This window comes from Berghia stephanieae, chromosome 1 (genome assembly GCF_034508935.2).
Source record: "Berghia stephanieae isolate SIO BIC M18660-M18661 chromosome 1, UCSD_Bste_1.3, whole genome shotgun sequence".
Classification (NCBI taxonomy): domain Eukaryota; kingdom Metazoa; phylum Mollusca; class Gastropoda; order Nudibranchia; family Aeolidiidae; genus Berghia; species Berghia stephanieae.
In genome coordinates this window covers 70,316,363-70,388,451 of record NC_088360.1, presented here as the reverse complement: position 1 = coordinate 70,388,451, position 72,089 = coordinate 70,316,363, and the positions used below count along the sequence as shown (strand labels likewise).

Below are 72,089 nucleotides of genomic sequence, written 5' to 3'. Positions count from 1 at the left end.
TGGTGTAGTAGCTCCATATTGGTGTTAGTAGCTCCAATATTAGTGGTGTTAGTAGCTATTTAGTGGTTTAGTAGCTCCAATATTATGGTGTTAGTAGCCCAATAGTGTGTTAGTAGCTCCAATATTAGTGGTGTTAGTAGCTCCAAATTAGTGGTGTTGTACAATTGTGGTTGTATATGTGTCTCAATTAGTGGTTATGTCAATTTGTTTAGTAGCTCCAATATTAGTGGTGTTAGTAGCTCCAATATTAGTGGTGTTAGTAGCTCCAATATTAGTGGTGTTAGTAGCTCCAATATTAGTGGTGTTAGTAGCTCCAATATTAGTGGTGTTAGTAGCTCCAATATTAGTGGTGTTAGTAGCTCCAATATTAGTGGTGTTAGTAGCTCCAATATTAGTGGTGTTAGTAGCTCCAATATTAGTGGTGTTAGTAGCTCCAATATTAGTGGGTTAGTAGCTCCAATATTAGTGGTGTTAGTAGCTCCAATATTAGTGGTGTTAGTAGCTCCAATATTAGTGGTGTTAGTAGCTCCAATATTAGTGTGTTAGTAGCTCCAATATTAGTGGTGTTAGTAGCTCCAATATTAGTGGTGTTAGTAGCTCCAATATTATGGTGTTAGTAGCTCCAATATTAGTGGTGTTAGTAGCTCCAATATTAGTGGTGTTAGTAGCCCAATATTAGTGGTGTTAGTAGCTCCAATATTAGTGGTGTTAGTAGCTCCAATATTAGTGGTGTTAGTAGCTCCAATATTAGTGGTGTTAGTAGCTCCAATATTAGTGGTGTTAGTAGCTCCAATATTAGTGGTGTTAGTAGCTCCAATATTAGTGGTGTTAGTAGCTCCAATATTAGTGGTGTTAGTAGCTCCAATATTAGTGGTGTTAGTAGCTCCAATATTAGTGGTGTTAGTAGCTCCAATATTAGTGGTGTTAGTAGCTCCAATATTAGTGGTGTTAGTAGCTCCAATATTAGTGGTGTTAGTAGCTCCAATATTAGTGGTGTTAGTAGCTCCAATATTAGTGGTGTTAGTAGCTCCAATATTAGTGGTGTTAGTAGCTCCAATATTAGTGGTGTTAGTAGCTCCAATATTAGTGGTGTTAGTAGCTATCATATTAGTGGTGTTAGTAGCTCCAATATTAGTGGTGTTAGTAGCTATCATATTAGTGGTGTTAGTAGCAGTATTGTGAGCAGTGTTGGTAGCAGTATTGTGAGCAGTGTTGGAAGCAGTGTTGTTAGCAATATTGGTATCATTATTGGTAGCAGCAGCATTTGCTTAGATAATCATGAAATGACAGACGGCCTCCCGATTATTTTTTTCTTTAAAATGCTATACTAGATCTGTATATTGTATACAATTATAGATCGATGCTAAAATGACCATTGCAATGTGTACATATTTGATGTCAGATAACCCTAACTGTTGTGGGCTTATTGTAGGTTTGAGAATATTGCCATTAAAAAGCAAAAAAGTTTCCACTATGAACAAGCCCATACTTAAGTTTGGTTATCAGACATGCTTATATTTGCACCTTGGACATTGTAAAAAACTAAAGGAATTAAAACTCAATTTAATATCGATTTAGTAAAATGCATTTTAAAAACATTTAAGTCTTTAAAAAGGTTATTTAAATTTCAAATCTGTTTTTAAGGATAATTGAACCTAATGGCTTCTGCTGTTATTTTGAAAAATAATATCAGACTTGCGATTCCGTGCTTGTTAATCTCAACTTTATTTTTCAGTGATTATTCCCTTTTTATCACTATATATCATCATAACATTAAAAATGTATTTAGCGCAATATCCACTAAACGAGCCCAAGCGCTTTACATTGTCATGTCATCACATTGTCCTGTCATGTCACATGGTCCTGTCATGTCACATGGTCCTGTCATGTCACATGGTCCTGTCATGTCACATGGTCCTGTCATGTCACATGGTCTTGTCATATCACATGGTCTTGTCATATCACATGGTCTTGTCCATATCACATTGTCATATCATCACAATGTTCTGTCGTATCATCACATTGTTCTGTCGTGTCATCACATTGGTCCTGTCGTGTCATCACATGGTCCTGTCGTGTCATCACATTGTCATATCATCACATTGTCATATCATCACATTGTCGTTATATATTGGTAGAATAAAAGTGCACAACATGGATAAAATGCACAACATGGATAAAATGCACAACATGGATAAAATGCACAACATGGATAAAATGCACAACATTGTTAAAATATTCATTCTTTATACAATTTTTATTGATTAAAAAAAAACATTGTCTTCTTTAAAATGTAGTCATTCATCCTTTTTCCGTTTTATTTTCTATTTCTAAAACATTTCACCGCTTACATTCCAATGATTTGTTTCTTAATTTTATTTACATCTCTATTTTCTTTTTTGTTTGAAAAATCCAGGGTTTTAAAAATCTCACAAATTCGGTCTGATTCGTCTCTCCAACATCTTTTATAGAAATGTCAAGAATATTTAAAACCGAAAAGACTTTACATTCTTTTAAAAAATATTTTTACAACTCTATAAACCTCCCTGAAAACAACTTGTATAATGCCAGTAGAAAGGATTATGATCAAGCTGATGTTGACATGGTGATATGATCAATTTTCATTTCATTTCTTTCATTTAAACAATGTTTATAAGTTGAAAGGGGGATAAGAATAAGCAATATAGAATATTGTTTGAGCATAATGGCTACTGCTATTTTTAATTGAATTTCTTTTTCGTTTGTTCAAATTTGAAAATTGATATTGTTAACAAATACCCTTTATTTTCAACATTTTAAACTCTTGAAAAAAAATTGGGACTATATAAACTGTGTCAACCCCTTTACCTTAAGGAAGCATTTACTTTATCATGATATAACGTATAGACGGCATCCTGGGGGGAAGAAGATTGATAAATGTTTCAAAAATCCCAATCTTTTTTTTTAATTCAAAGAAAGCACATCAATCTCAGCTTTATTATTTTGCTATAAAACATTATACTAGATTTGTATATACAATTAAAAGCATTTAGACAGGCGCTAAAATGACAATTGCAAGGTGTAATTATTTTGAGGTCTAATAACCCACATTGTTACGGGCTCATTCTAGGTTTGAAAATATTTCCAATAAAACGCAAAAATGTTTTCATTACATTGTTAAACAAGCCCTGAATTGAGTTCGGTTATCAGACCTATGTTCACCTAGGACATCGTGAAACTATTCCTTTCTGTTTTATTTCCATTTCTATTTCACACAATTTTATTTCACAGATTAAAGAAACTAAAAACTCGTTTTAATTGAAATTGATATCAATTTAGAAAAATACATTTTAAAAACGTTTTAAACCTTTTAAAACGATCTCACATTAAAATTCGCACTATGGAATAGTTTGAACAGTGGCTGTTGTTATTTGAAAACTAAGAAAATTTGGGTTTATTGTTTTCAATAGTTTTGGATATCCATATTTCTTAACATTTCATACGCTTAACTTTCACGTAACACTTTTCCTTTTTCATTTTCTTTCGGGTGTAAGGTTTGTGTTACAAAACCTCATAACGATTTGGGAATCTATATACCTACAACAAAATTATACTTAAACGAGTGTTGTGACTCCGTGAATCTCAAATTTATTTTTAGTGATTGTACTTTTATTTTGGAATGTGTCGGTTTTAGCCGGACGTCTGTAATTATAAACTGGACTTGTGTTTGGAGATGTTCCCGTTTAGACTTCATTGCAAACATCAAAACAACTCAAAATCCTTTTAAATTGCTGGGAACCAATGACAATTCAAAAATACAATGAGCAGCAATCGTGGAGTACAGATTTGAATGAAATTTTAGTTATAATATAAATATAAAAACAAATATTTGTTTTCATGACCGACTCTCGACTCAGAAACAAAACTATACCTGTAAAAATAGGCAATAATGCACTGTAATACAGCCATGAGGATCGTTTAGATTATGACAATATCATCCGACCTACATTTACACCATGACCAACATCATACGTTAATGGCATATTTTGACAAAGGTGTTGATCAGTCTAACTCATATCGGAAAATTACAATATAAAGAAAACACCTGACAAGGTATATTTAGAACTAGATGTCAGATAAAGCAACAAAAAAGGAGTTTACACTTAGACGGCCTCATATATAGCTCAAGGCCTTTACATACATTAGGGAGGTGTTGTCTACATAAATGAATTCCAGAGACAAACTATCAGTGTATTTGCTTTAAAATAACCAAACGTCGCATCCAGACACTAGCTCCGGATTCCACGAAGAGGAATAAACTCAAATGTTTAAAAATATTGCCTTGAAAACAAAAACTACAGTAGTCCACAACGGATAGATGAGGGGGAAATAAAACTAACTATACTTAACTTTATCGAAGGCTGCGGCCAATATAAGGCCACAGCGCCGCATGATTTGAAGCAAGACATATTAAGCAACCTAATTTTAGACTTAAGCAACGTGGGAAACAAAAACGGGGGGATAGACACAGCAAGTTGTCTCCCTGCCCACCATGTGAGGACAAAAGACCCCACACAGAGGCCAAAGATGACGAAAGCGGCATCACTAGGGTCGATTTAGAATAATTGAGCTTCAGGTTAGAGGGAGAGGTGAATCCGATGACAATAGTTTTGATGGGATGCGTTAGTTTTGGAAGGGATATATTGATTTAGTGGCAAGATGGTGGCGATGGTAAGGAGATGACAACAGATGCAGATTCAGCACTGAAGATTACATATTGGCGCAGTTCCAGAATTAGCAGTGATGTGATTCGACTTCTATCACACACGTCCTTATCTCCAACATCCTGGCCAAATACTTTCAAATGATCTGACATCCAGATCACCTCATGTGGTTCATTAGTGAAACAAAGCAATGCATCCCCACCAATGACCATGGAAACACGACCAGTGTGACTCACCTGGCTCCATTCAGTCAAAGTCGGATTGAGATTGCCAAGTCCAGAACTATACCACCACCATCACTTCATCCAAGGCCGTCTATATAGCACTATATAGAAGGCCTTGCTTCATCTCAATTCTACCTCCGTCACGATCCTCACCAACACCCACAATCTTCTCCCTAACAACCATAACATCACCATCCCTGTCACCCATCAACTGTCACCGTCATCGTGCTGCTCCAGTACCTAACACCATCACAACAAATGCCATCATCACATACTACTCAACATCAACATTCTCATATAGATATAAATTCAGTTCTATTTTTAACATTATAACTCTGCGGATGGTACATTCCCAATTGCTTCTGCATGATCAAAAATCACTTGTAGTGGAACTACACGATTACGGAACTATCAGTGGAGGACGCGAAAACTGTCAATCGAGTTAAAACGTACATCTATCCTGTGAATAACTCTGTACTTTGAAGAGACCATACTCTCCTTCCTACTCCCATCACCCCCCCCCCCCTTCTTTCCCCTCAACTCCCCCCCCCTCTCCCCGTTATTTGTTTTCTGTCCATCATCTATATATATCTATCCCCCCTCTACCACTATTTCTCTCGATCATCCTTGCATTCAGGCGCGCGCGCGCAGACAACACTCAAATGTATACCCACAAACTTCAGAGTACAGAAGGACTTAATTTTAACATCGATTGGTGAATTAGGTGAACACTCGCCTCATGCAACGACTGATTTTGATCAGGAGTTTTAGTTAGCAATTCTGATAAATCTGGCGGAAAGTATTTTGAGATACACCACCGGGTTATCCAAGAGTGTAGGAGATGATAGGGAATAGTAACATGACAGGAACTGCAATAAAATAGGTCCATGTGACATTTCTGACAATGCCTGGAGGTGATGACAAGATGTCAAACACAAGAGTCAGAAATGAAGATCCAATAATGGTATGGTTTAAGACCTAGCCCCAAATAGATGCGATAATGACAGATAAAGGGTCCAAAGTAGTTTAAATGCATGTCTACGTGTGTGTGTGCGGCGCGTAAGTGTGTGTGTGTGTGTGTGCTTGTGTGTGTGCTTTGTGCGTGTGTGTGTGTGTGCTTGTGCGTGTGTGTGTGTGCTTGTGCGTGTGTGTGTGTGCTTGTGCGTGTGCATGTGCTGTGCGTGTGCTTTTCTCGTAAGAAAGGGCAAATGACAGAAAATCTTAACAATTCACTGAATAAGATAACATCTGAAAAATATTTTCAGAGCCTTTAAATATAGATATATAAAAATACTTATCTAAACTAGAGTATACGATTGAAAGCTGGAGCAGTGAGTTTGAAATGAAAGTCAGATGTTATAAGAAGTTTCGTATTTACCTCTTTATGGAAATTTATGATAATTCAAAGATGTGTTTTAAAAAATCAACCAACTAAAAAATCATACGAGGCGATAACGAATACAGGTAGCAATTAATCACTATAGAGCTTTTGAATAAATGAATGAGTGTTAAGGCTTTCAATGACTGGCTGACTTTGGACGCAATAGGTGCATTCCATGTTGAATTGCCACATTTTATTGACTATATTTTCTATTTGAAATAATCGAAAATAGAAGAATATTATATCAAAGTAATATTCTGGTTTTAAAGATATGGTCTGGAAGGTGGGCTTTGTGTCAATTTAATTTTCACAGTAATTTCAAAGAATCACTAGATACCTGTAACCAGCTTTTTTAGTATGGTTCCCTTTTTAAATGAGTTCAAATGGTTGTTTTGTTCAAAGACTAGTCTAAAAGCTCACAATAGGAATAACAACTTGAGAAGAGCCAATATATTTCCATATGACATTTTCCATTTATAGGATGATTGGAAAAGTTACATTTTCATTTTAAATCATGCATTTTTATGACATGGTAATCCACATAACAAAAGGGCACTAGGTGGTAATTTCGATAAAATTCAGCTCTATATTTTGACACAGGAAGTATCCACTTGACTGACTTGTTTTCTTTAACATCAAGTTCATTTTTAATACTATATGTTTAGAAACAATTATATAGATTTTTTAATGTGCACTGGGAGGAGGTTGAGTTGGAAGAGGTTATATAGATTGATAGAAATTTGAATAGAAGGGGCCATGATGCAAAACCAGAATAATGCGTGGAAGTGATGGAAGGGAGATGTCAGACGAGTCAGCCATGAAGATCCAGTAATGGCAGAGTTTCAAGACCTCGCCCCAAATAGATGCGATAGTGACAGATTCAAGCCATCGTCTTTTATATCCATGGTCAGTGCAAATCAACATTTTACCTAAATACATGCCACTGATCCGTAGGTCTCCGGATCAGTGACTATGATATTAGGATATACTGAAATACAAATCAATGCTATTTTCACCGGTCAAGAAGTTCATTCATCTGTATTGCAAATACATGGAAATGATGACCACATTTAACATGGAAACAAAGTAGTACGCAACTAAAATGGCTCCACCAAGACGAAATCAACTCGAATACCAAGTTTTTAAAAAACACTACTACATCACTTCAACGATTCTACTTCTGTCACAATCCTTGTCGACCCCAACACCCACAATCCCTTTATATCCATGAACTTTACATCACAATTCCTGCCAACCCAGCCTATTCAAGACACCATTACAATCAACGACATCATACTCGCTTCTTAATCCAACCTTACAAATGATTACCAGCATAATCTTTTGTCATCTCACCAGTCACTTATCTATATCATTACTGTCATTGATTTCGCTTCACCGTCCACATTATCTGGACACCAAGATCTCCGGAAACAAGAACTATAACAGTACAATCCCTACTTATTTCCAATAGGAAACCGTTATATATGCCGAAACTTCACCCCTTGCCAATCTAACCACGATTCTAAGTCAACTAGATGTAATATAAGAAGGTATATATCTTTTCTGAACTTTTCACCTGAGTAAAGATGGTATTTTCCAAGGAGTAGACACTCAAATTCGACACATTTCAAATTGTAGAATGGCATGTACACATACCTTTGGTGCAATAGAAAGTTGGAACAAATTGGTAAATCTGAAGCGCTAAAAAGAAAGGTGGGAGAGGGTACGCACGTTATTTGGGCAACTGGAAGAACGCCGATTTGATGGGCAGACAGAGAGAAGTTGGCTGGATAGGCGGATAGGAAAATGGATAAATGTCTCTTGTAAACCAAAAGATGGACTCTTATGTGGATCACTGTCCTTAGCTACCTTTTTACAAACAAGCAATCATGGAAAAAGAACTTGGCGTAGTACAATACCAGTCTTTGGTTTAACGTAGAAAGGTTCGATTTGATTAGAGCAATGTCTTGGAATCATGGTGGACATATGAAACGTGGTACAATTGCCATCCTATGAATTGAAAATACCATATGGATGTAGATTAGCTGTTTTCAGTTTGTTTTTTGTTTTTTTTGTTTGTTTTTTTTTTTTTTTTTACACAAAACCGGAGTACAGTCGTTACACAGGGAGGTGGGTGAAAAAACTACATTGACATGCGGGTGAAAAGAAATCTTGACTGGCAGGCGGCCTCAAAATGGTATTGCATCAGGGAGGGTTAGTTATCAAAAAAAAATAAGTTTATGCATTGAGCAATTTTATTTATGTATGTTATCCGTTGCTTTATCACAAACGTATTGCCTGGCACTTGCCAAAATATTAAATCACAAGGCGAACAAGGATTGTATTCAGAAGTGCAACCAATAAGATCACGTCTTTCCTTGAGCTCTCAACAAGCAACTTAAGTCTCACTTTCTTTTTGGTAATCAAAGCCTTATAAATTGCTATAAGTGAACAGAGGCTATGATTTGTGTGGCAATGAAGATTTTAAAGGTGTAGGGTCACTTTGCCTACACAAGCCCCCAACCTGGAGGACAAGGTGACTGTTTTGAGAGCCACTACCTGTCGTGGCCTTTAGTCGCCTCTTATTTACACGGCTAAAGAGGGAGAGCAAAAATGAGTTTTTGGAACGTTATAAATTCACTTGATCGAAATAGAAGAACTTTCTACTGTCTAATTCTAGCTGTCAAAATGAATGGATAGTTCAAATTCTATTTTAAAACCTTTTCAGTGCCGCTCCTCCCCTTTAGAGGCAGCTCGTTGGGACTATATTCTAACCCTCCCAGGTGAAGGAGCAAATAATATGCATCTATATCAGCGTTCCTTTCTTGTCATGTATTGATTGGTATGAAAATAAATCTATTGTCAAAGGCTATAAATGGACGGTGTGAACATTGCAAAAGCTGAATTTTAGTTTCGCAAAGTCGCCAAAAAATAATGTGTCCTGTTTCAAAGAAAGATTTGAGTATTAGTGCTTGCTCTGAAAATTATCACAACACAAGATACTGCCAAGCAAACAAAACTTGACGTGTTTATTCTTTTTGCGGGTGTGTTGCTGGCGTGTTAATAATTAAGTGAATTTTTCCTGATTCAGAAATAACCCTGAACATGGTATTAGAGATACAGAATCAATATATCATGTTATGCAGTAGACCTACATTTCTTTAAAAGTACCATACAAGAGTGTAGACTGCCAGCCATATGTTCTTTACAACAAATTATCGAACAGAGAAATTTAGTTGTTTTTTTTTAAATGGACGTGCATTTGCGTTTCTGGCAGAAAAACAAAATTTATGAAACACGACAAAAACCTTGATATTAAAAACATGGTTCATTTGTCAATGGATGGCCCCAGTGTTAATTTGTCACTTTTCAGACAACTCGGAGGGACCAGATATCAAATGTTTTTAACCAAATCCCAAAAAGTTGGCTGAATGGACGGATGGCTAGAAATGTTGCCAATGTAAACAAAAGCAAAATAAACTCGACTGAAGAAGAGTGAAAAGATGGCTAGATTTCTTGTGGGCTGAAAAGATAGCTGTCAAAAAGTTCCTTGGAGTTAAACTTTATGGAAAGTCTGTGACCTACTTAATCTATAGCGTTATGGAAATGTAAAATATATCAGGGATCTCTAGCGTCCTTAAGAGAATCAACGATTGACAAATTCCTATGATGCAATAAATCCAAGAAGATTTCTTTCAGTATCTTATAAAGCTATTTTAGTCCTATTCTAACACAATTTTGGGCGTCTCCTTTACGATTAAATAAACAGCTTTGTAATATATCTTGGTTTATCTGTAGATTCCAAAAACTCAGCGTCAGTTTCCAATTTAAAAGGATCTGGAATGCTTCAAGGGTTGGGGTGAGGGTGTGTGTGGGTCTGTGCCAGTGTGCATGTTTGCTCGGGTGTTCGCATTCGTGTGCGTGCGTGCGTGCGCAAGTGCGTGCGTGCGCAAGTGCGTGCGTGCGCAAGTGCGTGCATGCGTGCGCAAGTGCGTGCGTGCGTGCGTGCGTGCTTGCGCGTGCGCGTACGTGCGCGTACGTGCGCGTACATGTGCGTACGTGTTCATGTGCGTACGTGTGTATAATCTCATGCGCTTACGTGTGTATGTGCGTACGTTTGTGCATGTTCCTGTGCGTGGATGTGCCTGTGCTTGTGCATTTGTTAGGTAGTTTTTTTGTGTGTGTTTATAACAACGTTAGAGTCCCAGCGTTCAATCAATCATAAAGTGTAATAAAAATACTTGACTTATTAAATAGAGGCCGATTTTATCTATGTAGCTTCCAAAATTGCATAACAGTATCAATTAGATTTTATCAACTGATAATGGTTAAAAATTTATCTGTTGTTAAAGTTATGGAAAGTACTTGATTTAGTGATACAAGAGCTTTATGGAGATCTGTTGTCCAGAAGAAAAAAATCATCTCGACAGTAATTCCTTTTAAACTTAATTTTATAATGTATTATCAGTGATGCAGCAAGTGTAATTCTGGCGTAGTTGTGCAATTGATGCGACAAAGACGATCACAATAAGTTATAGAATTTGGCACTTTCGAAACTTTTAGATCAGTTCAGTGCCTGAGAAAAAGGTAGATGTAAAACAACACAACAGGACAGCTAGGTACATTTAGGGATCGCAACAGGAAAAAACATTTGAGTCTCAGGTGCCTTAGAAAAAGGAAGATAAAAGGGGAATAGGAAAAAGGGATAGAGCAGCAATCTATATGTGCTCAGCCTGACACCATTTATCCAATGTCAGAAAATGGCTTGGGTCATTTCAATCCAGGACACATACAGAAAGCCACAAAGGGACAAGCGGGATAGACAAAAGACCCTACCAGCAGCCCCTTCCAACCGCCCGCTAGCTGATGGTGATAGTGAATAATGAATATTGAAATCGAATTGAAAAATTTTACTTTCCGTTCACCTTAATATTTGCTGAGAAAAAATGTATTTATATTGTATCTAACACCGATTAACAAATGCTATATAAAGTTCATGCATAACAAATTGATAAAAGACGAGAGGTGACTAACAAGTAAAACAAAGCTGAATTCATATTTAAATTTTCGTTTTAAATGAGCGATAATATGATTTTCTGATAGTCCTGGAATACGAGAGTGTGTGTGGTGTGTGTTTTGCGCGCGAGAGTGTGAGTGTGTGTTGTTCGCGCGGAGAGTGTGAGTGTGTGTTTGCGCGCGAGAGTGTGAGTGTGTGTTTGCGCGCTGGAGAGTGTGAGTGTGTGTTTGCGCGCGAGAGTGTGAGTGTGTGTTTGCGCGCGAGAGTGTGAGTGTGTGTTTGCGCGCGAGAGTGTGAGTGTGTGTTTGCGCGCGAGAGTGTGAGTGTGTGTTTGCGCGCGAGAGTGTGAGTGTGTGTTTGCGCGCGAGAGAGTGTGAGTGTGTGTTTGCGCGCGAGAGTGTGAGTGTGTGTTTGCGCGCGAGAGTGTGAGTGTGTGTTTGCGCGCGAGAGTGTGAGTGTGTGTTTGCGCGCGAGAGTGTGAGTGTGTGTTTGCGCGCGAGAGTGTGAGTGTGTGTTTGCGCGCGAGAGTGTGAGTGTGTGTTTGCGCGCGAGAGTGTGAGTGTGTGTTTGCGCGCGGAGAGTGTGAGTGTGTGTTTGCGCGCGAGAGTGTGAGTGTGTGTTTGCGCGCGAGAGTGTGAGTGTGTGTTTGCGCGCGAGAGTGTGAGTGTGTGTTTGCGCGCGAGAGTGTGAGTGTGTTTGCGCGCGAGAGTGTGAGTGTGTGTTTGCGCGCTAGAGTGTGAGTGTGGTTTTGCGCGCTAGAGTGTGAGTGTGTGTTTGCGCGCTAGAGTGTGAGTGTGTGTTTGCGCGCTAGAGTGTGAGTGTGTGTTTGCGCGCTAGAGTGTGAGTGTGTGTTTGCGCGCTAGAGTGTGAGTGTGTGTTTGCGCGCTAGAGTGTGAGTGTGTGTTTGCGCGCTAGTGTGGTGTGTGTTTGCGCGCTAGGTGAGAGTGTGTTTGCGCGCTAGTGTGAGTGTGTGTTTGCGCGCTAGTGTGAGTGTGTGTTTGCGCGCTAGTGTGAGTGTGTGTTTGGCGCTAGGTGAGTGTGTGTTTGCGCGCGAGAGTGTGAGTGTGTGTTTGCGCGCGAGAGTGTGAGTGTGTGTTTGCGCGCGAGAGTGTGAGTGTGTGTTTGCGCGCGAGAGTGTGAGTGTGTGTTTGCGCGCGAGAGGTGTGAGTGTGTGTTTGCGCGCGAGAGTGTGAGTGTGTGTTTGCGCGCGAGAGTGGAGTGTGTGTTTGCGCGCGAGAGTGTGAGTGTGTGTTTGCGCGCGAGAGTGTGAGTGTGTGTTTGCGCGCGAGAGTGTGGTGTGTTTTGCGCGCGAGAGTGTGAGGTGTGTTTGCGCGCGAGAGTGTGAGTGTGTTTTGCGCGCGAGAGTGTGAGGTGTGTGTTTGCGCGCGAGAGTGTGAGTGTGTGTTTGCGCGCGAGAGTGTGAGTGTGTGTTTGCGCGCGAGAGTGTGAGTGGTGTGTTTTTGCGCGCGAGAGTGTGAGTGTGTGTTTGCGCGCGAGAGTGTGAGTGCGCGTTTGCGCGCGAGAGTGTGAGTGCGCGTTTGCGCGCGAGAGTGTGAGTGGCGTTTGCGCGCGAGAGTGTGGTGCGCGTTTGCGCGCGAGAGTGTGTGTGCGCGTTTGCGCGCGAGAGTGTGTGTGCGCGTTTGCGCGCGAGAGTATGTGTGCGCGTTTGCGCGCGAGAGTGTGTGCGCGTTTGCGCGCGAGAGTGTGTGTGCGCGTTTGCGCGCGAGAGGTGTGGTGCGCGTTTTGCGCGCGAGAGTGTGTGTGCGCGTTTGCGCGCGAGAGTGTGTGTGCGCGGTTTGCGCGCGAGAGTGTGTGGCGCGCGTTTGCGCGCGAGAGTGTGCGCGCGCGTTTGCGCGCGAGAGTGTGTGCGCGCGTTTGCGCGCGAGAGTGTGTGCGCGCGTTTGCGCGCGAGAGTGTGTGCGCGCGTTTGCGCGCGAGAGTGTGTGCGCGCGTTTGCGCGCGAGAGTGTGTGCGTGCCCCGGGGTTTGCGCGCGAGAGTGTGTGCGCGCGTTTGCGCGCGAGAGTGTGCGCGCGCGTTTGCGCGCGAGAGTGCGCGCGCGCGTTTGCGCGCGAGAGTGCGCGCGTTTGCGCGCGAGAGTGCGCGCGTTTGCGCGCGAGAGTGCGCGCGTTTGCGCGCGAGAGTGCGGCTAGAAGGCAACCAATAACTGACAACTTAGAGGCTTTTACAACCTGTGAAAAATGTTTTGGACTTTTTCTAAGGAAGGATTTATGGCGTCACAAGAAAAAATGTGCTGCCTTCAATAATGAAACCAAAAGCTCAAAGAAAAATACAAATTTTCTTTTACTTTCAAGTAAACAGGAAGACGATAATAGTGATTTTGAAGAAAAGATTTTAAACACAATGAGTTCCGATAGGATCTCCCTCCTTTGTCGCCATGACAGTGTCATTTTGCAGTATGGGAAAAATTTTTCTAAATTTTTAGACCAGCCACATCAATACCAGTACATAAAACAAAAAATGAGAGAAATTGGCCGTTTTTTGAATGAAATGAAAAACGAATGTGAAATTGAAAATATTACACAGTGCATTGACCCCCTGTTATTTTCAACTGTTGTCAAAGTTGTCAAAGTTTTAGCAAAGTACAATTGCATCACTGGAATTTATGAAATACCTTCACTTGCTTTAAAGTTAGGCCATTCCTTAAAAGCCTGTGCAGACATTTTGAAATCAGAGGCTTTGCAATCAGGAGATACTCTATTAGAGAAACAGGCTGAAGCATTTACCAAACTTTATTCTTCTGACTGGTCACATCAAATATCATCGAGAGCTCTGCACACTCTTCACAAAAGAAGATTTAACACAGCAAGAAGACTACCTTTAGCAAAAGATGTGCAGCTTTTATATTGTTTCATTAAATCCAAGTTAACAGATGCAATAACACAATTGCGTGAACACCCAAACCCAAATACGTGGAGAAATTTAGCTGAGATTGCTCTAGCACAGGTGGTTCTTTTTAACAGACGAAGAGGCGGTGAGATGCAGAGAATGAAAATTGAAAACTATCAGAATGGATTGGCTTCAGGAAAATCTCTACAAGGGGAAATCCTGCAGAGTTTGAGTAAGTTTGAAAGAAACTTAGCCAAACAACTCGAAAGGGTAGAAATTAGAGGAAAGCGAGGGAGACGAGTGCCAGTTCTTCTACCAAAATCTCACAAGGATAGTATTGACTTGCTCCTCGATTTCAGACAATCCAGTGGGCTTGCTAACAATAACCCATATGTTTTTGGTGCTATCGGTGAAGGTGAAAATGTACTTAGAACTTCAGATGTTCTCAGGAAATTTGCCACTGCATGTGGAGCAGATCAGCCAGACTTATTGACATCTACAGCACTTAGAAAACATATTGGAACAATATGTCAGCTGCTTGATTTGAAGGAGAATGAACTGGAAGCATTGGCTGCCTTCATGGGGCATGACAAGTCTGTTCATAAAGAATACTATCGTCTTCCAGAGGACACGATGCAACTTGCTAAAGTTAGTAAGATTCTCTTGCAACTGGAGAAAGGAAAAATTGACAAGTGTAAGGGAAAGAATCTAGACGAGCTGGAATTTGCTGAAGACGAAGCAATTGATGGAGAGGAATTAAGTGCTGATGAGGATGACCTTGACGACTGCGTTCAAGGCGGTGACACAGGATGTAGCAGCATGACCCCTGATAGTACGACGATAATGCCATACACTGAAAACTGTCAGGAGGCTGATACTGTTAGAGAATCTCATAAATCAAAGAAAATCACAAACAGAGTAGTGAATAAAGAAAGGAAAGGGTGGTCTGAGGAAGAAAGAAAAGCTGTTGAAAAGGAATTAGGGAATTTTTTCTTTTTAGAAAGATTGCCTGGCAAAGCAAACATTGAAAATGCTATGAGAAATTTCCAATCTTAGCAAACAGACCCTGGAGACAAATCAAATATTACATAAAAAATGTTCAAACTAGAAAAAAGAAATTTGTATAGAAATTTGTTCCCTATGTTATTGTATGTACGGTAGTACATAAACTAAGCATTATCTTGTTGTCGCCTTGATGTACAGACATTTGTTAATTCAATTAATTGGTACCTTATGCAATTTGTGATCAGTACTTTTTCCTCCGACCTCCTCTCTCTCTCGTTCTCTTTTCTTTCTCGCTCTCTCTCTCTTTATAAAAATTTCAATACTATGTTGTTTTTGACATCAACTTAAAATCAATATGAAAACATGAACATATTTTTTTTTCAATAATGATACTGATAATAATATGTCCAATTACAGGACAATTTGTTGTTGATGATAATAATGTTATCTCTGACCATTATATTGTGGAAAATGTCAAAACCAGATGAACACAAAAGTATTCAAAATTACTTTTTATTTTGTCTCGTTATACTCGTATCAATGAACTGAAAGTGATTTTAGCCAAATAGTCCTTAAACCAAAACAATTTGCAGAATAGTTATCAAAATCATTTCTGTTAATTAGACCAACATTCCTATTTTGACATTTGTTAACTTGTATAAAGTGATGTTTTGTGATTCTATCTTTTTCCACGTCATTATCTTTGCTTATTAGACGAGTTAAGATCTAGGCTTAATCAAACTATTGAGAAGTCACATTTTCATTCCCCGTTCTGGCATACCATTTTATTCAATAAAACATTAGATGCATTGACTTGCTAAAATGGAGTCAATTTTACCAATTGTTTAATAATGATTAATGTGTTTGTAAAAATACGCCCTGGTGCGCTAGCAAATTACCTATCTGTTCCTTTGGTTTTCAGGGTCTCACCTCAGATGTTTTTGCTTGCGCTCTTGAACACACAATTCAAACCACTGTTAGTTTATTAAGTTTTGTTTTTTCCGCCACATATATCATCATTATGTATAAAAATTGTTTATGCTTCTTTATCGTCAAGAATGGACTATTTCTTGTATTTTCGTTATATGGGTTCGAGCATCTCAAACGGTAGAGCACTGTCTATTCATTAGGACCCGAATTTAGCTTCAATGAGAGCTGTCTTTGTTTCTGCCCTCTCTATCCAGAAAAAAATGGGTACCATCGTTGAATACTAAGACACGTCCAGAAAAGTTATGTGGCATAGACTAGCAGCATCCCATCAATAATGCAAAAAGTAATTTTTGTCATCCCTTCTTACACCTCAGAGAGCAAGATGTATACTCTTACTAATTTTTGAGTCTTCCTGCTCTCATAGGACTTTCGTTTGAAATTAATTAAGATTGGAATTCAATATTTCCCTCAGTTATAGTATGGCTCTTTTCACTCTTTTCTGATAATTATCATGGTATATACAGTGGAAACTCCCAATAACGACATCGCTTGGGACTGGAAGATTATGTCTTTATTGGGAGTATGTCGCTATCCAGAGTTTTTATTTTCACTACGAACATAATTTAAGTATAAGATTAGGGACTAGAGATTTGTGTCGTTATCCAGAGAATGTCGTTATTGGGAGTTTCCACTGTATTTAATAAGATAATTTTAAAATTTCCCCAGAATCAACTTCAAATCTTTATTAATCATTATTTGGCATTATTATTTGGCTATGATTATGAATAAACAAACCTCATTTAAAATCAACATATTTTTTCCGTCTTGATGATTTGACTGGATTCCACTGAACACCCTTTATACTCCTTATGATTATATGTCAATGTTCAGAACCCTACCCTTGGCATTGAGGGAGAACTTTCACTTGGTCAGTTCTACATGATTCGAATGTGTACAAGATAGATTGTTATCTGACATCAGGATCCATATGGTAGTTTAGTTGGTAGATACCTGGCCTGTAGTGTCATCATTTCAAAGCCTCATGAAGACAGAATTGTTCTGATATCATCTACTGAGCAGTGAATGTTTGGTTGCATTTCATTCTGATACAGACATAGTGACTAGAAAAATGATATGCCAATAGTAATGCAAGTCGGGTACAGCCTAAGGTTAGGAACATTTTTGTTTGGAGTATCCCGATCTATCTTAATGTCCTATTTCTTCTTTTGTTTTTACATTCTTTTCCGTATAGATGGGCATCTAATTCTCAAGGTCCTTAGAAGTAATGTCTACTGTAGACACACATCAAAGGTTCCTGTAGTAATGGCCACATTTTAAACTCCCAAAGGTCCCTAGAAGTAATGTCTACTGTAGACACACATCAAAGGTCCCTGCAAGTAATGGCCACAGTTTAAACTCTCAAAGGTCCTTAGAAGTAATGTCTACTGTAGACACATCAAAGGTCCCTGCAAGTAATGGCCACAGTTTACACAGGTCCTTGCAATAAATGTGCACAGTTTACACACCAAGTGAGTCCCCACTAGTAATGCCCGTCTCATCAAGTCCTCACAATGACTACACAATGTCCCTACAATGATGGTGTAAAGTGAGGCCCAAACATACTCTAGTCAAACCTTTGTTATTTGACGTATTCTAAAAAACGACACCTGCCATCATAGACGGCTGTTTTGTCCACCAATACAACGTATTGTATGTTTCCTAAACCCACTGGAAATAGAGGTACCCACAAGTCATGTGTGAAATTATGGTCCTGACAAGTCATGCCATACAAGTATGTGTGTGTGCGTATGTGTGTGTGTGTGGGTGTAAGTGAGCGTCTGCATGTTGAGGTGTTTGTTAGAAAGGAGTAAGTGACAGAAAAACTGACAATTTGCTGAATTAGATGATAATCTGAAATACTTTTCGAGCCCTAACGTTTAGTCAAAATATTGATAGACAAAAATTCTTAAACTTAAATATGAGAAAAAAAAAAAGCCGGGTCAATCTACATAATAATTTGATTACTGTCTAATAATTCAACTATGCAATAAAAATTTTACGATAAGTACTTATTACAGCTTTTAACTTCGATATAGGGGATTTGTTTTGGTCCGAGCTTTCACTTTTATCTTATCCAAAAGTCCTTAATTGTCTGCGTCAATAAAAGCTTACAGGAAATGTATTTTATATCAAGACAACACTCGACAAATTTGGGAAAGGAACACATTAAAAACCTCGATATTTAAAAAGCCATGATCTAACTAGATCTCTATTCAGCGAGAGAATCTTTTATACAGACTTATTTAACCCTAGCTTGTACTTTGTTACTGTAAATCTCTAATCTGAGTAACCGCTTTACTAATAAATAGTTACAATTCTTGATTTCTTATAGTGTTGATTCAAAATCCCAGGAGCCAAAGTTTAGTATTTGAATTATCTGAATGTGGGGGAGGGGAGGGGGGGTATTGCTGACTGTCATATTTTTCAGCAAGGAATTGATCGTTTTAACATATTGTGATGGGGTATATTCCAAAGTCAAAAACAGTGTTAAGTATGTTATAATATGGGTCTGAAGAACTTCAAGGGCCCGACGGGGATGCTGTTAACGTATTGGAAAATTTTTTGCTGAATTACGTGATATTTTTCAAACGGCGAATGAATAGTTTTAACATAGATAAACGGGGTATATTCCAGAACCGACTAGCAATGTCCAGAATTTGTAATATGGGTGTCCAAAGGGAGGAGGGGAATAAAGAATAGTAAAGTATTGCTTAATTACGCGATATTTCTGCAATAACGCATGACGTGTTTTTGGTGTGGATTCCACAACTCAGACAATGCCCAGTGCTTATTCAAATAGTTTAACATATAAGATAGTCTGCAGGTGTGTGAAGACAGATTTACAGCCCTAGCTTTCAGTCATTCAAAAATCAATATTTTAAAATACTTAAATAAAACCGAAATCAATGTAGCCTCAAAATGTATAATACTGATTGATTTAGTCCACTGATGCTACCTCATACTCCATGCTATTCATTTTTATGGAATTTACTTTTTCATGACCGACATACATAATGCTGGACAGTGGGTGCTGAATTTTGAGATCTTCACCACAAATGACTAAGATGAAAATATGGTGTGCGAGCTCTGGTCAAAATAATCCCGTGTGGGGAATTAAAAAGTTGTAAAGAGATTATGGATTAATACTAAGATTGTTATTGTAGGATTTTTAATGGTTGATTTTCCTGGAGCGCAGATCCCTGACTTATAAATTTCTATAACTCATTAGTAATGCAAATTTATTGAAGAGAGGTAGATGCGTGTTCGGCAGTCACGTCTGTACGAAATATTTGCGCCTTAACCGTAGCCTTTTATCATCAAAGACGTCCATAAGGCCGTCCGGGTTTTTATTCAGTCTCATCTCCTAGACAGGTTGCCAGCCAAGGCTTACGATTCCTGTCCAACCGGGGTTTATATTCAGAGTCTCCTCCTAGACAGGTTGCCATCCAAGGCTTACGATTCCTGTCCAACCGGGGTTTATATTCAGAGTCTCCTTCTCCTAGACAGGTTGCCATCCAGCTTACAATTCCTGTCCAACCGGTTTATATTCAGAGTCTCCTCTTAGACAGGTTGCCATCCAAGGCTCACGATTCCTGTCCAACCGGGGTTTATATTCAGAGTCTCATTCTCCTAGACAGGTTGCCATCCAAGGCTTACGATTCCTGTCCAACCGGGTTTTTATTCAGAGTTTCCTTCTAGATCGATTACAGTCCCCTGTTGACGAGCTCAACCCACCCGAAGAAAGGCCTAAGTTGGGAACTTTGGACGTTGTAAGTAAGATTATGACTCTGTGGATGTCCTATCTTTTGTTCCCTTCGTTGGAAGCATTAGATCAACTTCGTCCGACCTCTATCCTTTGACATTTCCGGCTTGGATATTCCTGCTAGGAGGAGTTATTGAGGCAATCAAGCTCCCCGACCGCGTCAAGGTCTTGATCCACCGGAGAGAAAAACGAATGAATTATGATATGTCGTGATGGTACGGCAACTGCAGTAAACGAATCTGGAGACGCTGGGGTCTACATTAAATGGCCACATGGAGAAACGCATGAAAGTTCAAAGCAACAGGATCTCACTACACCAACTACTAACCAACATTAGTAATTAAAGAGGCATTACAATCAAATAAAGATAATCAGGGAATCAAACACCCCCGTCAATGCCAAAATTAAATAGTCTTCCTTACAGGTGCCAAACAATTATCAGACACTTTGAATAATCCAATAGAAACAGATCTGAATCGTGCAAATGAAATTAAATCAAACAGATAAAAAGGTCAAAGAAAATGAAATTAGATACTATGGCCAAAATGCGATCCCGAGAAAACAGATGAAAACGTTTATGAAGATTCCGAAATCAAGTCAATCATTAAAGCCCAGGCAAAAGCCAACGGTTACAAGATGTACCCGAGCTTCAATAAAAGTGACCCAATCAAACTTTTAAATAGAGAAGACCAGGTCACAAATTTGAGACTGCACAAGATTTTCAAATTGAGAAACATACATGTGAGATTATGATGAAAGAGAAGACACCCACCAAATACTTCAAACCTGCTAAAAGTATGCAACAGCAAAAGAGGATTTTTGGTCTGGTACCCCACTTCTGCAGACTAAACTGTATGGGCCCCTAACAGAGCTGAGGAAGACAACGAAGTTTCCTTACCAAGACATTCTAACAGGAAGACAGTAAGAGGGAATAAAGAAGAAAACACTATTTCAAAATCCTGAATTTATCTGCATGACTTCCAAAAAATGTGAAGCATTATGTGAAGCAATATTGGGTGTAAATCAAGTTTTAATAAGTCCTTAAATGTTTATATAAATAAAAGCTTTGTGGAAATGTTAGGAGAGCAACGTTTAAAAAAAACCCAAATATCTTTTAAAGATCTAATCCAAGTATCTCTATTTTAAGCTAGTTAATCCTTTATAAAACTTATTTACCCTTTTCTTGTGTTTTATGATTCAAATATCTTCGACTTTTTATACTGATGATTCAAAATTCCAGCAGCCAATCATATTTAAATTGAGGGTCTGAAGGGAGGGAGGCGGTAACGGATAGTAGGAAAACCTGTCGTTCACAAATTGATGTATAAAATCCATAAATAAAAGATGAATTGATTCAGGTATCTGGCTATATATTTGATGCATTTTTAAAAATTTCAAAACCCTAAATAAATCTTTTAGAATTGCAAATCAGTTTGTGTGTTTTTATGTATCAAGACAAACATAAGAATGTGATTAAAAAATAGATAAAAGACTTTTTTTTAAAGAGAAACAAAAATAAAAAGAAACCGGTAAAAGGAAACTAACGAAATGACAAATTTTGGATGTCTCATTACTGATTTTAAAAAATACTACTACTAATACAACTACGACTACCGCCTCTATTAGCTACTATTATCATCATTATCTACTTTAACAACTATTAGTAGCATTATTATGACTATCATTATATCAACATCATTATCATAATCAATAATATAATTCTCAAGTTTTTCTTTTTTTTTTTTACAACAGCGCTTGCAACAAATTCGTTGATATGAGTCAAACAAAGTTTAATGACAAGACTAGATGAAGGGGAGAACAGAAATAGAAAAGGAAGGAGTAATAATATTCCTCTTTCTGTTTTCACAATGAGAATCACAATGGCTCTGTTCAGACCCATGCACCAATAAATATTTACGATGGGGAAAATCTCTTAAAATAGGTGCACGGTACCAGCAACCATCCTCAATCGTGTTCTGTGGTGCCCACCCATAATTTGTTATAACCCTATGTGTACAAATATACTCAGTCCATTGAGATAGTAAGAAAATCCAATAGTTTTGTCTCGCATCCCACTGCAATGGGGATGGTTACTGAAAAAAAAACAATCTAAAAAATCTGAACAAAGCCATTTACAACAAAACATGAAATATGTAGCCCAGCCATGATTAGACTGACCGTAAACCACATGGGCATTATCATCATTATCATTATACTCCTTATCATAAACATCAAATATACTTCCCCATCAGACCCTATTATAAATTGGTAAGAACCAAAGTCCCACTTCGTAGGAATCGTCCTTTTCGTCACTTCTTGAGGTCAAAGTTTTATCTATCATTGATGATTTACGAGGGAAAATAGACTTTCAGCTATGGTTTGTTCCTTGATGACATAAAGAGCAATAAATGTTACAGGAGAATAAATAATTTAACACAGATAAGTCATACAAATTATGATAGGCAACCACCATCAAGACGATCTCACCGTACTTGAAACCGGACTGCTACAATAAATTCAGATGTCTTGATAGGATGACAGATGACTTGGTCGCTTCTTGACAAATTTTCATTTCCATAATTTCTTGATCGCATACACCATTCTGGAAAGGATCTGATCTACAATGAAAAGGAAAAGAAAAGAACGGAAAACCAGTCATTTTGGTACCCGTTTGTTTTGAATGTTTAGCGGCGCTTGCAACAAATTAGTTCATTTTAGCAGCAAGGACAAAGTAACACGAGGGCTAGATGAAGGGGAGAATGGAAAAAGAAAAAGGTGTTGACTCTTAGCTGTTACTACTTTATATTCTTATGCATTGGAGCAGGGGTCTGAATAAAGTCATTGTGAGATTCTCATTTTGAACACAAGATACCAGCCATGAGCGACATTAAATTTTCACAATGCATTAGCAATTTTAAAACTATATGAATGAAACTATGTGATTTATAATGAATAAATATATTTCCCGGATAAAAAAACCCCCAAAAACCCCGACTACTTCCGTCTTGGCAAATGACCCAAGTCCAAGCTACGTCAAAACAAGAGTAATCTCATTCGAAGACGAGAAAATAGAAGCAGCGTTGTTGAAGTGGACAATTGAAAGAGTAAAGATGGGGGGGGGGGGGGGGGGTAATAAGAAAACTAGGCCCTTACTGGCCCACGGCTGGTGATTTTATATCCAAATAGGTGAATCAAAACTGAATGCCGGAATCGACTATTTGAGTTTTTGAAATATGACAGGATAAATGTAACCCTTGGCATAAAACGGTAGGATTTTGGGTCATTAAGAGATTGAACTAAAAGACAACGGTCATATTATAGGAGAAGAATAAGTATACATTCTTTAAGGGAGAAAATGTTTTCCGATTTATTTCAACTTAAAATGTCCTTTTTGGCATCTGGTCCCAACATAATACCGCTTTGAGACGTCGGGTCACCAAAAGTCTTACTACTTTCCGACTGATTTTACATACACCCAGTCACAGGCAAGTCAACAAATCTCGACTTACCCCATTGAAAACGTCACCGGTCACTTTATGGGGCGACTGTTAAAAATGAGTTTGGCGGAACCTCTAACAATGAGTTAAAAATTGATTTTTTTTCAAAATGTCCCCTTTTTTAATGAGAACAAACTAAAATGTCATATTTCTGACTATCTTGACTTGAAAATATCTTACTGGCATCTGGTTTACCCCGACATAATACGGTTTTGACGCGATGGGTTACAAATGTCAATGTTGGAGAACTTACTTGACTTTTATCCTTTCCACCAGATAGTCGGACTTGTGTATTGAGCAGATAACGAGAACGACAACCTCAGTAAATCATTGACGTTATTCTTTCCTCCTTTCTTATGATCCATTTTTTTCAAATCATCCCAGTGTCTTTGATGGTAAGGAGCAGGCGTTGATAGGTTTTTTTCAAGAGGCTGCTGCAATCAAGAACAAATTAGACAAATTGAAGAAAATGACTGAAAATAAGAGATTTCCATTGTATAAAACCGTCTTAAGCTTATTCGTCTATCATCATCATCATCATCATCACCATCACCATCACCATCATCATCATCATCACCATCACCATCATCACCATCATCACCATCGTCACCATCGTCGCCACCGTCATCGTCACCATGGAAATCCCTTCATTGCGGAGGGATAGTATCTAATTCTTGACGAATTGTGATAAAGATTTGCGGACTGGCTGGAGTTTCTGCGTGGAGATATAGCCATACCCTACTACTACTACCACCACCACCACCACCACCATCATCATCATCATCATCATCATCATCATCATCATCATCATCATCATCATCATCATCATCATCATCCTCATCATCATCATCATCCTCATCATCCTCATCCTCCTCATCCTCATCATCATCCTCCTCATCCTCATCCTCCTCATCCTCATCCTCCTCATCCTCCTATCCTCATCATCATCTCATCATCATCATAAGGATTTTAGGGGTAATAAATAAATAGTCGCGTAGCTGATGTGGTTGAAAGTTATGATGCGGTGGTGCTGGTTGCCGTAGTGGTGGTGGTAGCGGTTGTAGTAGTGGTAGTGATGATGCGGTGGTGATTGCAGTAGCGGTGGTAGTGATGATGTGGTCGAGGTTGTAGTTGTGATGTGGTGGTAGTAATACTTGTAGCAATGGTGGTAGTTATAATGCGGTGATGGTGTTTTTTTTTTTTTTTAAAAGGGTTTTACGGCGCTTGCAACACATTTAGGTTATATCAGCGCCAGTAAAAAGGAAGAAAATGGGATAGTAAAAAGTTCTAGAATTACAATTAAAGCACCCAAGAAAAAGTAAGACAAAGGGGAACTGAGAACAAATAGGGGTCAGATGTAGATTCCAAGAGCATACCACCAATGTACTTAGTTTGAAATCACCTCATCCAGACACAAGCACAAAATCCAACAAAGAGGAACACACTCAAATGCTTACATTATACATTCAAAATAAAAATAATAATACATAACAGAGATGATTTACAAGGAAAAAAATATCTCCCAAAACAATAACTATGCATTTGACTGTTTCCCTCCCAGCCAGGATTCCGGCCAGCGCCAGGACAAAACCAAGTCATCTCATTCCGAGACAAAGACAGAAAGCATGTTGGAAAACATATAAGGGGATAGAAGACAGTATGTACCTCCCTGCCCGCTATGGGAGGTCAGGATCCCCACCCAGTTAATTAATGGTGGCAGTGATGTGACCGTGATCGCAGTAGTGGTGGTAGTGATGGCGATGTGGCGGTGTAGAATGTAGTGGTGGTGGTGGTGGTAGTAGTAGTGATGATATAATTGAAATAGTTGTGTGATGTGGTTGTGGTAGTTATGCTGTTGCGGTGATAGTAATCGTAGCAGTGGTGATAGTGATGATTTGATGGTGGTGGTTGTAGCAGTGGTGGTAGTGATGTGGAGGAGGTGGTTGTAGTTTTGTGGTGGTGGTGATGTGTTGGTTGTAGTGATAATGGCAGCGATGACGATGTGATGGTAGTTGTTGTGGTGGTTGTGACGACGATGCAGTCGTGGTTGAAATGGTGGTAGTGATGATGTGATCGAGTTAATAATATTAAAAGTAGTGCTGATAATGATGCAGAGGTGGTGATAGTGGCATGGTTGTAGCAGTGTTGGTAGCTATGATGCTGAGGTAGTGATGGTGGTTATGTGACGGTGGTAGTGATGATGAATCGTGGTGGTGGTTGCAGTAATGGCGGTAGTGATGATGTGGTCATTACGACAGTTTCCAGACGCATGTACGCAAAGAATTAAATTCTGATCCTTTTTCTCGACCCGGGAAGAAAATGATCAACCCCAAATACTGGCCAAAATACTAACTTTTGTCTTTTTTGTGAGCACGATGACACAGACCCCCCCCCCCCCCCCCCCCCCCCCCCCCCCCCCCCCCCCCCCCCCCCCCGCAACATATATGTCAATATTGGAGACTTACTAATTTGACTTATGGAGCCTTCAGCTGGATAGTCAGACTGTCTGTCTTGGGAAGATAAACGACATTACGGTTTACTTTTGGCTGATCCATTTTGTTTTTTTTCACAAATTTCCCCAGTCTCTTTGATGGTAAGGAGCAGGCGCTGCTGGTAGGTTTTTGTACGAGGATGCTGCAATCAAGAACAAATTATACAAAATGAAGAGACTCGATTACTTCTAGTTCTCTATTTCTTAGAATTTCCACACAAATAACAGGATTTCCATAGTGTAAAAACACCGTCTTACGCTGATCTTGCGTCACACGCAAAGGGACATGGATCGATCCCAGGTGTAGTCGAGCTTTTTTTCTGAACCGCCCAGCAGTGATTGGGTAGCTGGTTCTTTTAGATTTCTCAGAAAGTACCTGCGCTAGATTAAAGGGGAGCAAGCGAATGCTACTGTCCATTTTACGCTATAAAAACGGATAAACGAAGGCCCTTGTGGCTCTGGACTACTTATATTAGGCTGTAAATGTAGGCATAGAGATATGGTCCGTCTTCATGGCTGTACAGAACATTTTAAAGAAGGAATTGATTTGTAGTATTATGTCTGATAAAAACATGGATATGTGATTCCATTGATTTAAAAAAAGTTAAATACCTCCTGCTCAGAAAAAAATGCACCCAGCATACTCCATGTAAATCAAAATAAACTAATTTATCAACAAAGACAAAGTACGTAGGTCCACTCCCTCTTTGATTTGTTTTTATAGTTTAACATAGTATCTAATCAATGATGGAATATTTGAAAATCAGAATTGTTGAAAAACAAATGATATGACAGATAATGGGCAAGTTTGTTTACCAATTATTTTCTTAAATAAAGATATACATTTGACAACGATTAGAAATACGAGAAAATATTCTTATCCGCAAGATGTTTCTCTTAAGATTTTTTTTAATGTTCAAATTAATGCGACTCAGGATCATATGTTATGACAACTTGACTGATAAAGTGTGTGTGTGGGGGGGGGGGGGGGGTTGGTTGTAGGTATAATAAATTTCTGGTCTGAAACAAAAAAACAAATTCTAGTATAAAACATATTAGACATAGTAAAGCCATCATAATCTAAGGTGATATTAACGTTTGGGAGCAGCAAGCTTTTTGGGGAAAGATTCCTTGCCAAGGTATTGAATTTCAGTTCTACAAAAGAGAGTAACAAGCGTTAAAAAAAAACAAAAACTGCCAAACCAAGAAATCTTGATTAGCCAAAATGAAATGGATGCCGCATTCGCATTTTTTTGTTTGTTTTGTTTGTTTTCCTTATAGAATTGATATCCGAAATTGTTAACACCCGATTTCTCGCATAACAGTCAGGAGTTGCTTCAGACGACCTCTTTTTCATAATATAAAGACGTTCCGTATTTGTTTGACGTCAGCCACATCGCGATATTCTTTTGTTTTAATGGTTTTACGGCGCTTGCAACACGTTAAGGTCATATCAGCGCCATTAAAAGGAGAAAGCAACGGGATAGTAAAACGTTCTAGAATTACAATTAAGGCACCCAAGAAAATGACAAAGGGGAATTGGTTCAAATAGGAAACGGGTGTCGATTCCAAGAGCACACTATCAAAGTACTTAGTTTGAGATCATCTAAAAGTCATCCAGACAAACACAAGGTCCTCACTAAGAGGAGTACACTTAAATGTTTACAAATCATATATAATATTTAAACAAAACAGCGCATAACAGATGATTTACAAGACAAAAATATCTACCAAAACCCTAACTATACATTTGACTCGTTTCCTTTCCAGCTAGGGTACCCTGCCAGAGCCAGGAGAAAACCAAGTCTAAAGTGACATCTCAAGACAAAGACAGAAAGCAAGTTGGAAAACAGTGGGACATTCGCGAAATGACCTTTCAATACGCTTCAACAGTCGTAACGTCACTTCCCTCGTAATGACGCGTGGTAACTTAGTAACTGGCTCTAAACTATCGGAACAATGACGGACGCCCTTATGAAATATTTCTCCGACGAGCATAAAAGCGTATCCAGAGGGGGGAAAAAACATAAATCTGATCATGTTTTGACTTTTACACATTCTGATCACAAGACATGAGGAATAAAAAGTACCGATTTTCTTTGTTTAGAACCACGATGGCCGCCGTTGCTGGACGACGTGACAGACTATTGAATCCAATTTCCAAGAGTTACAAACAAACAAAAAACGAGTGAAAGTAGACAGCGGCTGCTTCTAGAAAAAAACGAAATTTGACGTCACTCAGCCCTTTGTAGTAACTACCGTGATTGCCAGAACTCGGTATTCTGGCTGTAGGACTCCATGGCTAGGATGGGTCCAGATGGCCGGTGAATCACGGAATTACTGAGTTAAAAATATATATTAAATAGATAAAGTTATAGTTAGTATAAAAATATGGCTTACCCTGAATCTAGTTAGTCGTAATGGTAGATAGGTATGGTCGCAACAGATATGGTATGGTAGATAGTTTAGTGTAGAGCTTGAAGTGTGCAGTAGGTAGTCTGTAGGTAAGTGTAGTGTGTATCTGGGTAAGTGTGAAGTGTAGTGTGTACTATCGAGAGGTCCACTCGGCTTTATATGAGCCGGGTCAGCTCGGGACGAGGCAGAGCGGAAGTAGGAATGACCATTGCCAAGGTCACTAGCTGTACGATTGTTTACAGCTGAGATCCCTACACTGCTCCCCCCTCAAAAAGGGCAGGGTGGCTGGATGTGGGGTACTCACCTGCACCTTTCTGGAGCTCTCGGTATTACAGTGAACTAAAGGAGAGGAGCCCTTACCTAGGGCGTAGCAACAAAAAAGGGGGGTAAAATAAAACAGGAAGGCCCTTTCCTAGGGCCGAACAAAAAATAAAGAAGGCCCTTACCTAGGGCTAAAATAAAAGGAAAGCCCTTTCCTGGGGCTGGGGCAAAAATAAATCTATTTACACGGTTGCTCGCCCTAGCACCTAGCTGTCTAAGACAGAGCTGTGGAGGGACAGCTCCATCGAGGGCCTCTCTCTCTTCTTTATCTCCTCCCGGAGACGGGTGACCTCAGCCGCCTCGGTCCGGAGGGAGGCCAGCTCCTGCCTGGCCCTCTTAAGCTGATTCCGCAGGCTGCGGAAGTCCCCCGGCGGCGGCGAGATCTGTCTCGGCGGTCGGCTTGCTCTTGCTGGTCCTCCCTCCTACGCCTGCTGGGAGGCCGGTCGCGGCTCTGTCGGGCCGGGGTACTCGTTCTTTGAGCCCGACGGGGCGAGCGGGACCGTCTCCTGCGGTCACTGGGCCTCCGTTCCTGGTTAGAGTTAGAGGCGACGGGGGAGGTCCGGGATCTACTCCCAAGTCTCGAGGTGATTGGAGGAGTCCTCGAGCGTCTAGTGGAATTTCTCCAGGGTTGTCTGCGATTCCGAATCGCGTGCTCCGGGTTACGCCCCGGAGGAGAGCGCCTGCCGGCCGCTCTCGGCATCTCTTCTCGGAATCGCAGGAAATCCCGGAAGAGGGTCACATCGCGTGAGAAAGAGGTCATCTGCGGAGATTAAAGAAAAAGATTAGCGAGAACAGGATGGGCAAATGAAAGTTTTCAGTTGCCTCGCTTGGTTCCTCGTCAGGTTGACACACCTGCCGTGGAACCAGTCGAAACACCTGTCACACGCAACCATGAGGTCCCCATCGTCTGGCTTTCCACAAGTACAGTAAGTAATTTCCTGGCCAGACTCGATGGCCTCCCTTTCCTTTCGGATCCAGGCTGAGATAATCCGGTCCCAACATGGCTTCAGGTGGTCATGGTTGACTGTCTTAATCTCCGAGTTCCTGAATTTGACAACGTATGTGGCGGGGGTCAGGACCGTGGAGATGATGGCTGGTCCAGTCCATACAGGTTTCAGCTTACTGGACTTTCCTTTCACATTCGATTTATCCAGGTAATAAACCGCCTGTCCCCTCTTGAAGGAATGGACGTGGGCTTTGATGTCGTAGTCCCTCTTCGTCCTCTTGAGCTCAGTTCGGAGGGTGGTTCTCGCAGTCTCATGGGCTATCTCTAACCCCTGCTGTAGAGAGTTGACATATTCTTCAGGAGACTGTGGGTTTGTACGTTTCCCTGGTATAACCAATTCCACCGGTGTGCTCAATTCCCTTCCTAACATCAATTTGTTAAAGGCGTAGGTATGACAAGGAGGTATCGTGGGCCTTCGTCTCTTCTATATAAGGCTCCATCGATCAGGAAGAACAGGTTGCGGTGCACCCAGTAGAACTTTTCCTCCTGGCCGGACAGCATCAAGTCCGACATCTCTGGGTCTGCTCCTAATTTCAACCATAATAGCAGGTGGGTCATGTGATGATCATCCGACTGCAGCTTCCTGACATCCTCCATGTCAATGTCAAGGCCAACTTATGTCGAGTTGTCTTGTCTTACCTTGTATTTTGTGTCCACGATCATTTGTAATATTCAACCCATTGACAATTATGTCAGGGGACCTGAGGGGGACAGCACAGCTCACTCCTGACGTCATCCGGGTAGAGTTGTTCAATCCTCTGATCTGTCGCACTTTACGTCCACCCTCGTTTATGATATTCGACCCAGTGACAATTGTGTCAGGGGACCCGAGGGGGATAGTGCAGTTCCTTCCTGACGTCATTCGGGCAGTGTCGTCCAATCTTTTGAGTTGTGTTCTACGTCCGCCCTCGTTTATAATATCCAACCCAGTGACAATTGTGTCAGGGGACCCGAGGGGGACGACGTAGTCTACTTCTGATTCAAAGGTTCCCCATCTCTCCTGTGTTCGGGCGCAATATGCGCATCCGCCACAAGGCAATTCTGATAACGCCTTGTGAGGACGGTAGTGTTGGCAAGTGTCCGTCGTGGGAGGTCGAGATAAGGCATCAGCATTCATGTGCAGTGAACCAGAGCGGTGAACTATCCTCATGTTGTATTGACTGAGTTCTTCGATCCATCGGGCCAGTTGGCCCTCAATCCTCTTGAAGTTCATGAGCCAAGTAAGGCAGCGATGATCCGTTCGTACAATGAATTCGCTGCCTAAGAGGTAGTGACGGAAGTGATTGGTAAAGCGCACAATTGCAAGTAGCTCCTTCCTGGTAGTGCAATAGCGCCGCTGAAGGGGTGTCAGGGTGAAGCTCCCATATGCAATCACCTTCTCTTCCTCTTCTTGGATCTGAATCAACTCGGCTCCGATGGCGCAATCTGAAGCATCAGTATCGAGGATGAAGTGGCCTGTCGTAGTGGGAATGGCCAAGACCGTGGGGAAGTAAGGCGTAGCTTGATCCCCTCAAAGGCTGCCTGCTGCTCATTACCCCAGATGAAAATTTTCTTCCTCAGAAGTTGTGTGAGGGGTTCTGATATTCCGGCAAAATCCTTTACGAAGAAGCGGTGGTAATTAGCTAAGCCCAAAAACTTCTCTATTTCCTTAATGGACGTAGGTGCTGGCCGATCCCGTACAGTGGCAATTGATTCCTCTGTCATAGACAACTGGTTCCTTCCTACCTTCCTACCAAGAAGTTTAGTTTCTTTCCTGAAGAGCTCACATTTCCTGGGTTTGAGCTTCAGCCGGAAGGCACGAAGTCTGGTGAACACTTCCCTCAAGTTGTTGAAGTGGTCCTGGAAGGACTTCCCCAGTACACAGATGTCGTCCAAGTAGGCCAAGACAGAGTTCCAGTGTAAGTCCTTCAAGACGAGGTCCATTACTCTGCTGTAGGTGCTATAGAATTGCAGAGTCCAAATGGCAGCTTGTTGAATTCAAATAGGCCCCTCCTCGTCCTGAATGCAGTCTAGATGGTGGGGCTTCTTTACATTTCTGCACTCTGGTGCTGGGTTCGAATCCCCACTGTCTCCTAGTGCCAAGGCTTCCTTATTTCTTATATCAGCAGTGGTCGTCGGTATCGAAAGGGTCCTTGGGTTCTGGAGCATCAGTGAAGGTATCTTCCATTTTGGGCACCATGAGTGTAAATAATTATTGGCTTCCTGAGGCTGCAGAGACTTCATAAACTTAATGATGTTCTTGGAACTACAGAAGTCTTTCTTGGTCATCTATACTCTCCTGATAGGGCAGGACGAACTGTCTGGCAGTCTGCCCAGAGACAATAATCCATGGGCTGCTCAAAAGAGCAGTAGTCCATTAGAATTTATTCACCATGATGATATTCACTGGCACGATTATCCTAATCTTCTGAGAATAGACTATGGGAAACAGTGTCAGTAACAAAGAAGCAAATTATAGTGTAACCTCAAGGAACTATTACGCCATGCAAGCAATCAATGCAAGCTAAAAGCACAAAACAAAATCGAGCGGGCTTAAAGCCAAGTAATAAAACTAGCACAAGCATGAAGCCAAAACAATATAATTAGGCCAAGCTCATGCCAAAGCAAGCAAATGTAAAAATATAATATATGAAGCATTTGTATATAATAGAGTAAAGATCACAGAGTAATCTAATGATAACAACAATCTACACATCTTCACAACAAAGCAATTGCTCCAGGTCGCAGTCATGGCCATGTCGTGCACCAACACTTCACTGACCCATGGTGCGCGACCTGAGTATGAACATCACAATATGTATCATGTGATTCACTGAGAATTAGGTCCTCCAACTCGAACCTTGGTCGCAACAGATAATGCACCAACATCTCTCTGCGCTGGCCACCAAGCTCGAGTGACCATCAAACTCAGTGAATCCAAACTATCATCAGATGGTTGCTTCCGAGTGGTCATCTCCACAGCTGCAGCCATGGTCAGGACATGCTCCGACATGTCACTGCACCATGCTGCCCAATCACAGTGGCCACTCGAAAGCAAACCTAGGGAACTAACACTATCTATTGGTTGGTCTGTCACGAGGCCACAGCATGGTCAGGTCATGCTACAACATCTCGCTGCACCATGCTCTCTGACCTGAGTGACCTCCAACCAATAAAACCACAAACAATGATCAATAATAACATGGGGTTGTTTATTGTAGGATAGTCGCTCCCGAGGCCGCAGCCATGGTCGGATCATGCTCCGACATCTCACCGCACCATGCTGCCCGGCCCGAACGACCATCAAACAACAAATCAAAATGAAGAAAATTAATGCACAAGTAATTATGTATGGTCTATTGAAAGATCGGCCACTCCTCAAGGCCGCAGCCATGGTCGGATCATGCTCCAACATCTCACCGCACCATGCTGCCTGGCCTGAGTGACCATCAAACAATAAATCAAAATTTAAATGCTCAAAGAATTATTAAATCAAAATCCATGACAAGCAACATACAAATAATCATGTGTAGTCTATTGAAAGATAGGCCACTCCTCAAGGCCGCAGCCATGGTCGGATCATGCTCCAACATCTCACCGCACCATGCTGCCTGGCCCGAGTGACCATCAAACAATAAATCAAAATTGTACAAATACTAAATAAAAACAACTAGGTATGGTCTATTGAAAGATAGGCCACTCCTCAAGGCCACAGCCATGGTCGGATCATGCTCCAAATCTCACCGCACCATGCTGCCTGGCCCGAGTGACCATCAAACAATAAATCAAAATTTTACAAATACTAAATAAAAAATTAGGTATGGTCTATTGAAAGATAGGCCACTCCTCAAGGCCGCAGCCATGGTCGGATCATGCTCCAACATCTCACCGCACCATGCTGCCTGGCCCTAGTGACCATCAAACAATAAATCAAAATTATACAAATACTAAATAAAAAAAAATTAGGTATGGTCTATTGAAAGATAGGCCACTCCTCAAGGCCGCAGCCATGGCCGGATCATGCTCCAACATCTCACCGCACCATGCTGCCTGGCCCGAGTAGTCATCAAACAATAAATCAAAATTATACAAATACTAAATAAATCAAAATTATAAAAATACTAAATAAAAAAATTAGGTATGGTCTATTGAAAGATAGGCCACTCCTCAAGGCCGCAGCCATGGTCGGATCATGCTCCAACATCTCACCGCACCATGCTGCCTGGCCCGAGTGACCATCAAACAATAAATCAAAATTATACAAATACTAAATAAAAAATAAGGTATGGTCTATTGAAAGATAGGCCACTCCCCAAGGCCGCAGCCATGGTCGGATCATGCTCCAACATCTCACCGCACCATGCTGCCTGGCCCGAGTAGCCATCAAACAATAAATCAAAATTATACTAAATATAAAAATAGGTACGGTCTGGTAAAAGATAGACCACTCCCCAAGGCCGCGGCCATGGTCGGATCATGCTCCAACATCTCACCGCACCATGCTGCCGGGCCCGAGTGATCACAACAACAAATCAAGAAAAAAAAAACAGACTTTAAAAAATATAAAAATGAACTACACAAATCACCAAGGTTTCCTCTCAGAAGAGGAAGGTGTGTGAAAGAAAAAGAATAACTGAAGATATATAATAAAATCAATAGTAAGAGTAACCACAATCACAATGTAGCACTGGACAAGCAAAATCAATTCAAGGACAGATCAGATCACAAGAATTCAACTAATCACAGTCATAAGCAGTAAACAAAGTCAAGTCAAGGACAAAGCAAATCACAAGAATTCACAATAAATTACCAAAGATATAAACTTATCACTAATCACAGTTATAGGCAATAACAAAACAACAAAATATTTCCAGTAAAAAGAATAAAAAAGAAATCAAATGTAAAAAAAATTTTTTTTTTAAAATCATGAAACATGACACCGTCTACAAGGTCACCAGACAGGTGTGACCTTGGAGTCAAGGACAAGGACGACCTTGACACGATCAAACAAAATTCACGAACTGAAATTACCTACAACTGAAAGAAAAGGGAAGGGGGCGTGGTCATACATATCACCAATATCACAGCACAGAATTAATTCAAGATCGAATATAAGAATTATAGTGTAGAAAATACATGATGAAAAATAACGAAGTATTCACACGGTAAAAATCAACGAAATTCGAACTCCCATTCAACGAAATACGACGGTAGGAAGTAATAAAATGGATAATGTAAAAAGTAGAAAAAAGTTTTCGCTCGTGACGCCATTGTGGTAACTACCGTGATTGCCAGAACTCGGTATTCTGGCTGTAGGACTCCATGGCTAGGATGGGTCCAGATGGCCGGTGAATCACGGAATTACTGAGTTAAAAATATATATTAAATAGATAAAGTTATAGTTAGTATAAAAATATGGCTTACCCTGAATCTAGTTAGTCGTAATGGTAGATAGGTATGGTCGCAACAGATATGGTATGGTAGATAGTTTAGTGTAGAGCTTGAAGTGTGCAGTAGGTAGTCTGTAGGTAAGTGTAGTGTGTATCTGGGTAAGTGTGAAGTGTAGTGTGTACTATGGGGTTCGAACCCCACCACCGCCGCGAAAAAAATTTTTATTCTCTATTGTCTTCTGGCACTTTTCTACTCACTTCATATCTTGTTACCAACATAAGTGCCTGCTCCACTCACTTTTCTGAATTAAAAATTCACCCCATACACCGGAGCATACTCAATGTCTCAATCGTTTCTATGTTATATGTTTGTGATGAGAATATTGGCTATTAAGCTTAACTGCTGGTCAAAATTACTTCGCGATGGTGGTGAACGAATCGGCGATCTCAAGAAGTGGGTGAGAGAGGGATCTAGAAATGACTTTGGGTTTGAAACGAATATTTTTGTGTTCGTGGATAGCTCACACGGTAGAGCCACGCTCTCACCTGCCAGGCGGAGTTGTACCAATAAGGTCGCAGGTTCGAACCCCACCACCGCCGCGAAAAATTTTTTATTCTCTATTGTCTTCTAGTGTTGGGTTATTTGATCGCTTTTACCCGATCGACGATCGAGTCAGCGTCAACGAGTCAGTGTCCGATCTCAATGCCGGAAGAGCGAGTCAGTAAAACGATCGAGTCACTAAAACGATCAGGCGGGTTGTGAGCTTGAGACGAGCTTGAGACGATCTTGACACGTGAGACGAGCTTGAGACGATCAGGATCCGAGCGAGCGGAGGGGTAACGAGTGTTTCGAATCATTTCAAATTCAAACGATCACAGTTTGCCATCCGATACCAATCGCCAACGTTTGCACACGGTAGTCTGTGGTTCTTCCACAGCCCTCACTCCTTGTCAGATGTTAGTGTGTCTGGGTGGCAGGGAAATTCGTATAGGTGTATCACGCGTGTGTGACAAGTCTTCATTAAACCTACTCAAGTTTGACTATCACACACACCACAACACACACACACACACACACACACACACACTAAGGCTATTTCTATGACACACACGCATCCATCTATCAATGAACACTCCTACAGTAGTGCGGCTATGTGGTCTAGTCACGACGTACCTATAGTACTCTAGTCGGCCATGGGTCTAGTGCATTATAATGGTCTAGACGTATGACACCCGCGTTCGGATCGGAAAGTCCTGGGTTCGAGCCTCGCGCTCGGTGCATAGTTGAGTCTTTGGACAAGGCTCTTTACTCACATTCTCTCACCGTACTCAGGTGTAAAATGAGTACCTGGCCGTTAACAGCGTTGTCTTTGTCTGAAAAATTGTAATATCGCCTAACAGGCGGCATGTCCCGTCCTACATATTAAATGTTGCTGTTGACCAGGGACCCCTTTACAAAGCGCTTTGATCACATTTAGTGGATATTGTAAAGCTCAATTTTTAAAAGTAAAACATTAGCTTTGAATATGGAATGTTTCAATTTTAGATGCCTGTGTATTCTTTGTTAGTTTCCCATCAATCATCATCATCATCATCATCATCATCATCAGGGGCAGCGGTACGGTCTTTGGTTGGCACCCGAAAGGTACCGAGTTCGATCACCCGCCGCTGAGTGGTCTTGAGCAAGTCACCTTGCCCTAACTAAATTTGCGGCGCTGCACTGCGGCTGTCGCTTGGGTTATTCCAGTCTTCCCTTAGAATAGACCCGAAAGACGAATCTCCCTATGGGATGAATAAAGGGAATTATGTTTAATTTATTTATCATCACCATCATATCAGCGGGATCATCATCATCACCACCACCACCACCACCACCACCCTAATAATAAGGAATAAAATAAATATCAACACATTCCAATGTAATAATCAATCTAAAATCAATCAGTGCTCCTAAAAAAGACCCCTTTGATTTCTTTGTCTAATTCGTTCCATACTTTTGGAGTCCCGACAAAGAAAGATTTTCAGCTAACTATAGTTTATATATGGGAACATTAATCAGTCGTTTATATTGGAATCGGAGTTGTCTAGGTGTATTAGTTCAAAGCGCATTTCCAAGGATTTACCATACTCAATGAATTTCACAATATTCAATTTAATTTATTCCTCCGGCACACCATATCGACCATACATCCATTTCGTACAGTAGGTACCGATCGCTGTTTGGAGTCTTTTTGTATTAAAGCTCTTTACAATACCCGTCATTGCTTATAAGATAAGAATACATTCACACCTGAGTCAAGTGCCTTACACACGGACTTAACGTCTGGATCACAATTTTCAACAATCACTGTCACTCATTCGGCCATTGACAAGGCTTGATTTTGTGACAAGAGACACCGTACCACTGAGCGACCGAACAAATAATCACCATCTGCGCCATCGTCATCATCATTATCATCATCCTCATCACAGCCGTAACAGCCAGCAATACATAATCATCATCTTCGGGTCCGGTCTATCCGTGTGGGGGGTGGGGGTGGAACCTGCTAAAGTATTTCATTTTTTTAAAACAGAAACACGATAATCATCATCATCATCATCGTCATCCATTGTCGTCGGCATCGTTATCATCGTGTCCGGGCAATCCGTGGGTGTCTGGGTGTGGAACCTGCTAAATATTATTATTATCTACCTACCTAATAAAAACACACCATTCTTGTTCATTTATTTTTCAAATAATGAAATGAAAGGCACGACCTTTTCCCGCACACACAAGAGGCGATGACGACCAGTGACAAATTATGGGAGGTGGGGGCGGCCGACAACTTTTGGCGCGAAATAAATATGAAATGTTAAGGTGACAGCGGGATGATGGTGGTGTGGGAGGGGGGGGGGGGGGGGGGGTCTCAACCCTTCACCATCAACAACTGATGGCGTGTGTGTGTGTGTGTGTGTGTGTGTGTGTGTGTGATGCGACGACGATCATAATCAAGGCTGCCAGACAGCCAGATTTCTTCTTGCCCAAGTAGTCAAATTGACCCCAAATAGCCAAAGACCACAAGCATTCTGACTCCCTTGAAAAACTCATTGGTTTTGATTAACAAAACAATCGACTACAGTTGGATAAACTTATCTTTTCATTTTTTTAAAAATAAAAGATTTTTTTAAAAAATGAATAATAATAGAAAAGCGTTTCTTAGTAACCAATTTTGAACTTGGCCATCTGGCAGCCCCCATCATAACCAGCTGCAGTCAAGCCAGCCACAGACATAAGAGAGGGAGGGGTATGTGAAGTTTCCTGTGGCAAACGAGATGCTCGTATTTTTTTTTTTCAAACGAATCACTGCTCGATGACGTCACTGACTCGAAACCCGCTCGAAACCGACTCGATTTTAGAGGACTCGATCGAAAACCCGCTCGATTTGATCGTTTCAAACTCGACCCAGCACTATATTGTCTTCTGGCACTTTTCTACTCACTTCATATCTCAGTGTGTACTAGTGCTGGGCGGGTACCCGGGTACTCGCGGGTACTCGCGGGTAATAAAGTTAAACCGGGTACTCGAGTAAAAGGGACGGGTAGCGGGTACCCGCTTCAACAAATGGAAACCGAACTGAGTGATAATTGGATGTAATACAATTTTGATCTTACATATTTACATTCACATGACCTTTTTTTCAAAAGATTTTCCTCTTTTATTTTTCAATTACATTGATTTTTTTGTTTTATTTGTTAACACACATTTGATTCAATTTTGGAATCAACAGATTAAGACTATACTAGTTCTTATCTTTTAAAGGAATCTCAGTTATTTTTAAAATTTATTTATTTTGGTTTCATTGTAATTAATTATCCTTGTTTCTTACTTTCGTTTCATTTGTTGTGATAAATAATAAATAATAAATGACTAAAAAAAAATTAAAGAATAAAAACATAAAAAAATTTAAAGAATAATAAAGCCCCCCCCCCTCCCCCCCTTCACAAAAACATTTTTTTTGGTCAAAAAGTCACTCCCGCCACGGGTACCCGCGGGTACCCGGGTAATCCGACCACTACCCGGGTATTACCCGGGTAATGATTTGGGCGGGTAATCCCAGCACTGGTGTGTACTATCGAGAGGTCCACTCGGCTTTATATGAGCCGGGTCAGCTCGGGACGAGGCAGAGCGGAAGTAGGAATGACCATTGCCAAGGTCACTAGCCGTACGATTGTTTACGGCTAGAGATTAGTGCGGGGCGGTCCTTGGCAAGCTTAAGGACCACGGTCCTACGGTCCTTGGGAAATGAAGACTGCAAGGACCGGTCCTAGGACCGGCGGTCCTTTTCGACATTGAACATTCCTGAGAGACCGTTTTGACCTTTGGGACCATGGGATCGTTCATTCTTGAACCGTTAAAGACCGCTACACGATGAAAACCGTGGTCTACAGGAGTAAAACACACGGAGTAGTCACACTCATTTCAAATTGTAACCTAATTAGAGAAGAGGGGTGATGCCTTCTTTATTTGATCAAAGTACTTCATTGTTACTTCGATAATTTAGCGTGAATAAAATTTGAAATTTATCCCCATTAACGGAGATAATGGAATCACCCAAGGCGTTGATCGAGTTGTTCGTGGCGTTTATACACACACGCAACTCCTACCCCCCCCCCCCCCCCCCCCACACACACACACATGAGAGGGCAGCGAGCATTGAAGAGTAAGAGAGAGACGTGAAGTTATAATAAGAGGGGGTGGATGCGGTAATAAGTAATAAGTAATAAGTGGGGTCGATGGTGACTTTTCGCCAGATCTAACAAACCCAGCTACCCATTCACTGCTGAATAGACAGGGATTCAGAAAAAAACTCGACTGCACCCTGGATCGATCTCTGGCCCTGTGCGTATAAAGAGAGTGCTCTATCAACTGAGCTATCGGGGTCCCCAAATATTCTATTGGACCTTTTAAAAATACAGACGTTATAACTGGTTTTTTTGGAAGGAAGAAACTAATGAAACTCATATTATTTGATTAGTTAAAACAGCAAACGAAATTTTAATATTATTGTATTATTTTAAATGACAACAATGCGATAGAAAGGAGTGGCGACAAGAGATGGACAAAAGAAAACAAAAAATCAGACTTGCAACTTGCTAGGTTTGAGACACACACACACACACACACACACACACACACATCTTTAGTAGTCACATACATTTCAAACAATAACCCATTAGAGAAGAGGGGTCATGCCTTCATCATAGATCATTGTCATTGCGATCATTATGGTGTAGTAAATTTTGAAATTTACCCCGTATAATGGAATCGTCCAAGGCGTGCGCCTCCTGTTCCCCCCATCTCACACACGAAAGGGCGGTTTGCGGAGTGGAGGGAGGTGGTCGTCTGTGTCGTTTAGTGTATGGCAAAGGGGGGTGGGTGCGATTAATTAAGTGGGATGGGTGGTGATTGGTGGAAGATAGGCAAAGGACCGAGGCAACGAATCGCTGGGGAAGTAGTATGGCGCCAGACCGTGAAAGGTGATAAGAAGTGAGGACCGCCGGCGGTCTTCCTCTTTGGGACCGGACCACGGTTCACAGCTAAAAGACCGTGGGACCGGTCCTCGGTCCGGTCCTCAGCGCGGCACTACTAGAGATCCCTACACCTTTGTTTTTATACAGACATTTTGGTGATTAGTTCTCACAAAATTTAATCAGTCAGATCTAAACGTTCAAAGATTGCATATTTGTGTATCGGGAGCTTATATCTGGCCAACGGATATTTATATTACTTTTACCCAAACGCATATCAACAATAATATGCATAGTAACCTGATTGAAGATGCGTCATAAATTCATGGCCCATGACATGAGAACTCACAACAAATCTCGATCGAGATGACAAATAGAAACATACAACAGTACCACATTCCCTACACAGGAAACAAGATCAAAGGAAAGAAATCTATACATTTATAATCTTTATAGTTATTTTAAAACGTAGCATACCACTTTTTATCTATATGTGTTTTAAAATCAATTTTCCTTCATGATATGGACTGCTATTGCTTTTTGCACCCCACCTTTTACTTCTTACATTCTCAATATTCCGGCAATTTTCATTGACAATGCTAAGACTTGATTCAGAAGCATGTTGTATGGGTCGTTTCCTTGAAACAGGCGCCTCAGTCGCTTAAGTAGCAAAATTGAATAGTCTCACACTTCATTAACTGAAGCACCTGTTTGAGGTATAACCAAAAATCTTGATAACAGTAACATCAAAATCTACAATGACAGCCAAAGGCTTTCTGCGACGATTCAAAGCAATGAGGCTGATTTTTAATGTATGCTTAGTTTTGATCACGAGGACCTTTATATCGGTATTGATCAAGACAAAAAAGAAATGGAGAAGCGCAATAGTTTTAAAAAGAACAAAACTAAATCCTAGCAGGAGTCGTTAATCTGTTATATTTAATTCGAGACCAGCGGGAAGTCGCCAGGAAAAGCACAGATCTCAGTACAAACTAGTCTTTCAGAGTATTGAGCTATGTCGAGTCTAAAAAATGTTAAATGGACATCAACAACCGCTTGCTACTATTTGGATAGACCAGTAGTCTTATCACAAATTACTTTCCGCCAGATCTATCGGACCTAGCTATCAAATCACTGCAGTGTAACAGGATTCAGATGAAAAATAACACTTACTTATGACTGCACCCAAGACGGAAACCAATCATTTACAGTTAAGTCTAACGTCTAACCTAAACACATATATGGATAATGAATTTTAGTTTTATTATTTCAATCGTCTTAGAAAATCCATGGGATCGTCCTCCCATTACCAAAAGACAGACAAGCTCATGAGAAACAAATGCGTCATGTATAAAGGCTAAATGGGAGAAATGCCATACGTGTCCGCCACCTACAAACCGAGTTGCACGCTTTGGGTTTCAGTTTTATTCATGCAAAGAAAATGTTGCGTCTACAATTGGGGTCTTTATTTTAAAATTTCATTAGGGTTGCTTGTCATGCCCAGGAACTCGGGCATTAATTACTGATAACTAATCAAGAAACAGCTCGACTGGAAATTTTAAAACACTGAAAAATGTCGTTTTGGTGGTTTAATAGATGTCGATTTGATTCTTTCATAATATATATAGTTAGTAATTCATTCTTACCTGCTGGGGACAGTTTCTCTCTTTATTTCTCTTAGGATATAATGTAGATTGGAGACCCGTCATGTTGATCAGAGAAAGTCCAAGTGATTTTGTAATGAGTATCACAAAGCAGGTCGGGAGCGATCTATATTCACGTGATTTTTTGCTGTCCAACGATTGGACATTTCTGAACAAATGTAAACACGCTGCTTTGTTTATGAAAGTTGTAAACATACCCATGAGCACAATGACCAATCGCAATGTTAGATAGTTCAAAATATGTGAACACTTTTCACTATGTAGGTCACTTTGAGCACATTTTCAATGTGACCAATGACCTCTAGCACATGGAAAGTTAATAAAGTTCATGCCCAATCTCTTTCTAAATGTGTTATGTAGATTGTAGACCTTTAACATTGGTAAAAAAAAAAAGTGATGTTTGGTAGACAGTCAAACTGATCTCTTGAAATAAATACCACGAAACGCGTGGCGCTGAGCAAGAACTCATCTTTAAAAAAAAAAAAAGCTGAGTAAAGTGCAAGAATCTTGCTTATTCTTGAAATGTACGGGTACATCGACACCGCAGTTTTGCCCGCCAGATCAATAATACCAACACACAAAACTGTGTCTAACCATTAACATTTATAGTCTGAGATAATTTAATGAGAACTTATCACTCAATTGGCGGTCAAAAAACAAAAGATAGAATGCGCTTGGCCAAGGAGTTCACAACATTGCCATCCGGAAGTATAACGGACCAACACACAAAACTCTGTGTAACCATGAACTTTTATAGTCTGGTTAATACAGTTTAGTGAGAACAACTCACAATCGCGGATGGCAAAAAACAATAACAAAAGCATGTGTGACGTCATCTTCATTCTATCTATAAGGGCTGAATGAATTCAACTGTGTGTTCAGTCGTATTTGTTCTTGGTTATGACTGAATAGACCCCCCCCCCCCCCCCACACACACACACGCAATGAGTAGTACTCATCAATCTTTTTTATGATATGGACAGAGACAAAAATGATAATATGGAGACTTGAAAAAATTATTCCGTTTTTCAAAACCCCGTGCGCACCTGACATGGATATCTTCACGGCCTTCAGATGGATTTTAATGATAATTGGCTCGAACACTAGAATTGTTAAAGACGTTTTTTTTTCATCGATAACAATCGCCAGTCTTGGCCAGGGATTTATTTTTCACAAGATGCACGTACACTACTTACTAACATGGCCATCCTGGGTTCAAAATTCTACACTGTGTACACATTTGACAGAAACAATTGTTACAATTTAATAGTTGACAGCCAGAGGCGTAGCTTCCTGGTGTGATTGTCACATTCATAAAAACGAAAACAATTAACAGTAGATTTTTGTCCAATCAAGACGTGGAATGTGAACACACCTTCACACGTGCTCGGACAAACCTTGGTTTTTTTATATACAAGAACGTCAATGAAATCGACCTCTCTCTGGTCATTGTTATTGTTTTTATACCGCCAAATGGGTGACAAGTTATATGCTTTTCTCGATCATAATATAAAAGTTTTAATTCTTTTTTAACACATAGTTTTCTGTGTTAATAATAATCAATCTTTTTTGTCCTAAAAAAAAGTGTCAATTTGTCATTTGGTTACACATTTATAACAATACAATATTGACATAGACACACTCACACAGATGCACACTAGTAACATCGTAGTCATCGAAAAAAACGGCAACAACAACAACATCATCATTATCATCATCACCATCATCATCATCATCATCGCAACAACCTTCCTAATATTTTCGTTACAATCCTTCACTTTCGCCATTCCCCTATAACACCAACACCATCTTAATCTTACTCCATATTATATTATTTCCTATAACAAGCTATGAGAGGGAAAGCATGTGGTCCTCCTCACTCATATATCTATCTATCTCTATCTCTCTATGTTCTTTCACGCTTATTTCAGAAATAGTAATATCTTCATATTATATACATATATACATAACATGCAATTTTGTTATAGTAAAGTTACATCAAATTAGATAATGAGATTTGCACATCAAATTTCCTCCCTCTTTATGTTCTAAGGGTAAGAATCTTGTCCTCCCCCCCCCTCTCTCTCTCTCTCTCTCTCTCTCTCTCTCTCTCTCTCTCTCTCTCCCTATCGCTCTTTTCCTTCTTGTTTATCTTTTCTGTATGTGAGGAATAACTATCGATAATGTTAGTATGTTAGTTTGTCCAAAATGCTCAAAACACCCGCCAGCAGGACACAACGCACCTATAGATAGAATGCGCTTGGCCAAGGAGTTCACAACATTGCCATCCGGAAGTATAACGGACCAACACACAAACTCTGTGTAACCATGAACTTTTATAGTCTAGTTAATACAGTTTAGTGAGAACAACTCACAAACGCGGATGGCAAAAACAATAACAAAGGCCTGAGTGACGTCATCTGCATACTATCTATACACAAAACCACATGCAATCCCGAACGCCCAAAGTCCGACCCCTAGAATTCAGTGAGAATCATTCATAAAAAGCGGTCGGCCATAAACAACTATAGATAGTACGAAGATGACGTCACTCAGGTCTTTGTTATTGTTTTTTGCCATCCGTGTTTATGAGTAATACTCACTGAACTGTATTAACCCGACTATAAACGTTCATGGATACACACAGTTTTGTGTGTTGGTCCGTTATACTTCCGCATGGCAATGTTATGAGCTTCTTAGCCAAGCGCATACTATCATTAAGGAGCCGAGTTACGTCAATTTTGTTTCTCCCATATGAAACTTAGCTACACATATTAATACTATTACTATATATACTCTAAATATATTTTGAGTCCTAATCATACTCTCTTATTTCATAATAACACGAGTGCATGTACGGACACACACGCATGCACATAAACACACCATTGAACAATTTCCCCTTGTTCTCTCTCTCTCTCTCTCTCTCTCTCTCTCTCTCTCTCTCTCTCTCTCTCTCTCTCTCTCTCTCTCTCCTCTCTCTACCTCTCTTACACTCACTCACTCACTCAATCCCATGACACACACAAAAACAAACACGGACACACACACACACACACACACACACACACACACACACACACACACACACATACATAGACGCTCTTTCACATAATTTATTTAAAGAAGTTTATTTGATTGTTTTTAAGGGTTTTACGGCGCTTGCAACACATTTAGGTTATATCAGCGCCAGTAAAAAGGAAGAAAATGGGAAAGTAAAAAGTTTCAGAATTACAATTAAAGCACCCAAGAGAAAGTAAGACAAAGGAAAATGGGAACAAATAGGGATCAGATTTAGATTCCAAGAGCATACCACCAATGTACTTAGTTTTGTTTGTTTGTTTTTAAGGGTTTTACGGCGCTTGCAACACATTAAGGTCATATCAGCGCTAGTAAAAAGGAAGAAAATGGGATAGTAAAAAGTTCTAGAATTATATTAAAGCACACAAGAAAAGATATGACAAAGGGGAATTGGTTCAAATAGGAAACATGTAGATTCCAAGAGCACACCATCAAAGTACTTCGTTTGAGGTCACCTAAAAGTTTCACCCAGACACCAGCACAGGATCCCACTAAGAGGAATACACTCAAATGGTTACAAATCATGTTAAAAATAAAAAAATAACAATACATAACAGATAGATGATTTACAAGAAAATAAATATCATCTCCCAAAACAATAACTATACATTCGACTGTTTCCCTCCCAGCCAAGATGATTTACAAGAAAAAAAATATAATCTCCCAAAACAATAACTATACATTCGACTGTTTCCCTCCCAGCCAAGGACTCCGGCCAGGGTCAGGACAAAACCAAGTAATCTCATTCCAAAACAAAGACAGAAAGCAATTGAAAAACAGGTACAGAGGGATAGAAGACACAGCAAGTACCTCCCTGCCCACTATGGGAGCATGTACTTAGTTTGAGATCACCTATGTCTCATCCCGATACAAGCACAAGATCCAACAAAGAGGAATACACTCAAATGCTTGCATTATTATATACATTCAAAATAACACATTTAATAATACATAACAGAGAGATGATTTACAAGAAAAAAAATATCATCTCCCAAAACAATAACTATGCATTTGACTGTTTCCCTCCCAGCTAGGACTCTAGCCAGGGCCAGGATAAAACCAAGTAATCTCATTCCAAGACAAAGACTGAAAGCATGTTGGAAAACAGGCACAGGGGTATAGAAGACACAGCAAGTACCTCCCTGCCCACTATGGGAGGTAGGAACCCCACCTGACATGCTCATTCATCTTTACCCACTGTGGTCTCTGTGTTAGAAAACTCCTGAACCAACCAATCAGGTAGTCTGGTATATCTATGGCACGTAGTTTGGTCAACAGCATGGCAGTGTTCGTCGCGTTAAAAGCTGATGAGAAGTCTACATATTATAGAATCCTCGCCAGATTTGAAGACTTCTTGTCGAGATATTTCCCCACTCCGTTAATTACGGTCAGTAACGCATCTTCCACGCTGAGTGAATGCTGGTATGCGAGTTGGTGTTTATTCAGTATTTTCGAGTCGTATACTGTCTAAAGAAGCTCGCATTTTATTATTTTTTTCCAAGCATTTCATCACAATTGATGTCAGGGCAACCGGTCGGTAGTCGTTGAACAACACCGGGCAGCGCTTCTTCGGTACTGGCACGATCACGGACGTTTTCCATAGCACTGGTACAGACTGTTCATCGATGGAACGTTGGAATATTTGTGTGAAAGGCATCGCCAGTTGGTTGTGGGAGTATTTTAATATGAGACCGTGTATGTTGTCCGGACCGGGTGCTTTCCGTTTACAACGTGTAAATAATTTCGCCACAACTGTTTTTTTTTTTTTTTAAGGGTTTTACGGCACTTGCAACACATTAAGGTCATATCAGCGCCAGTAAAAAGGAAGAACATGGGATAGTCAAAAGTTCTAGAATTACAATTAAAGCACAAAAGAAAAGGTGAGACAAGGGGGAATTGGTTCAAATAGGGAACATATATAGATTCCTAGAGCACACTATCAAAGTACTTAGTTTGAGATCACTAAAGGTCTCATCCAGACACAAGCACAGGTCCGAACTAAGAGGAATACACTCAAATGTTTACAAATCATATAATATAATATGTAAACTAAACATAATACAATGCACAACAGAGAGATTGTTTACAAGGAAAAAAATATCATCTCCCAAAACTCTAACTAAACATTTTACTGTTTCCCTCCCAGCCAGGGTTTCCGGCCAGGGCCTGGACAAAACCAAGTAATCTCATTCCAAGACAAAGATAGAAAGCATGGTGGAAAAAGATATAGGTGGGTAGAAGACACAATAAGTACCTCACTGCCCACTATGGGAGGTAAGGAACCCCACCCAGAAAAGGTAAGACAAAGGGGGAATTGGTTCAAATAGGAAACAGATGTAGATTCCAAGAGCACACTATCAAAGTACTTACAGAGATCACCTAAATGTCTCACCCAGACACAAGCACAGGTCTCTACTAAGAGGAATACACTCGAATGTATACAAATCATATATAATACGTAAACAAAACATAATACAGGACAGAACAGAGGGATGATTTACAAGGAAAAAAATATCATCTCCCAAAACTCTAACTATACATTTGACTGTCTCCCTCCCAGATTGGGTATACGGCCAGGGCCTGGACAAAACCAAGTAATCTCATTCCAAGACAAAGACAGAACGCAAGTTGAAAACAGATCTAGGGGGACAGAAGACAAAACAAGTACCTCCCTGCCCATTACAGGAGGTTGGGGAACCCCATCCAGAATAATAATAATAAAAAATAATAATGAAGAAGAAGAAGAAGAAGAAGAAGAAGAAAGAAGAAGAAGAAGAAGAAGAAGAAGAAGAAGAGAAGAAAAGAAGGAAGAAGAAAGAAAGAAGAAAGAAGAAAGAAGAAGAAGAAGAGAAGAAGAAGAAGAAGAAGAAGAAGAAGAAGAAGAAGAAGAAGAAAGAAGAAGAAGAAAAAGAGAAGAAGAAGAAGAAGAAAGAAGAGAAGAGAAGAAGAAGAAGAAAGAAGAAGAAGAAGAAGAAGAAGAAGAAGAAGAAGAAGAAGAAGAAGAAGAAGAAGAAGAAGAAGAAAAGAAGAAGAAGAAAAAGAAGAAAGAAGAAGAAGAAGAAGAAGAAGAAGAAGAAGAAGAAGAAGAAGAAAGAAGAAGGAAGAAGAAAGAGAAGAAGAAGAAAGAAGAAGAAGAAGAAGAAGAAGAAGAAGAAGAAGAAGAAGAAGAAGAAGAAGAAGAAGAAGAAGACGAAAGAGAAAATGTTAAAAATTGGAAACTTTAAGAAATAAAAATGACTTTCCTCAAAATAAAGTAATTTAATTAAACTCTATATTTTTCGGTTAAGATTAAAAACAATTTAAAGTGGCAGGACCACACTACCATAATACTATTGCGTTTGACATGATAGGTCCCATATCACCTCAGTTAATACCAATAGATTTAATAAACTAAAAGTTTGAAAGCAAATGCATTTATTCATTGTATACTTTAGTATTCAAGCATAAGAGGGAAGAAACATCAACAAAAAATAGTATTCAAAACATGGGAGGTATTACCAAACATAATATACGAATATTGATTGTATTTACAGAGATCAAATTACAGACCATAATCTAAGTCATTACTTATTATAAAATTATTGGGTGCAAAACTTTTGACTGATAAGCTGGTGACTGAAATATGTGTCAATAATTAATTGATTATATCATATTTTGCATAATAATGGCTTGACCTTTAAGCGATTCGAGATATTTCAAAGCTCAGTATATATCATAAATGAAGTTCAAAGTTTTTTTAAATGGTACCATTGCCACTTATAGCGTAAAGGCCTGATGTTCTTTTGACAAAAAAAAAATGCAAAAAGAATCTGATGTCAAGGCTGTTTACCTTCTTTTCTATGTGCACATATGCGTCATGGTAAACAAAAATGTATAACATAAAAGAACAGACAAGATCTTAAGTGCAGCGAAAAGTATTACTGAAATCTTGGTTTTGATAATTAACTTCCATGTTATTGAAGCTTGCATCGTTCATGTTTTATGTTTTGTTTGTTTTTAAAGGTTTTACGGCGCTCGCAACACATTAAGGTCATATCAGCGCCAGTATAAAGGAAGAAAATGGGTTAGTAAAAAAAAGTTCTAGAATTACAATTAGAGCACCCAAGAAAAGGTAAGACAAAGGGGAATTGGTTCAAATAGGAAACAGCTGTAGATTCCAAGAACACACTTCATAGTTTGAGGTTACCTAAAAGTCTCATCCAGACACAAGCACAGGTCCCCACTAAGAGGAATACCTACACTCAAATGTTTACAAATCATATATAATATGTAAACAACAAAACATTATGCAGTGCATAACAGAGAGATGATTTACAAGGAAAAAAAAATATCATCTCCCAAAACTAACTATACATTTGACTGTTTCCCTCTCAGCCAGGGAATCCGGACAAGGCCAGGACAAAACCCAAGTTATCTCATTCCAAGACAAAGACAGAAATCAAGTTGGAAAACAGATATAAGGGGATAAAAGACACATTAAGTACCTCCCTGCCCACTATGGGCATCGCTTCAAATGGAAGGTTTTAAAGTCAAGCAGGCTACCACATCATTTTTCAAAGCTCAAATGTTCACTTTCTCTTAATTTTAAAAAAAATCTCTGACGCCAAGTTTCATTCAATACTCAGTGGTTCATGATACTTTAAAAATCAATGAATGATCTGTAAATAAAAAGCTTGAGCTTTATATAGTGCAATGTCCACTTAATGTGCTCAAAGCACTTTACAAAGGGTCTCTAGTTAACAACAACACGGAAAATTTAGAACGAGACATGACATCTGTTAGGCAATATTACAATTTTTTCAGAGACAATGCTGTTAACAGCTAGGTACTCATTTTACACCCGAGTTAATTGAGAGAATGAGAATAAAGAGCCTTTTCCAAGGACTCAACTGTGCGCCAAGCGAGGCTCGAACCCAGGACCTTCCACTCCAAAGCGAGTGTCATACCACAAGACCACATCTATAAATAAATGTGTCCAAGTAACTTCATCAAAACCATTTATAATAAGGTATAGCCTGCTCGTCCATAAAACTGCCAAAATCAGAGCCAAGAAAAAACAAAACAAACAAAAAAACACAAAGGATAGTAAAAGATTTTAGATCAGAGTTCATCTGTGGTGCCAAGGAAAACATTGACAACAGAGATTAACAGGTACAGAATGTCATCCATGAGAAAGAGCTTATATCTGGACTGAGTCAATTAAAAAATTCCATCCAGATACAGGTGCAGGATTTTCATCAAACAGGATATGCTCAAATGCTAATAATAATGCATTGTATTAATATCTAACAATATACCTCTAGTGCTCACACAATACACATTTTTAATATCTAACAATTGCATCTGGAGATATTAAAAAAAATAAAAATTAAAAAGATAATTTAGTAGTATTTCGTAATTATAAAGAAGGTAAGCAAGTGTGTAACATTTTATGGCAGGTATACACAACATAAATGACAACAGAATGAAGATATACAGGTGCAAGTTTCCTGAAAAAGAGAACTGCATTAACATTACAGCAATAAATATATTCACAGATGCTGTAAATTCTGTAAATACATCGTGAGGTGATGTTTTGTTTGTTTGTTTGTTGCTTTAGGTCTCTTCCAACACAAATGAGGTTATATGAGAGACAGCTGAAACAAAAAAACAAGCAATCTAACAAAAATAGTACAAATGTAAATCAAAATCATAACCTAAAGATATAAGCTAAATTATAAATAACCAAGAACAAACAGGCAGAAGATTTACAGAAAAAAAAAATATCCCCTGTCAAAAATACAATCACAAACCAAAGAAGCAGGATAGGCTAGTAAAGAGAAGAAGAAACGACATCACTATCGGATCGTACACCCATGCGAACATCATAGGTATATGATTCAAGGGTGATGCTCCCATCCAACCACCCGCTGAGGTGATGTGAAAAAGCAATTGTGCTGAAAATGAAATTGATGGAAAGGGATTTTCTTTTCATAATTCACACTCAAATAAATACCCTTTAATTAGCAAGTACCTTGTTTTGTCAAGATTTTTCAAGACATTGTCGTTATCGGTAAATAAAAAGCCATAGAGAAAAATGAGTTCTCTGATGAGCCTAAGATTTTTGCTACCACTACCTTGTTTAATACCGAAAGCTCAACTGGTAGAGCACTGAGATAAAGATACCTGTATCAGTTTTAAACTTTTAAGGTAGCTGAGTAAGTTAGATTTGATGGGTATTACTTTGTGACATACCATCGTCCTATTCAAAGGTTAGCAAGTATTTGTTTTTGTCTTTCTAACTCTGAAGAAACAGAAATTAAACCTACTTCATGAGCTTAATGGTTTGAAGGACTATTAAATCATTATCACTAACAAAGTATTCTTGCACTTTCAGATAATTCAGCCAACTTCTAAAAAGACTGTAGCACATCAACCATTTTTAATTGAATAATTCTGTTTTCACTGTAATAAAATAACATGTGAACTTCTGAAGAAAAAAACAACATTTAATCTCTTTGGTAATGCTTAAACGTTACCAATCTTTATTGGATGTTTTTGGTGAAATCCTAAATTTAAGTTGCAGTTTTAGATCATATCCAAAAAATGTATTTCTGGATGGAATTTCCCAATGTGAAAAAAATAACAAAGATAAAAGGTAAATATATCGGCAAAATTAAAAGAAATCAGGCTCCAAATACTCTTAACTCGATAAGTTAGGTTACAGAATAAGTCTTACAGAAACTACAATTTCTTGCACAGTGTCTTCAATTACTTAGCTGATATGGCGTAATTTATTATTCAGTGGCAATTTTATCTCATGGAATCTGTGAGCTGTACCATCATTCACACTACATAACAGAAATCAAGGGCTGTCAATAAATGTTCAGATTAATCATCCTTCTCTGTGCTGTGTAGAAACTTACTTTTTTGGCACAACGGATGATAGATTTTAAAATTGAAGTCCTTGGGATGTTATTACTTCTTGTTGGGATTTGGGTCTAGCAAGTGTTCAGTCTAGATCAAGACATTTCTACTATATTGGCGGAGGACAAAAAATATGATTTCACTTGGCAAAAGCTTTTGAACTGTTTGATAAAATATTAGATTATCTATTTCATTAGCTGAGAATTCCCATTGAAAACAATTGACTATAAAATGACATATTTTAATATAATATTGTAATAACAATAATAATAATACCAAAGTAATTTACACAGGACTTATCACTGATGTCTTTCAAGTATTTAATTTCTAAGATACAGCAAATGATGCTATTTCTTTGGTTAGTGGCGTATTCGAGTTATGTATGCTGTCATTTTTTCTTCTTATTGTTTGAAGTCAATGGAAAAGCTTACAAAATAGACCACATAAAACAAGCTAGCATGATCAATCAAGTATCAACATGTCCTTCTTTCAACATATATTCATAACAAAGAAATCATGTCAAAAGTTGATTCTATAAATCATCCTAGTATCACAGATTTCTCATTTAACTGAAGTCATAACGTGTAACAAAAGTAACAAACATGGAAAGTTAGGTCAACACATCTTATTTGATCACGAGAATATGTATTCCTGATAGCTTATTTTCATTCAAATGCTGATACCAAAGAATAAAAAAGAGTGGCTGTCACATCATATTTAAGTTATTGTAATGAAAAGGGTAGTCTGTGTTCACTGAAAAATTCACATCACATCCTTTCTAAATTCTTGGACCAGGATCAAAATTCTTGACGGGGCCTGGAAAAAAAAATAGAGAGACTGTTGACAACCTGTTTGTTATAAGTATGAGATGATATAAATCAGGGTTGTTTTATGGTCTATTAGTAAGTGCGAGTCCTGGGTTGAGCTCCACTATAGATGTTGTCAAGCAGAGTTGTAGGAAAAGACTTTATCTCCATTTTCATCATACTAACATGTGAAATGAGTAACTGTCCAGTAACAGCATTGCCTTTGACTAGCATAATCAATAAATTGCAATAACGACTTGTAAAGTGCTTTGAGCACATTTAGCGGATATTACACGATATAGTAAGCACATAATTCTAAAGTATTAAACCATTTCACACTTTCATACAAAAATAGGCTCTGTTTGTCACCTGATAACCAAATAAATATCTAAGATTAAATCAAACAATTTCATTGAGCAAAGTATCTAAATCTTTTTTTTTTTAAATTCAAGTAGAATTGCCTTGTGTACTTGAATTGTTGTAGATTGACATTTTCTCTCATTGAGACGAGTATAAGTCTGTATTGTTTTCCATTTTAACAGAAAAGAATCCAAGATCAACTACAGAGATATAATTTTCTTTGTAGTGGCTATAACATATTTGTTTTGTGTGTTTTGTTTTTTTTAATGATAGAGAAAAGGATGACTTTCATCCTTCAAGATTTTATCTAGTCTGTTTAACAATTCTATCAGTTTTAACCATGACACATTTCCCAGCATGTCCCGACCTGTTCCTGGGGCTCTTACTGATCTGCTTCAATCTAGATCAACATGCATTAGACAGAGCAATAAACTAAGAAAATAAAATTTGAAAGCTCCAATTAATTAAAAATCTACATAAAAGCTTATTAAAAATACAAAATAAAACAAAAGAATACACAAAAAAAACAAACAATTACAGCAGTGCAATACAGTTTCTTGGTACTTAAAAGAATGACATAAAATGAATGGTAAGTATTTGAGACAAGGGTTCTGAAGGTCCGGGGATTGACTAGTGGATAAAACTGTTAATGATTATTTTGCTCACACCCTTCTCTCCTTCCCATCTCGCATAATGTGAGCTCTTTCATTCAGGGACTATTCTTATTTAAAAAGGAGCGGGTAGGCACAGGATGACTGAGAATGGTAACAGGGGTGAGGCAGACAATAAGCACTAATTAGAGATGGTTGCACACAAACACACATGTCTGTATCATTAATATCGTAATAATTCAGATATTGTTTCGTTTGAATTCTGTGTTGGGAAACTATGATAGGATAGGATTGGACATCCTTTCTTTAAAAAATATAGCCTTGGGGAGAACATTGTGCTTATTTGAGTCAATAAAAAAAATGATACGGCGCACAACTCTACTGAAAGATTTGAAAATTAGAAATGTATTTTTTACAGATAGATAAACAGATAACTTGATTTCCTTTTATAATTTAAAGTCAGTTTGAAAGTTCGTTGAGTCAAACAGATATCATAAAATACGTACCAACGACACTAACACTCTCAAAAACAGCCAATCTGGATACTGTAAAAAGTTGTCAGTTTGGCGTTTTTACGCAAATCGTTGCATTCGAAATAATGTATTCACTTAATTACTTTACGGAATTCAGATCTACACTAAGTTTTCAACAGTTTTCATCTATTTATGACATCAAGTATTATTATTGCCCCTATGATGCTTTCAGTGTAATGATTTCGGGTGGATAATACCCAGGTTTAATTTCTTTGGTAATAAATTAAAAAATAATGATAATAATCTAAAAAATCGAAATTTAAAACCAGAAAATAGAAGTTGCATTGAAGGTAAAATATAAGGTTTTAGAAAGACCTTATTAAATGTTATGAACAGTCAGGTGGCTCCGTAGCGCAGTGGATAAGCTGTCAGACTCTAACCTTGAAAGTACTGGGTTCAATCCCATTGTTGACATTTAAAAAAAAAAGTTTACTTTATTGAAAAAGACATCATTTTTGTTGTTATAGTTACTGGACATATATCTAAAACCTTAAATTAATCTATTATTATTATTATTATTATTATTATATTATTATTATTATATTACTATTATCATTATCGTTATTATCATTATTATTATTATTATTATTGTTGTTGTTGTTGTTGTTGCTGTTATTATTATTATTATTATTATAATATTTTTTTTAAAAACAACATCGGTACCATTCAATGTGTTATCGTCGTGCATTTATATGTAAACGTCGATTGTTATCATTTCATAATATTTTATCATTATCATCAGTTTATTTGTTTACCGTGTCTTTGTCATTTTATTGGGGGTTTTTTTTTCTTCTTCTTTTGTTTTTCAAAAACTTCCTGTCCCATCATTGTTTATGTCTATTTACCTTATCTACGCCATTCACACTACACATCTCTCATTCGTCATTAGTGTCTTATTCGTCGTGTTTTGTTGATAAAGGGGAAATCAGAAACACAGTATGTATTCGTCTATTAAATTGAGGCTTACAATTCAAAACTTATCGTTATTTTTTCCTTCGAGCTTCAAGCAGCAACATTTTCATTAATCAACCAGCACTGCCAACGGAGGTGCATAAAAACGGTGCGTTTTTGTACACCTCCAGTGGAGGTGCATAAAAATGACACCAAACATGATCACCAGAGTACTGTAATGTAAGGTAAGTTATCGATCCCAGGATCGTCTTTCAACTCTGCTCATGTCTGCTACTTCAGGTTTATTTTAGCAGTTGATTTTCTTACCACAACCTGTTTTCACACACGGACAACTGTATGTTGCTGTGTCACGGGTCAGAGGCTATAGTGGCTTACACTTAATGTTGGGCCACACAGAAAAATCAACAGAGGATGTACCAAGTTACACAGACAACGTTGTTTACCAATCTGCCCTCATTAAATGATGGTAAGTACAATATCGAATGAAAATAGTTTTTTCCCCGCGAAATTGCGGGCTTCTTACTAGTTAGGAAAAAAGATGGATGGTGGAAGGGGCGGGGGTTGTGAGAATGAAAATGGGATTTGTCATTCTCAATCAACTTCTCAACGATGCAAGGGATGTCGTTGGCACCATAAGTTTAGCATTGTATTAACCAAGACTATCATGCAAATAGCAATAGTTATAATGCTTCAGCATGTGGTAATAATGACAATTTGAGTGAGAGAAATGTGACATTGACATGGTGTTTAAGATAAGATGAATCATGATGGGATAAATAAAAAAGATAGGAGAACTTGTAAATTTACATTTGTAAGAGGCTCTTTTCATTACCTGTGACTCATTCAATTTTGTATATTTGTTCCATATTTTAAGAGGAGGTGGAATTCATGAGATGTTACAAGAAATCCATGAAACTCATACTCACATAGAATAGAGGGATCAGTTTGGAACAATGAAATTGTTATGAAAAGTGTTGGAAAATGAAAATGTGACAAAAATGTATTGCATTGTAATGAACAAAATAAAAAAAGGGGCCTTTAACAAGTACCCACTCATCTCCACCTTGGCCATTGCTTGTCCTTGCTGGTCAGGGGCACGTAAATCACTCCCATCAGGTGTTTCTTTATCACTGAGCCATCAGCTTGTTTATCGACCTTTATAATACAGAGATGCAACAGAATAAATTTGCGATTCCAATAATGCGAATAATGTATTTCATATAAAGAATCCCCCGTGCAATAAGAAACCCTATTTAATGCTCAATCTTGATTTTATAGGAAACTAAAAATTCTTCTCATCATTAAGTGTAAATAAAAGAGGCATAATTGGTGTTTTAAAGTTTTCAACATTTTGAAATGTCAGGAACTGAGTTTTATTTAACACCCTGTGTATAGATGCAGATCATTCTGATGACTAATATCCAAATTCAGTCCAACTTTTATAAATCAGCAACAAACGGGACCTGTCTAAAGTAACAGACTTGGACAGTTGGCCACCTTATACAAGTCAATTATGTCTAAGAGTTAGATCTCAATCCCAGTCAGAATTTGCTACACCTCTTAAAAAAAAAGAATTTCCAGAAATTAAGTTTTGAGTACTACATTTGCTTCAACTGCACTTTAATTCGACTGATACTTCAGCTTCTGAAACAACTGTGTTGAAAATTTTGGACTTTCAGTTCACCAATAAAATATTTAGTTAACTTTTCCAAGCTCCTTCTCTTTGAAAGTAAGGCTTCTTTTTGCTGGTGCTTCAGCCTCTTTAGATGTTTGAAACTTCATTTCTTAAAAAAATTTTTTTTAAAACAAACAACAACAAAAACCCAACAAATTTTAATATTATGCAGTTTTTTAATGTTTTATTGGATTTTCAGAGGGATGAGCCTGACCTATCTCCGAGGTTATGAAATATTCAATAAAATTTTTCAAAACTGAATTATAACAGCCCAGTGGTACAATTACCTTTAAAATCATCGTTAAAGTCATTAAATATGAAAATATCAGAAGAGTAAATATAATTTTCAAGTAAGTCGAGATTAGAAGTAAATTTTAGTTTAATTTAAAGTCTCAACAACAACAACAACAAAAATCACTCTGTTGCGTATTACTCCCCTTTTTAAATATTATTTAAGTGGCGTAACAAGTTATTCAGTTCGGTGCGAGGTGAAGGTTAGCAATCAATATGCATTATTTTTTGCTGGTTTATTTACTAGGACAAAGAGTAGAGGGGCGTTATAATATGTTTGAAAATTCAAGAATATTTTAAGGATGAATTATCTGACCTAAACAAGAAAGGTCTGAGCAATGATTTAGAGGCCTAAGATCTCCATTTGAAAGGATGATGGGAAAAGTTGATATAAGAGAAAAATTAATTGCAGACATTTTCTCACTAAGGTTATTGAAAAAAAAACACCAACAAGACATTCACAAATCTCTAAAAAGTCATAGTCCAGGAAATAAGTGTTGTGTCCATAACTCTAAGATAGTATTGAAAAACAAAAAACATATCAGAATTCAACTAAGACAAATCAGAACTTGGACGAAAATCTGAATTTAACACTCTCAATTGTCTTGCATCCTATATTCTTATCAACTTATTCGTAAACCAAATTTTATTTTGGTATCATTGTTACAGTGTTATATAAAGAAATGCTTTTTCTTGCTATAATATTATCTCCTTGTTTTATATAAATGATAATAAAAAAAAGAAGACAGTGATGAGATCTTAGCACAGTCAAAATTAAAAATATGTCTCAATACAATTAAATGAGAAAGGACCTAAACAGAAGTTTGTGATATATGGTCAGTTAATAACCAACAAAAAGCATTGAAATAAAGAACTAGAGGACAATTCTCGCTAAAAATCACACTACTGACAAAACAAAAGCTAAAAATCAGAATTGAACAATAAAATTAGAAAAAGCGGAATTTCATCCAAAAACAAGTTTTAAAATTTGGGCAATTCTCATAAAATCGGAATAAAAGGCAAATCTGAGTTACCTGTAATAAACTTTGATTTTCTCCTTGTGGCCCAACTGGGATAATCAATCGACCACCTGGTTTCAGCTGATTCACCAGCTTTATATTATGGCAAGAAAAAAAAAAGAGAAAAAAAAAATATTGAGAAAATGACCAAAAATTTGACTTTTTATTAAGTTTACAAAAATTGCATTAAAAATTTGCTGATGCTACATAAAGTTGTGACAAACACGCTTATAGTGCTTAATACAAATAAAAGAAAGTAAAATTATGATAAATTCACAATTTGTTTCATAATTATCTTGTATACAATTGTCACAAATAAGTATATGCCCACAGGCAGTTAACGGATCTAATGAGTATGAGCGTGCTAGTAAAAATATACTTAACAGATGAAAATATAATTCCAAATATATAGTCTTCTGGGAAGAATAAATTCACATTCTTGTGTAAACATAGTCCAGACTTGTGAAAATACCCAATTTAAATGTGAATTATTATTTCTATATTTTCATTATAAAAATGGGCTAAAAGATAAAATACCGCTTCAGGAAGATTGGGTGCAGCAGCCCCAACATGAATGGCATCATAAGGTCCTTCCTCTGAGAATCCCTGTCGCCCATCCCCAACAACAAGTTTCAGATGGCCAGACTGGAGCAAGTTTGCAGTCAAAGGATCTTTATTGATGTTTACCTTTGATCCTTCCACCAAATCAGGAATGTGGTCAATGCCGATGGCTTTCCCACTACTTCCAACCTGTTTTTTTAAAAACAAAAAAAAACAAATAATGTCTGCAGTTTAATTAATCCGGCCTTTATTGTACTGTCCCTCCAGGAAAAAATCATTCCCCCCCCCCCCCCCCAATTATGCCATAAAAATGTCTCAAAAAAGTGAAATTATGCCATAAAAATAATCTAAAAAGTTAAATTATGCCAGAAATGACAAAGTATGCGGTCAAAAAATGCAGTGATTTGTTGTTCTGCTGATGCAACTTGTACATATACAAGCAAACAATCTACTAATTTAAAAGTAGAAGAAGGAGAAGAAGAAAAAAAGACTACAACAGAGATCTCAAATCAAAACATCGAGAACCACCAAAAATTTACCCAATCAACATCTGAATACAAAAAAAAAAGAAAAAAATGCAACAATTATTATTATTAGGATTAATGATAAATACTGTTAAATATCATCAACATTATCTTTCATAAAAGATTTATAAAGAAACCTAATTTTTTTTTAATTAATTAATCAGTTTCTCTTACCCCAACAATGTTATCAGGCCTACTTTTGTTTTAAAAAGTCTTGTTTTCTAACCAACAAAAAAAAAATAAAAAAAATTTAAATGGAAGTTTTTCTTCACACTTCCATAAAGGGAACAAACTAAATAAGTTTACCTCAATGTTCTTCATTTTTCTAAACTTTAATGATGATATTTCAAAATACTAGAAAAATTACCAAGCCAAGCATATTGTCACATAAGGTAGGTTGCGTACTACTCTTCTGACGTGTTTTCAGCATCAAGCAACTTAATAATTAAGTTGATTTCGTCACAAAAACGACCTCTTTTTCATAATATATGTCATTCTATAAAAACCCTTGATTAAATAATTATGCTGCAACTTGGGAAAACAGCAGAATTATACCCTTAAACCCCATTTCAGTCCTAGGGGTGACTTTCCACCCCTGGCCTATGTTTTTCTTTTAGAAACCGTCAATTTTTAACGCAGAAACTTCAAATTTCTTAGCTTGATTCCCTTGGTATCAAACCTATTGTAAATTTGACGCTAGTCAAGATTCTGAAGTCAAAACAGCAAAAATTTTTTTTTAAATGTCCACTTTTTTATACTGTCATACTCCCCAATTGCCAATAGCTCAGGAAAATAGGACCAGCTGGATTTTCAAGCGACTGCCAGTCACCAGGCTATTGCCCCCCCCCCCCCCCCCCCATCCTACCACCAGTTATTTAATCAGCCACATATCGCATGCCAGGTGTTATTTTTTTTAATTGCCAAAACGACAAATTAAAACAAAAATAAAACGCAAAATGTTCGGTTAAGACTTTTTCTTTAAAATAAAAAATAAAAAAATAAAAAAGAGGAAATATGCACCAAAGACATGCAGAAGGCAAGGGACAGATTGTACGACATAGCAAAGAATAAATATTTGATTTTCATCCTCATTTATGATGACCCTCGGTCAGATTATTTTTCCATGATGTACGTTGATATCAATGGTCTGTGTCATTCATTAATTGTTGACATGAAAGAAACAGGAGATTTGATTGGGCATATTTTTCAGACTTGCCAATTAACATTGAGACAAATGATGCAAAGATAACTTATCTATCATTGAGGATGAAAAGAAAGATGATGAAGAGAAAGAGGAGGAGGAACAGGAGGAGAGGAGGGAGGAGGAGGAGGAGGAGACATGGTATGTTTACCATAATTGCCATACAGGCTGTAAGGTAACCACTGCCTGAGCCGACATCTAATGCTTTGCTTCCTTCTGCAAGATGGTTTGATAACAATTCTAAGGCATGAGCATGCTGAAAACGAAAAAAAAAATTCAAATCACTTAAATTATGATAAAACAAGGGGCACCTCGATCTTTTGTCTTTTGTTATTCTTGTTAATTGTCTCACTAAAAGGTGCATATAGCCTCTGGCTCCAAACCTCTTGGAAGTGTGTATCTAGTCCTCAAAACGTATTTAGGTCAGGAACATAAAAGAGGACCAGCTACACATGTTTATCCATTCGTCCAATGGATTTTCAAAGTATGATTTTCGGAGAGTTAGTGGTAGTTACTCCGTACAAATAAAGAAAAAGTGTCAATTATACTTCGAATTGGTTAATACATAAATTGAAAATGATTTTTTTTTAAATAGTAAAAACTGGGTAATTAGCAGAGAAAAAAAAGAATTTTTCTAAACATTTCATGATAAATGATGTGCCGTGCTTCCAGTTCAAGATCATTCATGTTTATACCGTATCAGAACATAAATAAATTTAACGTCAAAATATCTGTCATAGACAACTGCCTTTAGCTACATTAAAATTTTATGCAATAATTTTAAGCAACTGATTGCTACACCTTTTTAATCATTTCCCTTTGACAAAATCCGGTCTTGTGGTTTTCTTTTCACTTGTTTTCGAGAAAAATCTACAGACATCCTATCAAAATTCAGAGGGGCTTTAAACAATTGCACTTACCATGTGAGGAGCACTAATTGTAACAGCATATCCAATACTTTGAGGAGAATCAACATATGCATTTCCTTTGCAGAAATTGGCTCTATCTACAGACTTCATTGCATTCAAGACACTTTGGGATTTAATAATGCCATTCTCTGTCAGATTAAAATGCAAAGAATTAATAACAATCAATTTAAACTAATCTTTTCTTTGGCTCAATACAATCTAAACTCATGTTTGTTGGGTGGATCAATACAATGTTTTATGCTAAAGCCATGATATCTATCGTATAAAAGCTTCTGGTTTCCTTTATTCTGCTGACAATTTAGAAAAATCTGTATCAAAACCGTCCTTGTGGAAGCTCATTCCAGAGGACTATGGCGGATAGGAAAAGGGACTTTGGTGTGAGTATAGTGTCTTAGAGAAGGATATTGATTTGGAATGTCTACTGATGTAAAGCAGCACTGTCTTTGTTAAAAAAAATGTATTAGCTTAAAAGACTACATTTCTTGTCTTGCATGTTAATTGTATGCTTTTTCTTCATGGGAAAAAAAAAAGATAAAATATAATCATATCCTCTTTTTTTTTTTTGGCTTTTGTTGACGTCTGTATTATGTGAAAATGTTCAATTTTGTGTTTTTTGGGGTTGTTTCTTTTTCAGTTGTCTAAAATTTGAAATCCTCAGTTTCGTATGCTTTGATATGTTAAATTATCAATTCTGATGGGATATGCTGATCTTTTTTATTTTACCTTTTCTATCATATTGAAATTGATTTCTTATTTACGTCAGGGTCCCAGACTGCTCTGGCATACTTATATAGTTGTCTTGTATGCTCTGAACAGTTTTATTGCCTGTCATCGCCATGATATGTCATTTTGTGCAGGGACTTGAATCATGGTATAGGATCTCGAAATAACTTAAGAACAAAATGATTAAACACAAACGACAGTAATTTAATGAAACTTGAATGACAATAAAAGAGAAAAGTTTGATCAGAGGTCTTAGCTTGTTGTTGTTATCAGTTGATGATTTGTGAGAGAGAGGAAGACTCCGCTAGCTTCGTTCAAAGCTCCATTCGTCTTTTCGCTCCCTACAATGGCTTAATGGTTCTTGCACTGTGCACTGATTTAGGCTGTTTATGCTGATTCAACTGCTGAGGCTTTCTTTTTTCTATAACTTTTGTTTCTGCTTTTGCTTTATGTTTAATGGTTGAGACAACTGTTGTTCTGCTACGAATTTGTAAAGAAGGAATCACCAGTCAAAACTGACAGATTGATCACTAATTACAAGAAAATGAGGACATAGAGACGATGTGTAAGATAAACTTAACTTTTAAAATGATGAAAGAAATGACTTTAGACCAGGTCTAGGTGAAATGGCAATGACAGTGCTAATTATAAGCCTAAAGAGACAGGCAGGGTGAAAGTGCATTCATTCTTTTATTTCTCAACATTTGATTTATGTTCGTATCTTAAAATCTTATCTATTTAGAACTATACAATATGAAAATACAATGTCAAACACTATCCCAAAGTCCCTCTTTTCAAATTAGGCTCAGGCTATTGGTCAGTACTGACCAATGGGCACTAGTGCTTATTGGTCAATACCGACGATGTACCTTAGCATTTGCTCATCAGTGCTGATTAACATCCTCCAAATGCCTATTTGTCAGTTGAACTCACCACACCCATCACACCTGAGCTACCAGAAATCACAATAAAAAACATCCTCCTGCAGCCCCATAAAGTACCTGAGATACTGAAATGCCTCCTTCCATTTAACTCAATGGGGAAATCAGAAACCATATTAGCGCCAGAGGATGGGAGAAGGCCTAGGCGACAGACATTAAATAAATAAAGGGGTGATTGTAGGGTTATTTGTGGTATATTTATATGTTAATGTTTATACATTAAGTTCATTAGTAGTTTATGTTTCTTTGTTTCTCAGATGATGTCCATCATTTCTTTTACATCATGTGTGTGTGAAATGTTAAATATTCAATAAACTCATAAATCATAATAAGATCTTCTTCACTTTCCATCACCAATGACAACAAATGAATAAGTGGAAAGTGACAACATTCGAGACCCATGAAAGAAATGAGTGCAAATCGAGGCTCTACTAAAATCACTGCATGCACCTGGTGAGTTTCAATGTGACTCCATAGTAAGTGTGGACAAATCCTGACGTTTCCAGTTTCGATACAAATTTTGCCCCACCAAGCTGGTAATCGATGCTTTTAGTATTGAGCCAGTCTTGACGCTCTCAACATTCTCTTTTTTTTTCTTTCTCATCTCAACAATTTCAGTCATTGATACTTTTGGTCTTGTCTCAAGTCTCGATTTCCCGACAAACATTTACAAAATATTATGTAAAAAGGTAATACACATTTGGTGACAAGTGTTTGGCATTTGCCAGTGAGAAAGGAGAAATATGACAAAGGGGTATGAATTTGATATGGGCTTTGTGGGGTGTATTAACTCTTTAAGATTCAACCCGACAAAAACCGACAACGGCCAAATATTCATGGGCGGGGTAGTCAAGACTGGCCTCAGTAAGTAAAATCCAATCGTTGTGAAGGAAATGACAGGCCCTGTCACTGCCGCAGGGTGTTTTCAGCTTTGATTTTTATAAATTTGCCGACAGAAAAGAAAATATGTTTCAGAAATTGCGATTTAAATCCTATTTTATTTGCGGGTGAAAATCATTGACATTGCACTTTGTTTGGTAAAAATCGGTAAAAAATTACGACTTTGGTGATGAAAAATGACTTTGAAGACAATTATTGTAAACTTTAAAAAATTTATGAATAATTTATAACTCCCTTATTTGTGGGTCGATTTTGTCATTCGAGGTATCAATTTTATTGTAATAAAGAGATAGGAACTTCAGAGTTATTTTTTCTGATGCGAAATTATTACTTTGTAATTTTAGGACCAAGAAAAATAGTCGGTAAATAAATTTGTTACACCTCTTTGATAGCCCGCCAGGGTCCGTTCGTGTAGAATTGTGAATCAAGCGTCTCAAAGTCTTCGACCAATCACAGGCTATCTATCCAGCTGGCCGAAACAAAGACGCTTCTCCCTGTCGATGTATTACGCTATTGTTATGCAAGGAATATAACACCTTATTGAGTAGGCCTAAAAGCTAAAATCTAAAAGTAAAAAATATAATTCTGAGGAATTTGAAAGTCACATTGCTGAAATCAGCTTGAAAAAAGAAGTACATTGGTCTTTGTTTCATAAAAATCGGTTGAAAACCAACTGTTTTACGAATAAATTTGATTTTAAAAATTGCTTTTGTTTATTTTAGCTGTTTTTAGCAACTTTTTTATTTATCGGCCGATTTTCTTGATTTTTATATTATTCTTTATATCTCAAAGAGACGAGATCAGTGATATACTTTGTTTGTTTCAAATATAACTAGAACATAATTTGGCTTTTTTACCTATCGACCATGTTGCCTGGTAATTTATTCAACAACGTGGCGATGTGACGCAACTATTCCATGGCCGTCTTCCACTGCCTCAACGATGATTCAATTCATTGTTGACGGCTGTTGACACGTGAGCTGCAAGAACGACCAATCGTTGAAGGGTCAAGATGCTCAGTAGCCAATCGTTCTTCGGTCAAAAAACTTAAGAACTCACGAGAACAAAAGTTTGAAATTTGGTGATGGACGGACCTATGAAATCGTTTCTGGGCGGAGTTTAGCAATGAGTGACCGTAGAAAATGAAAAGGCGACTACAGATATCAAAGAGTAGGCTTATATCATCAAAGGATATCTACATGATTGACATGGCCATATAGGGAATTCATTATCTACTCCCCCAAAAAGAATCTGAACACGAGAGGGTTAAATGATTGGGACAACAAAAGAGAATAAAATATGGTGGTGGGCAGAAGGAGGGGGGGGGGGGGGGGAATGAATAGGGAGCAGAAGTGGGAGGGGCATGAATGGATGTGTGTAAAGGGGAGATGGTTTCCCCGTTTGATGTTCCTATATTTCTTTCTTCATTTTTATTTGAAAACTAATTCTCTCCCCGAGTGTGCATGTGTGTGTGTGTGTGTGAGAGAGAGAGAGAGAGAGAGAGAGAGAGAGAGAGAGAGAGAGAGAGAGAGAGAGAGAGAGAGAGAGAGAGAGAGAGAGAGAGAGAGAGAGAGAGAGAGAGAGAGAGAGAGGAGAGAGAGAGAGAGAAGAGAGGAGAGAGAGAGAGAGGAGAGAGAGAGAGAGAGAGAGAGAGAGAGAGAGAGAGAGAGAGAGAGAGAGAGAGAGAGAGAGAGGGTGGGGGTGATAAGAGATGGGAAAAAGAGAGATGAGAGAGAGGAGGGAGAAGGAGAGGAGAGGGAGAGGAGAGAGGGGGAGGAGAGAGAGAGAGAGAGAGAGATGAGGAGGGATGAAGGATGTGATGAGAGGGAGAGGAGTGAGAGAGAGTTAGAGAGAGACAGAGAGAGGAGTGAGAGATGAGAGAGTAGAGAGAGAGAGAAGAGAGGAGAGAGAGAGAGAGAGAGAGAGAGAGAGAGAGAGAGAGAGAGAGAGAGAGAGAGAGAGAGGAGAGAGAGAGAGAGAGAGGAGAGAGATGAGAGAGAGAGAGAGAGAGAGAGAGAGAGAGAGAGAGAGAGAATGAGAGAGAGAGAGAGAGAGCAAGTGTGTGTATATTTCCCGATAACTTACAACTTCCCGGTTTAATTCCCAACAACAGCTCTGTTAATATTTTACTTTTGAATAAAGGAAAAGAAGAAAATAATATGTGTCATGAGATAAACATGATAGCCACATTACAATGCTTCTTTTTTTCATGCAATGGGAATATACCCCCCAATGGAAGTAAATTAAAAGCAGGATCCCATCCAAATCTGTTGAGAGTTGAGACTAAAAGCCTTGTCAAACTCAATATTTCTCAAGTTCTCCACAGTAGAATAAAAAAGCCACAATTGATGTGATGACAAAAATTCTAGAGTAACAATATCAATTTTAATAATTATTGTTTATCATGATTTAGGTATAAAGACCCAAATTATGACAATGATTTAGGGAATTTTGTGATAAGCCAGAAAGCATCAATGCCGTGATTCCTGACAAGAAAAACATTGATGAAGTTGGTCTCGAAAATACTTCCGACCCCACCCTACTCCATGGTTCAAGTGGCTAATTCCGTATCACTTAGTCCTCAAAATGAAGAAGAGGCAGCTTCAACTTCAATGTAAAAAGCAATACTGTACTCACTTGCTAAGTTGTCAATGAGATTTGCGTTACTTGTTCCACTGGATCTCCACGCCATGATTCCAAAAGGTTTAGAGATGCAACATGCAAACAAAAAAGCTCTTAATCTTGGCAGTAATTTGGATGGCTTCAGTCTACAACAATTTGTTAAAACAGTCATGGAGCATCATAGAGATCAAACCCGATGTTAAGATTTCTCACAAGTTGATGAAGTCGTTGAAGGTCAGATATGAAAGAACCAGAAATATTCAATTTAGTCTAAATTGACAATTAGACAATCTTTAACTTTAGTCTTAATGAACAGCTCATCAGTAACATGACATATCATTAAAAAATTATTTACGCAGTGAATCTTATATGTGAAGGGCTGACTTGATTGTTCAAGCTCACTGAGACAGAAGTGCGTGATTAAATTTAATGTTCCAATAATTATCTAGTGCAAACGTATCTAATACGTATAATAAAACTGTATACTTATGAGGAATACGCTGCAAGCGTTTGTTTAGATTCATTAGCTAAAATAATATGTGTTGTATTTAGTCAACGTCTTTTTCAGATATATCTCCCAACACTCTTGGGCCAACACAATCCTTTTGCTTAATTCAGAAAAGTGAGTGGAGCAGGCACTTATGTTGGTAACAAAAAGATATGAAGTGAGTAGAAAAGTGCCAGAGGACAATAGAGAATAAATTTATTCTCTATTGTCCTCTGGCACTTTTCTACTCACTTCATATCTTGTTGTTACCAACATAAGTGCCTGCTCCACTCACTTTTCTGAATTAAAAATTCACCCCATACACCGGAGCATACTCAATGTCTCAATCGTTTCTATGTTATATGTTTGTGATGAGAATATTGGCTATTAAGCTTAACTGCTGGTCAAAATTACTTCGCGATGGTGGTGAACGAATCGGCGGTCTCAAGAAGTGGGTGAGAGAGGGATCTAGAAATGACTTTGGGTTTGAAACGAATATTTTTGTGTTCGTGGATAGCTCACACGGTAGAGCCACGCTCTCACCTGCCAGGCGGAGTTGTCGTACCAATAAGGTCGCAGGTTCAAACCCCACCACCGCCGCGAAAAAAAAATAAAAAATTATTCTCTATTGTCCTCTGCCACTTTTCTACTCACTTCATATCTTGTTGAATCCTTTTGCTTTCACTTTTCGAAAGGTCATGGCCATGACCTGTAGACAGGTCAATAATCCGGTGTTAACTCAAGATTTTACCCAGATGTTTTCGATGCATCAAAAAGGGCCCAATTAAAGGCGACCTCATTTTGAGTAAAGTGAGGGGTTGGGAGGGGGGGGGGGGGGTAATAACGTGTTTAAAAGCTTGTTTATAGATATTTGTGGGGATGTTGGAGATGGTTGCATGTCCGGAAACTCTGAGCCCAGCCCCTGGTGGGATCGATCAAACCCTCGTCGTTTAGTATAAGAATACAATTACCACAGTCTGCACATAAATGCCGATGACCTAAGAATATAGTAGGTGCAGCGGCGTGGCATGCTTACAGTATAAAGCGGTGCCAGACGAAAATGTCTTACACATGCTACATATGTTAATATAAAAGAAAGAAAAAAAAACTTACATACTTGTAAAGTAAATTTGCATGGTGATGTTTCTATCCCTGCAAATCTTTTCAATAGTTTGTTTATAGAAATCACGAACGAATATATTGATTGGGGTTTGGACACTGAGGGAAATGGCTAAAGGGAACAAAGGGTAATTTCAAAACTTACAAAGCGTAAGAATGTAAATAGCCCATGGCTTATTAAAAGAGTACTGTAGTTACGTCATGAAACAGCCCCATTCCACTTCGGAAATCACACATGACACCATACAAGATCTCTCTCTCTCTCTCTCTCTCTCTCTCTCTCTCTCTCTCTCTCTCTCTTCTTCTATCTATCTATCTATCTACCTATCTGGCTGTGTGTGTGTGTGTGTGTGAGAGAGAGAGAGAGAGAGAGAGTTGAACGCGCGCGCGCACACACACACACACACACACACACACACACACACACACAAAGTCAAACACGCATATTCACGCGAAGAGCATGCATATAGCATATAGCATCACTATCAAGAAATGTTTGACTTAACTCGTTCACATTCCTTCATATCAATTTTTACAGCAATAATAATAATAATAATAATAATAATAATAATGATGGTGATGATGATGATGATGATGATGATGATGATGATGATGATGGTAATAATAATAATATAATAATAATAATAATAATAATAATAATAATAATAATAATAATAATAATAATAATAATAATAATAAAATAATAATAATAATAATAATAATAATAATAATAATAATAATAATAATAATAATAATAATAATAATAATAATAATAATAATAATAATAAATAATAATAACAATAATAAATTAATATATACAATAATCACGACAGAGAGAGAGAGAAACAAATGAACTTCTTATATAATCGTGATTTCGATAATAATAAAGATGGTCGAAGTTACCATACTATGACTATGACGTAAATGACCAACATTAGCTATTATTCCCCAGTCCAACAGAGTTGGAGCAAAAATTTCTCGGCACCTGAGGCGGGTTTTTTCTCGTATGTGAAGATAGTAAAAATTCGAGCCATTTTCTTAGGTATTCAATGTGGCAGCACTATAGTAATAGCCTTACATGGTACCAGCAAAAATCCGCTCCTTGCAATCGTTTGAGTGGGGAAAGCCAGTCACTCGCTCAGCCATGGTACACAGTCGCTGACAGTCATCAACGGACTGTGTGAATCGGGAGAAAAGCGTGGATAGAAGGCGTTGTGACAGAAAGAGAGAGAGAGGAAGAGAGAGAGAGAGAGAGAGAGAGAGAGAGAGAGAGAGAGAGAGAGAGAGAGAGAGAGAGAGAATAAGTGGGAGTGAAATGTCTGTTCAATGTTATAGTTATCATATGGCGTTATAACAAGTGTAACTAAATGACAAATTGCCATGTTTATGGACAATAAAGATCTATTATTATTATTATTATTATTATTATTATTATTATTATTATTATTATTATTATTATTATTATTATTATTATTATTATTATTATTATTATTATTATTATTATTATTATTATTATTAAAGGGAGTCTGTTTCGCACTGTTGATAAAAGGCGATATATACCAGTTCTCAGTTTTATATATTTAAAAAAATGCTGTTATCCATTTTTAAAACATGGATGTGGTGCCAGGCACCATTTGAACCAATAGAGCCACGCCCCTCAGTAGGTGTCCTAAACAGGGGCTATGCAGACTATCCTATTTATTTATACAAGCCAAAGAAAGGATTTCATTGTTTTCCCCACCTCTCGGGTTTATCCTTAGTTAATAGCAGTTCTGCGGATGGTGAGGCAAAGAAGGTGGGGTCCAGCGATAGAGCTGCTGGCATGGCTTCAACACTTCGGTAAGAAGTTTTGCAGGAAGATGTGCACGCCATGGTGACAAAAAGTAAATAAAACAAAGTCTCCAGATCTAATGTGTGAAAATAATCACGTCTGAATTTCTATCATCACAATAATCCTAGTCAGAACAATTCTAGACGCAATCAAAAACTAATTGCGGAAGAAGAGGAAGAAAATCAAAGAATATTTTTACTAAACATTGAATTGTGCCGCATAAAAACCAATCAATATAGTCCATTTGTCTTATAATATTTGAAAATTTATATCAATGAGAGAGTAATGCATGGAAATGACGAATGTCTGGTCACGCAATGATAAATGAGAGAGAGAAAAGGAGAGAGAGAGAGAGAGAGAGAGAGAGAGAGAGAGAGAGAGAGAGAGAGAGAGGTAGATAGAAAGATAGGTATATATATATATATATATATATATATATATATATATATATATATATATTATATATATTTATGAGTGTTGGTGGGTACTTGTATATACAGATAAATAGATAGATAGATAGATAGATAGATAGATAGATAGATAGATAGATAGATAGATAGATAGATAGATAGATAGATAGATAGATAGATAGATAGATAGATAGATGGATGGATGGGTGGATAGATGTCAAGTCATTCGAATAACCAACAAAGGGAGAATAATTGACAATGACTACACAATTCACAATGAAAAACTGAAAACTGCAACAAATACTGATTACATGAGCATAACAATCGAAGACAAGTTAAAGTGGAGCCCACATATTGAAAAGATACGCAACAAAACCAAAAGCACTAAGCTATCTGCGTCGGAACTTATCATCATGCCCCACAAAAGTGAAAGAAAAGAGCTACAAAGTATTTGTAAGACCTGTTTTAGAATACAGCAGCAGTCAGCAGCCTATTATGGGATACGATTGCATCAATATTGATCAATAAGATAGAAATTATACAAAGATGGGCTTGTCGATTTGCTTGTGATCACTACAACCGACAGCACAGTGTAAACATTTAAACTGGACTCCATTTATTGAAAGAAGAAAGATGCAAAAGTTGAATATGTTTTGAAGGGTCGACAGGGAACCACCACCACCCCTATTAACACATTGAAAAACCACGGAGCAAAAGAAAACGCATACGCACTGCCATATTCAAGAATCAATGCACATAAACAGTCGTTCTTTCCCAATACTGTTCGCGCATGGAACAGCATCCATGAAAATGCCAGAGCAATCAATAATTCGACACTATTCCATATTTATTTCAAACGCGAAAAGTTTAAACCACTAAATAGATAGTACGCCAATGCCACCCCACCACACCAAGTTGCGTCAATCTTTATCACATGAAGCAACAACTATTTTGGATTTGATTGGATTGGATCGATAAATAGATAGATAGATAGATAGATAGATAGATAGATAGATAGATAGAGAGAGAGAGAGAGAGAGAGAGAGAGAGAGAGAGAGAGAGAGATAGATAGAGACTGAGAGAGATAGAGAGGAGGTAGAGGGATAACCCCAATTTGCATAGAATGGTGACAAGAATGGATTACAACTGGCTGCAGCTGCAAGCCACAACATCAGCCAACACCTCTCCGACGTTGATGATGATGATTATATGATGGTGATTCAATTCAATTCAATTCAAATATTTATTTATTGTCGGCATTTAAAAAATGTTTCGTAGTTAATGTAGTCAGGCTAATAAAAGCCTTTGACCGACATAGGTTTTAACACATAGTGCATAAAAATACATAATAATACATTTTCCCTTAAAATCACTTCTCACTTCTCTCTACAATCTATGTCGGACGGCCAGCGCTCCATTCCTCATACATCGATATACTTAAAGAT

At 38.2% G+C, this 72,089-nt stretch overlaps 2 protein-coding genes and 1 long non-coding RNA gene across 9 annotated transcripts; 1 reads left to right on the top strand and 2 right to left on the bottom strand.

Moving 5' to 3' along the window:
• Window positions 1–5,831: 5,831 nt before the first annotated feature.
• LOC144979049 (uncharacterized) lies at window positions 5,832–15,229 on the top strand. Its single transcript, XM_078925697.1, has 4 exons — window positions 5,832–5,891; window positions 9,037–9,091; window positions 10,107–10,167; window positions 13,546–15,229. The coding sequence occupies exons 1-4, from the start codon at window positions 5,832–5,834 to the stop codon at window positions 15,227–15,229; spliced, it is 1,860 nt and encodes a 619-aa protein (XP_078781823.1).
• Window positions 15,230–21,658: 6,429 nt separating this feature from the next.
• On the bottom strand, window positions 21,659–42,252 carry LOC144980814 (uncharacterized). 2 transcript variants are annotated; one of them, XR_013646968.1, is made up of 4 exons: window positions 42,185–42,252; window positions 25,894–26,062; window positions 23,682–23,862; window positions 21,659–22,549 (listed from the first exon to the last, which is right to left on the bottom strand). It is a non-coding gene; the product is annotated as an uncharacterized LOC144980814 (long non-coding RNA). The 2 variants fall into 2 exon arrangements; XR_013646969.1 differs by lacking the exon at window positions 42,185–42,252 and adding an exon at window positions 38,510–38,532.
• A 6,428-nt stretch (window positions 42,253–48,680) lies between these two features.
• LOC144980790 (protein-L-isoaspartate(D-aspartate) O-methyltransferase-like) lies at window positions 48,681–67,991 on the bottom strand. Of its 6 annotated transcripts, none has more exons than XR_013646959.1 (9): window positions 67,939–67,974; window positions 66,813–67,005; window positions 61,603–61,739; window positions 60,834–60,938; window positions 58,934–59,146; window positions 58,412–58,489; window positions 56,475–56,566; window positions 51,203–53,005; window positions 48,681–50,855 (listed from the first exon to the last, which is right to left on the bottom strand). XR_013646959.1 is itself a non-coding variant. In XM_078928602.1 (8 exons), the coding sequence occupies exons 2-8, from the start codon at window positions 66,967–66,969 to the stop codon at window positions 52,987–52,989; spliced, it is 801 nt and encodes a 266-aa protein (XP_078784728.1). In that variant the 5' UTR covers window positions 66,970–67,005; window positions 67,939–67,991; the 3' UTR covers window positions 48,681–52,986. The 6 variants fall into 6 exon arrangements, 3 of the variants coding, with proteins under 3 accessions (XP_078784728.1, XP_078784741.1, XP_078784750.1); XR_013646966.1 differs by having other exon boundaries at window positions 56,465–56,566; window positions 67,939–67,972; XR_013646960.1 differs by having other exon boundaries at window positions 67,828–67,967.
• Window positions 67,992–72,089: the final 4,098 nt, after the last annotated feature.

Excerpts from the sequence above, each read along its gene's own strand:
- LOC144979049 (XM_078925697.1), top strand. The coding sequence starts at position 5,832 with ATGCCTGGAGGTGATGACAAGATGTCAAACACAAGAGTCAGAAATGAA. Across the intron at positions 5,892-9,036 it reads GAAATGAAGATCCAATAATG|TGCCGCTCCTCCCCTTTAGA; the intron begins GTATGGTTTAAG and ends AAACCTTTTCAG. Across the intron at positions 9,092-10,106 it reads CTATATTCTAACCCTCCCAG|ATTCCAAAAACTCAGCGTCA; the intron begins GTGAAGGAGCAA and ends GTTTATCTGTAG.
- LOC144980790 (XM_078928602.1), bottom strand. The coding sequence starts at position 66,969 with ATGACTGTTTTAACAAATTGTTGTAGACTGAAGCCATCCAAATTACTG. Across the intron at positions 61,740-66,812 it reads TCTCATTGACAACTTAGCAA|AGAATGGCATTATTAAATCC; the intron begins GTGAGTACAGTA and ends TTAATCTGACAG. Across the intron at positions 58,490-58,933 it reads CACCCAATCTTCCTGAAGCG|CTGGTGAATCAGCTGAAACC; the intron begins GTATTTTATCTT and ends CATAATATAAAG.